This window comes from Phalangium opilio, unplaced genomic scaffold (assembly GCF_054372755.1).
Source record: "Phalangium opilio isolate 3A_F unplaced genomic scaffold, DU_Popi_V2 ptg000019l_1, whole genome shotgun sequence".
NCBI lineage: Eukaryota > Metazoa > Arthropoda > Arachnida > Opiliones > Phalangiidae > Phalangium > Phalangium opilio.
In genome coordinates this window covers 1,528,752-1,600,271 of record NW_028324152.1, presented here as the reverse complement: position 1 = coordinate 1,600,271, position 71,520 = coordinate 1,528,752, and the positions used below count along the sequence as shown (strand labels likewise).

General features: G+C 35.8%; 5 protein-coding genes and 2 long non-coding RNA genes across 10 annotated transcripts in view; 4 read left to right on the top strand and 3 right to left on the bottom strand.

Moving 5' to 3' along the window:
- The window catches only part of LOC149697763 (uncharacterized), a 1,379-nt gene extending 392 nt beyond the window's left edge, over nucleotides 1-987 (bottom strand). Inside the window, exons 1-2 of one of the 2 annotated variants that reach the window (XR_016382072.1) lie at nucleotides 368-946; nucleotides 34-309 (exon numbers count right to left, since the gene is read on the bottom strand). This is a non-coding gene — a long non-coding RNA (uncharacterized LOC149697763). Of the gene's footprint in view, nucleotides 1-33 lie in introns of both variants that reach the window. The other variant, XR_016382071.1, reaches the window with a different exon arrangement.
- Nucleotides 988-3,004: 2,017 nt separating this feature from the next.
- LOC149697762 (uncharacterized) lies at nucleotides 3,005-4,383 on the top strand. Of its 2 annotated transcripts, XR_016382070.1 has the most exons (3): nucleotides 3,047-3,624; nucleotides 3,683-3,958; nucleotides 4,034-4,383. It is a non-coding gene; the product is annotated as an uncharacterized LOC149697762 (long non-coding RNA). The 2 variants fall into 2 exon arrangements; XR_016382069.1 differs by having other exon boundaries at nucleotides 3,005-3,958.
- Nucleotides 4,384-25,013: 20,630 nt separating this feature from the next.
- Nucleotides 25,014-26,021, top strand: LOC149697761 (uncharacterized). Its single transcript, XM_089867215.1, has 2 exons — nucleotides 25,014-25,041; nucleotides 25,100-26,021. Exon 2 carries the CDS (start codon nucleotides 25,442-25,444, stop codon nucleotides 25,850-25,852), a length of 411 nt encoding a protein of 136 aa, XP_089723341.1. The 5' UTR covers nucleotides 25,014-25,041; nucleotides 25,100-25,441; the 3' UTR covers nucleotides 25,853-26,021.
- Nucleotides 26,022-26,078: 57 nt separating this feature from the next.
- LOC149697760 (uncharacterized) lies at nucleotides 26,079-38,316 on the bottom strand. The gene is made up of 17 exons (XM_089867246.1): nucleotides 38,104-38,316; nucleotides 37,327-37,739; nucleotides 36,957-37,077; nucleotides 36,353-36,611; nucleotides 35,991-36,240; nucleotides 32,705-33,135; nucleotides 31,071-31,124; nucleotides 29,718-29,851; nucleotides 29,571-29,633; nucleotides 29,250-29,501; nucleotides 28,345-29,185; nucleotides 28,236-28,283; nucleotides 27,315-28,021; nucleotides 27,034-27,258; nucleotides 26,719-26,968; nucleotides 26,542-26,600; nucleotides 26,079-26,464 (listed from the first exon to the last, which is right to left on the bottom strand). The coding sequence occupies exons 1-17, from the start codon at nucleotides 38,314-38,316 to the stop codon at nucleotides 26,096-26,098; spliced, it is 4,689 nt and encodes a 1,562-aa protein (XP_089723372.1). The 3' UTR covers nucleotides 26,079-26,095.
- A 5-nt stretch (nucleotides 38,317-38,321) lies between these two features.
- LOC149697759 (uncharacterized protein F54H12.2-like) lies at nucleotides 38,322-39,602 on the bottom strand. The gene has a single exon (XM_089867245.1). The coding sequence runs from the start codon at nucleotides 39,600-39,602 to the stop codon at nucleotides 38,322-38,324; it is 1,281 nt and encodes a 426-aa protein (XP_089723371.1).
- A 5,020-nt stretch (nucleotides 39,603-44,622) lies between these two features.
- Nucleotides 44,623-45,626, top strand: LOC149697758 (uncharacterized). 2 transcript variants are annotated; one of them, XR_016382057.1, is made up of 4 exons: nucleotides 44,623-44,716; nucleotides 44,781-44,993; nucleotides 45,102-45,347; nucleotides 45,429-45,626. XR_016382057.1 is itself a non-coding variant. In XM_089867214.1 (3 exons), the coding sequence occupies exons 1-3, from the start codon at nucleotides 44,679-44,681 to the stop codon at nucleotides 45,232-45,234; spliced, it is 384 nt and encodes a 127-aa protein (XP_089723340.1). In that variant the 5' UTR covers nucleotides 44,623-44,678; the 3' UTR covers nucleotides 45,235-45,626. The 2 variants fall into 2 exon arrangements, 1 of the variants encoding a protein (XP_089723340.1); XM_089867214.1 differs by having other exon boundaries at nucleotides 45,102-45,626.
- A 5,691-nt stretch (nucleotides 45,627-51,317) lies between these two features.
- LOC149697757 (uncharacterized) lies at nucleotides 51,318-52,285 on the top strand. The gene is made up of 2 exons (XM_089867213.1): nucleotides 51,318-51,366; nucleotides 51,438-52,285. The coding sequence occupies exons 1-2, from the start codon at nucleotides 51,345-51,347 to the stop codon at nucleotides 52,172-52,174; spliced, it is 759 nt and encodes a 252-aa protein (XP_089723339.1). The 5' UTR covers nucleotides 51,318-51,344; the 3' UTR covers nucleotides 52,175-52,285.
- The last annotated feature ends 19,235 nt before the right edge of the window (nucleotides 52,286-71,520 follow it).

Genomic DNA, 71,520 nt, shown 5'->3' with positions numbered 1-71,520 from the left:
CCTTGCAATATATACGGTCTGCGAACCGGGTACCTAACATGAGACAGCGACGAAGTTTATGATAAGGCGTTTCTCCTCGTCCAAATGAGATTCCGTGTAAATTTCTGGTGATGTACCTATTGAGTCGTTGTGTAGACGAAGGAAGCGTAGATTGACTATAAGGCGGTAAAAATGTCCATGACACTATTCCTGGAATTTTAGTAACAGTAGCACAACTTAGTTCTTTAACAATCAGATCGCCTGCGAGGTTGCATTTTTCGTCCTTCCCGTGTAGATACTCAAAGTCAACTACTACAGATTTCATGTTATCTAGAAGATAGTTTCCTAAATGATGATTCCCCAAATGGTTGGAGTGCGGTTTATATACTTTTCAAAGTCCTTTCACTCAGTATATTAGCTATAGAATATAAATCACATGACGAAGGGGGGGGGGGGTGGCACGCTGAAGCACGTATGACAATAGCTCTTAAGAGGTCCAATCGTTGTCCCCAAATTAACAGTCGGTATAACAAAAGAACTGTGTTTTCGACAGAAGATTAAAAATGCAGAGACAACAATCTCCTTTTAATGTCAGGCGGTCAAACATTCTCCACAAAAGGTATATTGACAGATGTCTTAAAAGGGATGTAAAAGTAAATAATGATCCCATGGCTAAATTTATTAGACAGATAATTATAGTTTTGTTGAACCTATGTACCCTTAAAGCATTAACGTCTAAGGGTACGTTGACCTTTCGGACGGGTTTAAACACGTCTAATATTGTTTGTCAATCAACAATAGGTGACATAAGATTGACATCCGAGTGATTTTAAGTGGTGTCAGATTGTAACAAAAGGATGAATTTACAATAGATCTTGTAATTCAACAAAAGGATTAATTATATCAAAGGAGTTGATGCGTCAGTCCATTAGTGGGTTTTACGACAGTAAACTTTGGTCTCTGAAGATGTATTGTCAAGAAAAAAAATTCTTCAATCAATCAAATATTGACAGGTCTATTGAAGGAGTATTAGGAGTAATAGATAATTCTTCAATCAAATATTGACTGTCTATTTTTTAAAAAAAGGGGGTGTAAGCCGGGGGGGGGCAGGTGTGTATTTGATAAACAAGATAATTATATAGTTGTTCAATTTAGCTATCCATAGATAACTGGGTAGAGGTAAAGCTTCCTAAAAAGAAGGACTAAAGGGTGAAGAAGCCTGGGGAGATATAATCAAGGGGTAGGGGGAGGAGGGATATTTAGGATAAGGAAGTTAATTACAGTTGTTAAATGTATCTAACCATAGATCAATAGGTAGTACGGTAAAATGACAACACCATAAGTATAACAAAAGAAGAAAATATAATAGACAAAGCCGCTGATTTGTGTATTCGGTTAGTCTTGTGAATAATAAAAAAAATCGTCAGTTTTCGGATGACAGAAACTTTGACATGTTTTTTACGTTAGTGGTACAAAGGGCAAAGGCTTTAAATACTATACCTATTGTCATTGAGGTATAGGTTAAAATATTTTTAGGTGTCGAAGACACTTCTTTACACTTTATCCATAAGATAGCAACACTGTGCTTAATGCATGTGGTAAAAGACAGAATAAATAGAGTAATTGTCTTGATATTCAGTTTATTGACTCATAAACCGAAATAAATACAAGAGATGTTAGAAAGGGCTTGCTCCCTCCCACAAATACTATGTAATATAACAAGGAACATATATAGTCATTTATAAAATGAATTTCAGTTATAATAAAGTACAAAAATATTTTTGATCTTTTTTAAAAAAAATTTTTAAATTTTTGTCACGTTTTAAAATTTTAATTTTTTTAAACTTTTATTATTTTAACATTTTTTTCCTAACTTTATTTTAAACTTTTTTAAATTTATTTTAACAAAATACTTTTAGAACATTTCTGTGGAGATTTTTTAAAATTTTTAGTATTTTTGAGAGGAAAAAATGGTGTGCAAGGTCAAGTGTGTTATCCCTCCCTCCGCAGAGGAAGGGATTACCGACTTCAACTTGATGTCGGACTTGACCTTGCGCACCATTTTTTCCTCTCAAAAATACTAAAAATTTTAAAAAATCTCCACAGAAATGTTCTAAAAGTATTTTGTTAAAATAAATTTCAAAAAGTTTAAAATAAAGTTAGGAAAAAAATGTTAAAATAATAAAAGTTTAAAAAAATTAAAATTTTAAAACGTGACAAAAATTTAAAAAAATTTTTTAAAAAAGATCAAAAATATTTTTGTACTTTATTATAACTGAAATTCATTTTATAAATGACTATATATGTTCCTTGTTATATTACATAGTATTTGTGGGAGGGAGCAAGCCCTTTCTAACATCTCTTGTATTTATTTCGGTTTATGAGTCAATAAACTGAATATCAAGACAATTACTCTATTTATTCTGTCTTTTACCACATGCATTAAGCACAGTGTTGCTATCTTATGGATAAAGTGTAAAGAAGTGTCTTCGACACCTAAAAATATTTTAACCTATACCTCAATGACAATAGGTATAGTATTTAAAGCCTTTGCCCTTTGTACCACTAACGTAAAAAACATGTCAAAGTTTCTGTCATCCGAAAACTGACGATTTTTTTTATTATTCACAAGACTAACCGAATACACAAATCAGCGGCTTTGTCTATTATATTTTCTTCTTTTGTTATACTTATGGTGTTGTCATTTTACCGTACTACCTATTGATCTATGGTTAGATACATTTAACAACTGTAATTAACTTCCTTATCCTAAATATCCCTCCTCCCCCTACCCCTTGATTATATCTCCCCAGGCTTCTTCACCCTTTAGTCCTTCTTTTTAGGAAGCTTTACCTCTACCCAGTTATCTATGGATAGCTAAATTGAACAACTATATAATTATCTTGTTTATCAAATACACACCTGCCCCCCCCCCGGCTTACACCCCCTTTTTTTAAAAAATAGACAGTCAATATTTGATTGAAGAATTATCTATTACTCCTAATACTCCTTCAATAGACCTGTCAATATTTGATTGATTGAAGAATTTTTTTTCTTGACAATACATCTTCAGAGACCAAAGTTTACTGTCGTAAAACCCACTAATGGACTGACGCATCAACTCCTTTGATATAATTAATCCTTTTGTTGAATTACAAGATCTATTGTAAATTCATCCTTTTGTTACAATCTGACACCACTTAAAATCACTCGGATGTCAATCTTATGTCACCTATTGTTGATTGACAAACAATATTAGACGTGTTTAAACCCGTCCGAAAGGTCAACGTACCCTTAGACGTTAATGCTTTAAGGGTACATAGGTTCAACAAAACTATAATTATCTGTCTAATAAATTTAGCCATGGGATCATTATTTACTTTTACATCCCTTTTAAGACATCTGTCAATATACCTTTTGTGGAGAATGTTTGACCGCCTGACATTAAAAGGAGATTGTTGTCTCTGCATTTTTAATCTTCTGTCGAAAACACAGTTCTTTTGTTATACCGACTGTTAATTTGGGGACAACGATTGGACCTCTTAAGAGCTATTGTCATACGTGCTTCAGCGTGCCACCCCCCCCCCCCTTCGTCATGTGATTTATATTCTATAGCTAATATACTGAGTGAAAGGACTTTGAAAAGTATATAAACCGCACTCCAACCATTTGGGGAATCATCATTTAGGAAACTATCTTCTAGATAACATGAAATCTGTAGTAGTTGACTTTGAGTATCTACACGGGAAGGACGAAAAATGCAACCTCGCAGGCGATCTGATTGTTAAAGAACTAAGTTGTGCTACTGTTACTAAAATTCCAGGAATAGTGTCATGGACATTTTTACCGCCTTATAGTCAATCTACGCTTCCTTCGTCTACACAACGACTCAATAGGTACATCACCAGAAATTTACACGGAATCTCATTTGGACGAGGAGAAACGCCTTATCATAAACTTCGTCGCTGTCTCATGTTAGGTACCCGGTTCGCAGACCGTATATATTGCAAGGGTAATCAAAAATGTTTCTTTCTTTTTAACATTTTAAATAAAGAAGTCATAAATTTGAATGACGTGGATTGTCCAAAGGCCATGGATATAGAAGGTGAGACACGTGTCACCTGTCTCTATGACCACCAAAGAAACACGCTAGCCCGTCATCGTCCGTGCGCATTGGAAAAGAGCCTTTTATACGCTGATTTCGTATACCAGAACGAGGACAGTATAAATTTGATGTTAATAGTGTAAAATTTTAAAAAAATTTAAAAATATTTAAATATGGATTTCTTATTGGCATACATAATAATAGATCATAAAGGAGAACGGTTTTCGTAATTGTTAATTTGTATAAGGTACATTTTTTATAATGGTCCTCTTTAATTAAAATAAGAATATTTTCAAAGATATTGCATACGTCACAGATGGGGAGTTTATTGGGGGTAAACATCTCAAAATATTGGTTTGCGGGGAGGAAAGGGGTAGTAAATACCGTCGTATAACGGGTAGATACTATAATAGCTTCAGTACCTTTCTCAGTACCATGGACTGCGAGCGAGAGAGAGGCCACTGATGTAAGATCTTTAAGTAATGCAAGGTTTTATTCTCTACCTGACAATGTATAAGGTCTATCATATAAAGGAACGTTTCCAGCATGGGAAACTCTATAAGTGCCGCTTGCCAAACGAAAAACATACAATTCAGCATTGATGTCCATGGAAAATACGCTGAACCAGCAAACAAACCTTTCGATGTCAAGGAAGAAAAAACAAAGAGATATAGGAAAATGATCAATTGAATTAGTAATTGCTTTTAATTTCAAAACCAAAAATCTCAAAAATATTTTACTTAGCATTTTAAATTAAAAAGTAGTTTAATTCCTTGCACTAAATTTAATGATAGTTAATATCAACTTTCTTTTGAAATTAGAAGAAGTTAATTTAGAATAAATCAAGTACTACTTATTATGAGAGTCCTAAAGAATGGTAAACTATGGCCTATACTCCAAAATAAATTTTATACAACGCAAATTTAATTACCTTTGTATTAAGAAGTTAACTCTGCTTAAAGGGTTAACTGCATAGATAATACAGTCGTGACGGGAGTATACTAACTTCTCCCTCCCCCCCCACACTTTGACATAGATGTGACAATCTGGGCTCAGATATTCCTTAGTGAAACTGACTTGTATTGTTACTTGATAATAGTATATAAACTTATACCGTAGTTACGCAGATTGGAGAAATTAGTTTATATTATATCAGAAGCTATTTACTTCTGATTATATCAATTTAATTTTAAAATTAGATCTTTTGCTTTTAGAGCAAAATAAAAAAGAGGAGTAAATTTATTTTATATTATAATCTTTATTCATGAAAAGCTCTTTTACTTTAAATTAGTGCCTACATCTATAAGCCCATAGAGATATGAAAGGAGGAAGTGACAGATGAATGGGAAATATTACGGAAGGTTTTGCTTTCTACTTAAATTCGTCAACTGAGAATCATATAAATTTGGATTGTATGTAAAAAATCTATAATAAGCAATAAGAACCAGAAATGCACTATATGCAAGTAGCCACTGGCCTCCAAATACTTCGCTAACTAACCCTATTACAATAGAACAGACCAAAACATAGTCTTCATTCTTGTCTTATTTACTTTATATTATGATCTTTATCTCTAATCCTACGTACACCGAATGTATTACAGCAAACTTACATACCATTGTAAAGAATACGAAAGGGGTTACCTTCCTTTTTACGAAAGGAAAAAGTATTGAACTCCGTCCTTTCACACCTTTCATGGTCGTAGCCTTGAACTTTAAACGAAAATCCTTAATAAGCTTGATATTGTTCTTAACAGCAGCGTAATATTTTTCGGTTCCGGAGGTTTCTACATTGAGATTGATTTACATTTAAAATTAGGGACTTAACGGGGTAAAATATTACAGGATTAGAAACTTGGAACAGTTTGCAATTTAAAATTATCGGATCATCAAATTCCTAGCCGACTTGAAGGATGGTCAAAGTGCCACTACAATGACAAGGGGAACAATATCTCTATGGACGACTTTGCCTCGGGTTACGCCATTTACTGTTTAGACTTAACACCTGACGGTTACGCGAGTCATTCAGATCATTGGAGTCCCACGAAACAAGGACAATTAAGATTAGAATTGGGCTTTGAAAAACCCACGACCACTACGCTTAGTTGTATCGTATTAGCCGAATTCCAGGCTTTGTTACAAATAGATAGAAATAGAAACGTGTCAATCGTTTGTTAAACAAATAATGAACGCCGATCAGATAACACGCTTTCTACGATTCACACCACATTTCCTAGGTGTTTACCCAAGTGATTTATTACCCGAAAAAATTGACAAGTTTCCTTCATCTATTATAATAAATTTAGACAATCACTATAAAGACGGATCCCACTGGGTATGCTGTTACTTTGATGGAAACAGAAGGGGTTATTACTTTGACTCCTTGGCTTTAGGGAACTTTCTCCCCTCGATTAAAGAATTTGTTAAAAGAAATTCAAGAAAATGGTCGTTTAACAAAGAAGACTTCAAAACTTGTCAAGTTCGACATGCGGACTATATTGTATTATGTATATAGTACAAAGAACAAAAAAAAGGAGCCACAAATCATTCATGAAGCAGTTTGGACGAGATCGGTTGAAAAATGACGTCATTGTTACAAACATGTTGAAGCGCGCCCGTAAAGATTAACTTAATCCTTTTGTTAACAAATACTCTTTGTAATCTCTTTTGTATTTTTAAAAAATAAATGTGTCACCATTTTTTTTAATACTGTTTTCTTTTATTTCATATATTAAGGAAGGGGGGAAGGTAAAAAAGGGGGGTAGTAAATTTAGGGGGGATATAACTCAGATATTCCTATAAGAATTTTCATTCAGCATCATGAACTCCGAGCTGCAAAGATATCACTCTTTTTACTCCTGGCCACAAGATGAAAACTATAAAAAAGCTTTAAGTAGAGCGGGTTTTTATTCGTTACATACCGATGATCTAGTACAATGTTTCGAATGCAACGGGATTTTGCTAGCCTGGAAACCGACCGATCATCCTTACGAAGAACATTTAAAACATTTCCCTAAATGTAATTTTATCAGAGGTGGGCCTACTAAAAACATACCCTTTACCATTGATGAAACAGAAACGTACACCAAAAATATAAAAGTCAAGACTGAAGAAAAAACGCCTGAAAAACCTCAAGAAAACACGGAAGAAACTTATCATACCTTTAAAGTCAAAACTAAAGATCTCGAAAGATTAGTTTTGGAACTCTACATTAGAAAACAACTTAACGCTTTGTATATCAAAGAAAAACTTAATGACTTACGTAAGATTTAAAAATAATATTAAAATTTATCTTCTTCCTTACGAAGATATAAGGAATTATTTTAGAATAAATCAAATGCATTTTAAAATGAAAATTGAAAAAATGTCTTTAGTATTAGAACCTATACTTTTAAAGAAAATAAATAGTTTTTACTTTATATTATGGTCTTTATTCCTACAAAACCATCTTTTGTTATAAGCCTATACAATCAATCAATCAAATATTGACAGGTAAAGAGAGGAGACCGGGGAAAACCGACTCCTCCCCCTTGAGTGGCCGCCATCTTGGATCCTTATACTGGCTGCACCCTCTCTATTAAAGGATTAAATACCAGTAATAAACGTTTAAATTTCTGTATTAATATGTAGAAAATGTTCATTCGTTAGCCCAATTGGACAAGGTATTTCTAGAAAGCCTGGCAAAAATTAATAGGCTTGTTCTTTGGGTTAAAAGGGGTCCAAATAGTCTTGTAGCCTTTAGGGCTAAAGCGGTCCGTTTCCTCTTATGGCCTCTCAAATTCATACCACCAAAAAAAAGGTTGATCATAATTGTGAAATTAGTATTGTGTCTATAACGGAATTGTTTTTGATTATTTACCATAAGTAAATATTAGACATACGTTAGACAATAGTGAATGACATAGAAGGTCCGGTAATGTTAATTACTTTCTATTAATGGTTTTTTCTAATCTCAAGTAGCTCAAACGTCAGTTACGTTTTCTTCAGATTAATTGGTAACTTCCATATTGTAATTACAAGATATCGTAAGACCATACTTATATAAACTTTAACTGTTACAAAAATGTGCCATCAACATTTAAGCAAACCTGCACGGCTTTGGAAAACACTATCGAAGATGCCTTGCCTCTCGCCTGAGCTACACACATTAACTTCTGATTAGTTTAAACTATTAACACAGAAACGGATTGAGCTTAGCGAACCTATAAAGACGTTCACGGTTTGCTACTAGATGTTAACGTTATTAGGTCATTAACCCATGCTAAACAATCGAAACCACTTTTATAAAAAATCCACAAAAATTTGTTTCACAATTCTGACAACTGTCCTTGTTACGCGCCCATAACTAAGGAACAGTTTAGTCCAAAAGGTCATAGTCCTTTTTTACGCATTTTACCCAAAGAACACGCCTGTTAGTTTGTGTCAGATTTGCCAGAAACAGTGACAGTATAGTATTAGTATAATAGGAGCAAGCACACTTAAGAAGTCAACCGTTGAACAGAAAACCGACCAATACCGACAGTTCACCGGAACTAGGTATTGTATCTTTGCACACTTTGTATGTTAGTAAGCCTTCCAGGCTGAAACTTATAGCATACATATCCTATTCTTAGTATGGTAAAAATAACGTATTATATTTGGAAATGAAATATTGCGGCTTACCAAGAAATCACTAACTTCTCGAATGTAAAGACCACATATCAAATGTCGTCTAACACGTTTAATAACAAGAGATAAGACAGCAAAGTGTATCAAATAAACTAAATCTAAAAACGCGTAGGTGCCACCTTAGATATAATAAATAAAAAACATACCTTAAGTGAGGGCAAAACTCTCCGGAGTCCGGTTAGCAATTACGCTTGTGGTAGTTCGGCAAACTCTGATTTAAATTCGCGAATCCGATTACACGCTAATCCGAAACCCGAAAATACTGCTAGAAAATCCTCCCCCCCCCCAAAAAAAAACGTGAACCTTGCCCCATGACAAAAAACACCGAACTTATTAGGTGTATGCGTGGTAGGCCAAGTTGGCCAACCACGATCATACGCTTTAGCGGAAAGCCCAATCGTCATGTTTTGTAATAGACCCTTCCATTAATTACCAACGCACAGGGGAATGGCGGCCATATTATGAGAGTTCCCTCGCGCGAAGAGTTAACGCCAGGTGGAGGCTAGTAAACTCGCACTACCGCTTGTGGTACTTCTTGGCCCGAGGGAACTAGCCTAATATGGCGGTCAATCCCCTGTGCTGTTTGATTTTCCTGTGGAATTAAAGGAATGGTCTATTGGTTCGACTTTCGAACGAGGATTTGTACGCAAACGACTATGCTGAGCTGCACTTAAACGCATTAGTTAGTTCATTTACTACCAACAGCTAAAAAAATGAGTTTTCGTTTCAATATATATATTTGTCAATGTCAACCTAACTGTTGAGTAAAACCGATCATAACTATATAAAATCGTTCACAAATGTGTTTCATGTGTGCAACATTTAGCGACTAACTGTTAATCGTGACCATGATTCAATTAGTTGTGCTGGTAGAAACAGAATCACCAAGTAGAGTTCCCAGTCTATAAAGCAAAATCAGACATCAAGTTTGAACCCCACCGTACTATTTTATTCAGTCCGCATCGCGAGGTCGAATGTAAACCCCTGGAAGTTTAGCTACCCCGTATAGAATTCGAAACTATTCCGAATTGCATCGAGAAGTCAAAGTATGACGATTAGTTTTTTAAACGAAGGTGCCTAACTCGTCTGATTTATCTTCAAAAAAACTAATTACTCCCCCCCTAACAACGCTATACCAGATCTCTAAAGCCAACATCGCATCAACGAATTAGCGACAACGTACGCATAAGTGGGCGTTTCTAATAATCGAGCGTAATAGGGAAGGTTCTAACATCTTCAATTGCATTCTTTGAAATTAAAGGAATAAAACCAAGGGGTGCAGTTGAAGCCCAGGAGATTCGCAAATTTGCCCACCTTTGGCCACAGCCAACTACAGAAAAATGGCTTTCGGTTGCCAAAGATTTCGAAGAAAAATGGAATTTCCCAAACTGCGTAGGAGCGGTGGACGGAAAGCACATAATGATTCAGCAACCAAACAAGACTGGAACTATGTATTACAATTAGAAAGTAATGATAGAAATTTGAAAATAACTTCTGTGTAACGGAAAAATTTTTTACTTATTTTCAGGGATTTAATTCAATTGTGTTAATGGCAGCCGTGGATGCTAACTACAGGTTTTTGGTAGTTGACGTCGGAGGGTATGGTTCGCATTCGGATGGCGGTATATTTCAAACATCATCATTTGGGCAGGCAGTGCAAAATAATACTGCCAGTTTCCCGCCCTCAAAGACTCTGCCCAACTCTGATGTTTCTTTACCCCATGTTTTATTGGGTGACGAAGCCTTTCAACTTTTGCCAAACTTCTTGCGTCCCTTTCCAAGAGCTGAACTAGAAAATCCACGCAGAATTTTTAACTACAGGCTAAGCAGAGCTAGACGAACTAGTGAAAATGTGTTTGGCATATTGGCATCACGGTTCAGGGTCTTCAAACAGCCTCTCTGTTATTGTTACGCATAATCTTATTATTATTACTTATTATTATTATTTTTTTTTTCTTTAATATTTACATTATTAACCGTTTGTTAGTTCTCATATTAATGTACTCCTGTAGTGTCTTTCAGTAACATGGCTATGTACTACACTTACGATGTTCACACATACGTCACATTGTTGACTTTGTGGACAACGCACGGAAATAAATAAATAAATAAATAAATCTCATATGAAAATATCTTTCTTAGTAAAAATGAAACATTTGAACATATTGTTGCCGTTTAAAATTACTATTTAATTCAAAACGTTACTACGAAAGCATGGTCATGTTTTGATGATGGTGCTGTAAAATGATATCACATTATAAACGGTCATTAGACTAATTTTGTGACGTTGCTTTTGCATATTCCCGAATTAATTTGATAATTTCAAATTGACAGTCGTTTTGTAATTCAGCGGGAACTTTCCTCATTAGCGTAGCAACGTATTCCCTGAATACACCACAATCGTCTTCAGAACGATGAATTTCCCTAGGTGAACCCAAGGTGATAAAGATTATATTAATTTAATTCAAAAACAAAATGTAACGAGGTCTTTCTAGCCTCAGCTCATCGTTCAGTCTTGGTTAAACTTTATAACGTTGGTTTTATCACAATAAATCATTTTATCCTATTTTAATTAAATGTGATAGGCGTACTTGTTTAGTTCTTCCATTTGTTTTAATATATTATCGTGAGGCGCTTTTCTTTTTTTCCCTGGTTCATTTTGAAGAAAATTTGATTTCATTCTTCAAATTGGTTCCGATTTTGATGAAGTAGAGGCCCCAGGAATTTCAGTAGTTTCCTTGGGCAGTAGGGATGGTTCTACTGATTCTGAAATCTGTTCATCCTCGATCAGATCTTCGTGAATAGAGTAATCGGTTTCTCCAAACCTTGTGATTGTCTAATTGAACACATCAATTAATTGTTCGTTAACTAATTCACTTACAAGTATTTCAATTATTAAAATGTATTGTACCATGTTTCCTTCGCTTTCAAGAGCTTGTGTTTCACTATGTTTTGAACTTTCCCCTTCTGGCTCAAAGTTGGATGATGTTCTAAATTAAAAGTTATCAATTTCATATACCTGTCTAATATGCATTCGAATTTAAAATTAAAACATTAGCATACTCTCTTCTTGACACCACATCTTTCATAAATAGCATTTGTTTTAAGAAAATCCACTTTATGACTTCTAACTGGTTATCATCAGTTCCTTGTCCACTACGAGTAATTGAGAATGTGTTGTAAACACCACGAAAATGATCAACAAGGTTCTTCCACATCTTTTTACATTCATCCTCTTAATAAGTCGAATATTGTAATAAACAAATATCTAAAACCGATAAATACTCACTGGATAAATTCAAAGCCTGTGAAACTTCTAACCAAATCATATCTTTAGTATCCCGATTGCGATATTCCTCGGATCGGCGATCCCATATGGCTTTTCTAACTTCAATTAGCTGAATTAGTTTTTCCTTAAGGTCATTTTCAGTCTTCTTTTGTTCGGCTTTTAATTGTTTAGCCGACTCGAGTAATTTATCTTTTTCGGTTTTCGGAGGCCCCATAATGTTCTGTGTGCTAAAAACTGCTAAATAACCAAAATATACTGGTAGAAACCGCAGAATGGAGAGCAGACACCCGATTCCCGAAATGAAACTTTTTTTTTATTTTTTTTTTTTAATTTCTCCCGTCCCTTCTCATTGGTTGTCAAACGAATGACGTCAAGCGATTTTTTAAAACGGAGCGATAAAATCAAACTGAGATAGATGTGCGCGATTTTTGAAATTGCGCTCTCTCTTTGCTTGTTTTGAGCTATCGCTTCAAAACATCGCTTGCATGAAAACAGTAGTGTTAAAAGCGAGAGCGATATTTTTTACTTATTTTGCGCTATCGCTGGTATTTTTCCCGCTACCCGCTGCTTTGAAAACGAGGCTTAAGGATTGAGTGTATAAAAATAACTAGAAAAAATTTCAATATCTGAACTTCAGTCAATTGATAAACCTCACACATATCGTTTGTTTTTTCGGCCATGGTCCAAACCAAGACGTTTTTATATAATTTATTATGAGTTGACGCTATAGTAACGGCAATGAAAATAACTGTCATGAAGGCTTTAATGTATTGAACATAAGGTGAGACGAACCTTACCTCGCATCTTTGAAAATGGGGAAAAACCCTTTTTTTTCGTGCGCGATTGAGATTACGGGTGAAAGGGAAAGGGCGTGCGTGACAGATCGAAAGCGACATGAACCGGGGGGGATGTTCACTATGACAATTTTCATTTGAAGAGTACCCTAAAGAATGTTACGGGTATTTTAGCTTTGGATAGCACAATTTTTTCTTTGCAATTTATGCCACCAAATACGCGAGTGGTTTGCCCCTCGCCTGACGCGCGTCATTGAACATTCGACTTTGCTCTAGCTATCCCTGTTTTCAATAGAAACACGTGTAATTTCTTATAAGTTTTTTTTTCTTGAAACTACAATACCTATAAAACTGAACCTATACATTTCTCCGCTATTGAAAGTACATTTAGTAAAGCTTTGATGGCACTGAAGTATTCATCTGAAACATGGTGAAATTGGGTTTTTAAGAGGGACTAGGAATAAAACACAATAAATGTAGCACTATTCGAAGGGAAAATTTGAATTCCAGATGAGGTGTGAGTCTCGCTCCGAAACGAGTAGTTTGCAGTTGTAGTCATAAACAACCTTAGTGAACCTTTGCTTCATTTTAGTACGCTTAGTCAATTTGTTACAACTTGATTAGTTTTTAATTTCTTCAGTAAAAACTTTTATAACGATTTTATATCGCTAACCAACTACGAAATTAAAATGGATATGGGGACAGAGTTAGGTCCTCCATTATCACCCCGAAGAAAAAATCAAGTTAGACGAAAAAAAGACCGCCAAGTAAAGTTCTTAGCCGTAAAAAGCGCCATAGAGAATATAGGAAGCAGTATTACACCAATACCAAGTCCCAGACTTCTACAACGTCAATTTTCGACGCGCAAAAGACCGATAACCTTGATCCGAAAATGATCTGCTCCAGCGTAACAGAAGCGGCAAGTACCAGCGTGAAAAACATTACGTCCTCGTCCTGTGTCAATGTACAAGAGACCGGTGATCGACTATTATCTGGTTCAATCATAACAAATAATACGTTCGCCTCCATTATCAACATGCAAGAGACACTGAATTCAAGTGATTCACTATTCACTGACAGACGTGGTCGATTCTCCTTACAACATGAAAGAGACTGATTCCACTTCTTCAGTATTGACCTGTTCCGGTGTTACAGAAGCGGGGATTGCCAGCGTAACTGAAAGATCCGATTCCAGTGCTTTGGGAACGGAAATTACAAACGTTACAAAGGCCTTAGGTCATGGATTCAACGATGCTTTCAACGGGAATACTTCTCAAATTAAGATGACAGCTGAAGCCGAAATAAGTTTTAATAACTCGAAAACATACTTAAGGCACACTTTCGTTAAATCATTTAAAAGCCTTCGTCGCCGAGTTTTGACACCTTATTATAACACTCCAAAGCGTTCGACCCAATGTTCAACATCGACCCCTAAGGTTTACAACGAAGTACCGGATAAACTGACTAAAAGTGAACTGAAAATTATAGAAGATAATTTTCCAATTACTGAAGAACTACCAGAATTAACCTACCAATTTTATCCTCCGCTTCCAAAGGAAGACAAAAATGCGCAAGAGCTCGAAGGAAGGCGTATTGTGAACATAAAGCACTTCAAAAATGAAATCCGAAACCTCGAACTGCATCGTTGCCACAGAGACACTAGAGGCTCTTTCAAGATGGTGACAGAAATAAAAAAAGGATTTTTCTCATATTTTTACTTTGAATGTCCATTTTGTCACGAAAAAAACCGAAATTACCACCGACCCCAATAGTCTCAAGCAAAAGGGACCCATAAAAGACTTGACCATTAATGACGCGGTAGTTTGGGGCGCAATGAGTACAGAAGGAGGACACGCAAAAGTGGACGAGCTATTTTCGGTTATCGGCGTTCCAGTAATTTCTAAGAACATTTTCGTGAAATGTGAGGAGAAACTCGCAAAAAACTGGGAACTATCATTCTACGAAGAAATGTTAGCCGCTGGCAAAGAAGAATTGCGTTTGGCAAGGGAAGCCGGCCACATTCGTCAAGGTGTACCATATATTACAGTAATTGTAGACGGCGGATGGTCTCACAGGAGCTATGGCCTCCGTTATACTGCTAGCTCTGGAGTAGCTGTAATTATCGGTAAAAGGACCAAAAAACATTTGTACATTGGAGTTAGAAACAAGTATTGCGCAACTTGTGAGTTTAACAAAAGACACGCTAAGGAATCATCCAATCACGTTTGTTACAAAAACTGGACTGGTCCTTCTGCAAGTATGGAAGGCCACATTCTTGTGGAAGGCTTTCGTCAGAGTGAAGCCATGCACGGATTGCAATATAGAAAGTTTGCTGGTGACGGCGATTCTTCTGTTTACAAGAAAATTTTAGAAAATGTACCATACGGAACCAAGGTGTCAAAAATTGAGTGCTCCAACCATGCTGTAAAATGTTTTATTTCCAATTTATACAAGCACTCTGCCTTGTCTGCTGAGTATAAAAGGGTTTTACGTGCAGAAAAAATTAGAAAAATGACGATATCGGGAAAAGGTGCTGTTTATCATGACGCAAAAAATAAGGGAACTGTACAAGACCTGAGATAAGACCTACTCAACATTCCTAGGCACGTCTTTGGAAACCACGAGCGATGCCGAAGCTATTTTTGCAAAAACAAAAATGAAAAGAATCCCAAGAAAATTGTGGTTCCACGAAATCTATATATAAAGATTATGTCCGCAATTAATAGTTTGGCGGCGAAGTCGGAAAAACTCATAACTGACGATACAAGCAATCGGGCAGAGAACTATATGTCATTGTTAGCAAAATTCAACGGCGGGAAACAGGCAGACCATGGGAAGAAAAATGGGTTTCAAGGGAGGTGTTTCGGAGCTGCTTGGAGCCAACATAACGGTAGATCATGGCATCGATACCTCTGGAAAAAGCTCACAACCAAGAGTCCGAACTTGTACATGAAAAAGCACATTGCGAAAAACCTAAAAAGTGTACTTACGAAAAAGAGGTGACTCGCGAAAGAATTCAACCAAGTATCCATAGAGAAAAAGAAAAGAGAAAGAGCCCAAGAAGTTACTCTTGGTCAAGCGGACTACGGCCCTAATTGTGAACAGCCTGATGTTTCCGAATATTAATTTCTAAGGCGGAAGCATGAAATTCTCAAAAGTTTGGAAGTCGATGAAGCCAAGCAAGCCAATATTGAAGAAATTACGAGAGGACAAGCTACGAATGAGGCATGGATCGAAGAAAGACGAAATCGGCTTACAGCTTCAAATTTCGGTGCAGTTTGCAAACGAAAAGAAAGTACTGATTGTGACAACCTCGTTAAGAGTCTTTTATACTCTCCACTAGTTAGCACGCCAGCTATGGAATACGGAAAGGCTAACGAGGACGTTGCAATCGAGAAGTATATCGAACAAACTGGAACATCCGTTGTTAAAAATGGCATTTTCATTGATCTAGAGATAGGTTACCTTGCCGCTTCACCTGATGGTCTTATTGGTACAGACGGACTAATTGAGGTTAAGTGTCCCAAGTACATTGAAAAAATGGAACCAATAGAAGCTCCTGAATTCATCAGTCACTTTTACTGTACTAAAGAAAATAACCAGCTAAAACTGAAGAGAGGGCACGATTATTTTTTCCAAATCCAGAGCCAGCTTCATATAACTCATAGAAAATACTGCGATTTCATAATCTATAGCCCCAAAGGACTATCTATTGAGAGGATTTTTGCCGACGAACAGTTTTGGTCAACAAAAATGCGCCCATTTCTTGAACGCTTTTATATTCAGTGCTTGTTGCCAGAAATTATTGATCCACGACAAACCAGAAATATGGCTTATCGAAAACCTAATTATATATTGGAAGCCCAATCAAAGCTAAAGTTGAAGCAGATTTGTAAAAATACCGACGAACCCAGCAAAATCTATTCAAAGAAAAGGAAACCCTTCCAATAACGAAGGATACATTGACAAAGGGCCAAACAGTATTTAAAAACAATGCAAAATCAAGCATAAATAATAAAAACAGCAAAGAAGTCAAAGACACAAAACCAAAACAAGTCAAAGACACAAAACCAAAACCAAAACAAGTCAAAGACACAAAACCAAAACCAAAACAAGTCAAAGACACAAAACCAAAACAAGTCAAAGACGCAAAACCAAAACAAGTCAAAGACACAAAACCAAAACCAAAACAAGTGAAAGACACAAAACCAAAACCAAAACAAGTCAAAGACACAAAACCAAAACCAAAACAAGTCAAAAACACAAAACCAAAACCAAAACAAGTCAAAAACACAAAACCAAAACAAGTCAAAAACACAAAGCGAAATCAAGAAAAAGAAATGAAGCCAAAGTGAATGCAAATTAAAAAAAACGAAGCCAAAGTGAATACAAATTAAAAGAAACGAAGCCAAAGTGAATACAAATTAAAAGAAACGAAGCCAAAGTGAATAAAAATTAAAAGAAACGAAGCCAAATTGAATGCAAATTAAAAGAAACGAAGCCAAAGTGTATACAAATTAAAAGAAACGAAGCCAAAGTGAATACAAATTAAAAGAAACGAAGCCAAAGTGAATACAAATTAAAAGAAACGAAGCCAAAGTGAATACAAATTAAAAGAAACGAAGCCAAAGTGAATACAAATTAAAAGAAACGAAGCCAAAGTGAAAACAAGTGTCAAAAAACACAAATAAAATATTGCAAAAAAAATAAACATTGTGCCCTACAAGTCTTAGAAGTTAGTGTAGTCTTCGCACATATTTTAAAATCTTTGTTATAAAATAATTTGGTTTAACTAATAAAATCATAATTTTTAAGGGAATTTAAATTTATTTATACGCTAGTAATTTATCTAATGAAAATAAATATTGATTCATAATCAAACTTGATAATCTTTGTTAAAAGGGAGAAAAAATTACTAAACATCCATTTCTTGGCATACATAGTTTCCACTAAAGGGGTTTTGCTTTTCCCAGTGTTGCCAAGCCATTTGTGAGCCAATCAAATGGCAGAGAGGGAGGCTTGCGGTTCAGTTGAACTCGGTATTTGACTGACTTGGCTAATTTCAGAGGGCCTAACAACACTGCACTGAATTAAAACTGAGTGAAAGGGGTGGAAATTTCTCTATCCCTTTAGTGAAAACTATCTATAATTAGAGCATAAGTTCATGAGGTATGCTCCATACGGTTGTCATTGGTTACTGAGAGCTTGTCATGAAATGATGTAGATGAAACGTCATAGATTCTCGTAAAGCGACACCTGGTAAGGTCTCGTCAAAGGGTTAGTATAGGCTAAATAGGAAGATGGACTGCAAAACCGCGTATAGTCAATTCTCAGGTCGTTCTCGAACTAGATCTCATCTCAAGTCTCTTGCATTACGAAGTATAGATAGTGTCAGACTTGTGAAACATAACTTATAAACTTATGTTTGGAGTAATGAAATAACATCAAATTTATTATATATTAATCTAAATCGATTAAAAATGGCTGTATGACCATTTCAGACAAACTTTAGTCATTAAAAGTCACTATATACAGTGAATTTTATTGAACTACCAGGAAAGGGTCAGTATAAGGCGTAATTTCAAGCAGGATAAACTGAAAAAAACTATAAGTGGGTTCCTGGGCCCTTTCACCTACACCCGAAATCCACGAGTATCATCATTCCATTACCGAGGCGAACGAGGTTTTTCTAAATCCCATTCATAGTTTAGTCTGACGTAAATATACCGTCCCTTTGTATTGCTGTACAACAAAAGAACTCGAAAATCTCGCCGCGGGAGTCATACGACCAGTTTACCATTGCCCTTCTATCCGACGGGCTTATAAACCAGCATAGGAGGAAAAATTCTACATGATACGAGAAGTTCAGAGTTTAACCTATACGCAGATAGGGCGCCCTCTAGAGATTAAGTATTGAAGCTTGCTAGTTTTTAAGTTTTTCTTGTGCAGCTCTTTTATTAGTGGACGGATTTAATTGAAAATTATTTTAATCGATACAGCCCAAAATCGTCTTTCGTATGACATATTGGACAAAACATGGTAAGACAGCGCATGGTAAGACAGAAGTCTTGACGTCTTAGGTAGTCGTCCGTTAAGGCTTGATGGATGTGGATATGATCTAAGACCATTAAACATAGATGGACTAGAATGATAAGCTAAAACCCCTATCTTCAAACTTCAGCGCGTATAGTCGCTTGTGGACGAGAAGATTTTACGTTACAAGACCTTCTAGTTCGCTATAAAGACAAAAAGACGAAACAATTTTACATATGTTCTAAACATTTTGTTAACGGAATTGGCCCATCTGATGAACACCCTAACCCTATACCAAACACTAAAGCTGTAAGTACTTTCTTATTATCAGGGATAACACATTAATCATCAGAGCTGTGCTAATTAATTAGTTAGCTAATTGAATTTCTAATTAATTAGCAACATTTACTAATTGAAAATGGTAATTGAATTTTAATTACCTTAGTGCTAATTGAGAAGTAATTCTAATTAATTAGTATGAATCGTTATAGTAATTATCTAATTAAAATTTAATTAGAGTTGGGATTAACTAATTAGCCAATTGGATTTTCAATTATGTTTACTTATGGTTTCTTTTTTACCTTAATTAGACAAGTAATTAATTAGAAATTAGTAATTCTAATTAAATAGTTTGATAAATAAATGCCTAATTTCTAATTGAATTGAATTAGTTTCTATTTCTAATTGCTAATTGGCTAATTAATTAGTTCATAAATATTTCCCTAATTGCTAATTCTAATTCAATTAGTTGTCAGTTAATTAGCACAGCTCTGTTAATCATAAGAGTACACTTGAATAAAACCATAAACGTTATAGGTACAAAAGAAGAATAATAGGAGATTTGAAAATGTGACGGGTAACGTCTGTCTAAATCGCCAGGAAAATCAGATGGATCTAGGTGGCAACAAAAACTTGGCGGATGGAAGTCAAGTTTTAGATGCGCAACTAACTGATTCCTTGATGTTGGAATTAGCATTTGTGGATTCAACACATTTTACTAACGCAGATATCGTTACTCAGCAGCATGCACCTATGAAATACATTTCCCCAACTGAAGAACATCCTAATATCTTAGTAGATTCTTATGTTGTACTTGAAAATGAGGAAAATCTGACTGGTAACGTCTGTCTAAATCACCAGAAAATTCAGATGGATCTAGGTAGCAACAAAAACTTGGCGGATGGAAGTCAAGTTATGGATTGGAAACTAACCGATTCCTCGATATTAGAAGTTGCGTCTGTGGAATCAACAAATTTTACTAACTCAGATATAGTTACTCATCAGGACGTACCTATGAAAGACATTTCAGCAGCTCAAGAACATCCTAATATCTTAGTAGGTTCTTACAATGTACTTGAAAATGAGGAAGTTACTTCTCTAGAAGAACTTGGGAATGCTATTGAATGTACTTCTGGATGGCTTAAAAATCTCAATGAAAGAAATATTGAATTTGTCAAGCTTAATGACCAATGCACAATTCTTATTATGAAACTTGCCATAGATGAAAATTTTAAGTCGTCGCTTTTATTTTGAATCACCAACTTGACCATCCGCATGAGCTACTTTTAAAAATACCTAAATTTATCAACAACAAAACTACGCTGTTAAATACATTTTTGGAAATTAAGAAGTGGCGCGTTTGTTGTGGAAACCAAGACTATCATTTAAAAGCTGAATAGATGTCCAAAAAAAGAAAGAGCGGTTACATTTGTCCCGTTATGCAAGCTGTAAGATCTTCCAAATGCCTAAAGATATTTTTGCCAATTAAACAAGGAAACAGATGCAAGTTTTGCATCGTTTTTCGTTCTCAACTAAGATCACTGGTCTGTAAACAAAAGAAAAGATTTCAAGAAAACAAGGTTTCCAAAGCCAAGTATAAAACCTTAACAAACAAGGAGCTGATTAAAAAGATAAAAGATGGTAAGAAAAAAGAGAAAGCGCTTAAGCGAAAGTTGACAACTGTTGAGAAAAAACTTGAGAATTATGTAAATCGAGAAGGTGAAAATCTCGGGTCAAGTTCAAACAAGGATCTGAAAGTCATTTTGAAAAAAAAAATATGCAAAGAAACAGATTCATTTGCTAAAGAATTCTTGACAGAACAAGCAAAATTGTTGAACAAACACCTTAAAGCCAGAAAAATGGGCTCCAAATATTGTAAAATGGTGCATATACATGCAAAGCAAGTCTCCTGTTGGATATAAGTCATTAAGAGAGTCCGGGTGTTTACAACTCCCGTCAGAAAGAACGGTACTCAAATATTCTTCGCGGATGGTCGAAAAGCCAGGTTTTACTGATGAAGCCCTAAATGAATTTAAGAATCAGTTTGACAGACTAGCGCTAGAAGAACATCAGAAATATGTTTGTCTCGGAGTTGACGAAATGAAAATTAGGCAAGATATTGTCTATCACAAGTCGACAGGAGAAATGTCTGGGTTTGTAAATTTAGACAATTACCTTGATGGTATTAAAGAACTTGAAGAAAATGATGACCGACAGAACAGAGCATTGGACTTGGCATCTCATGTCCTTCAAATAATGGTTAGAGGTATCTCTACAGCTTTAAAGTTCCCACTTGCGTTTTTCCCTACTCATGCAATTTCTGGCGAATCACTGCACCATTTGATTTTGGGTGCCGTTGAGCGATTAGAAGGTATGGGTTGTCGTGTATTGGCCATCGTTGGTGATGGAGCTTCTACGAACAGAAATTTTTTCAAAACGAATGGTGGCTTGAACGCATATATGGATAACAAATTGGCCAGAGATGAAGAACGACCTATATACTTTATTTCTGATGCGCCACATTTAATAAAAACCACCAGAAATTGTTACTCCAAGAGTGGGTTGCCAAAGTTTAAAAGAACTACAGCTACGTAATCGATAGTAAAGAAAAGTAAGGAAAAACAAAATGAAGCCCCACCCCGACGTCTTTATAAAAATGGAAAGGATATCCTATGGTCGCATTTGCTAGAACTATACCACATTGACAGTGAAAAATCAATTCGCAAATTGCCAAAGCTAAAATATGAGCACGTTTTCCTTGATTCATATTCAAGAATGAGAGTTAAACTCGCAACCCAAGTTTTTAGTGACAGCGTTGCACTAGCCATGGAAAGAACAATTGGTGAAAAAGCTTCTGAAACTGTGAAATTGACGCGGTACATGAATAAATGGTTTGATATTATGAATGTCAGCAATTTTGATCAAGGAAAACAGGCAAGAAATCCAAATCGATATCCATTCAGAAGAGTTGACTATGAACGATTAAAATGGATTGTAGAAGATTTCTTGAAGTATCTTGACGAATGGGAGCAAGAAGTGCTTGAAAGAGATGGAGATTATTCAACCGCACAGCAGAAAGCAATGCTACTTAGCACAGAGACAATTGAGGGTTTACGGTTTACCAGTATGTCAGTTGTAAACATTGCCAGGTTTATGTTACGAAAAGGAGCACAATTCATTTTTACAACTCGTCTCAATCAAGACTACGTCGAACAGCACTTCAGTAAAGCAAGATATTTGGGCGGAGCTTGTAACCATCCTAATTCAAAACAATATGGCGAGCGAAATAGAAAAATTCAAGATCTACGTCGACACGTCGTCAAAACCCCAACTAATGGCAATTCTGGGGTTCCGGTTTCTCCTACTACTGTACTGGAAGAAAATACGCGTCAACCAGTTAGGGAAATGCCAGAAGATGAATTAACAGAGTTTATTTCACCACGAAATATCTTTCTTTAAAATTACTAAAATAAATTATAAATTATAAATAAGTTGTTTTCAAAACTTTAGTCTCACATTTCTTTATTTTTAATAAAGACATTATTGCAATTTTTTTTCAAGTTGTCCAATTTTTTTATTTTTCATTAGTGACTAGTAATGTTATTATTTTGCATTTCAGATAGTTGGGTTCTTAATTTCTTTTCCTTGGCAACCTTTTTGAGATCAAGTTGATGTTTTGCATCATTCGAGTTTGCAGACCATTCGACAAAGTATTTAGGAACTTGTTTATCACAATATGAAGGGATGATAGCCTTTTATCAGCAGGCAAGTCTCCCCAGTTGAGATCCCATTTATTTAAAACGTCTTCATTGTCAATTATTTCATTAAAGACAAATTGTTTAAGTCCTTTTGGAAAGCGTCGAGTTTTTGGTGATAAAATTTTATCAGTTATTGAAATTAGCATCACGAAAAAGTTATAAACATCATCGTTGATGTCAATTAGTCCCCCTCTACTCTTTCCCCGAGTCCAGTTTCCGTGTTTTGAAATTTCACTTGAGTTTTCCATCCTTTTTCTAATGCTAGTTTTCAAAGGGAGAGGTAGGGTGTTGATTAGGGCTCTAATAACTGAACCACCAACAAAATGAACAGCTTCTGGATCATGGTTTTCTTCCAGTTTCTGACTAGTTTCAAAAATTCTATTTGGTTCTTCTTCTATTTCATTTTGACTTTTTTTATGGCCAAGGCCAAAATGAACTTTACTATTCTTGTTAACATGGAATGTGCAAGGTGTCTCAAGTCAAACTTCGTTGTAACGCTGGGTACAACTTCCTTTAAAAAAAACCAGCAATTAAGATTGTTGAATTAATGAATAGCTTTCTTATGAAAAGTGCTTACTGCTAAAATTTCCATCAAATCTTCTTCAAGATCTTTCCTCTTCAAAATACTTTTGGTTTCTGCTACGTAGTTTGACCGCGTTAGGTTTGTTAATAGGGAAAAGCTTTCCGCCAATTTATCTTTAATTTTAATAAAAATCTCATAATTGTCCAGGAATGCCAATTTTTTTACAGCAATTCCAAAGTTCGGTTCGTAGTTGGCGCCTAACACCTCCCTTAAATTATGTAAGGAATCCCTTATCACAGTAAAATAACTTGGGTTGGTTGACACAATTTCTAAATACAATAATAAGTTAATTACAAAAAATTTAGAACTATTTTAAGTATACAACATGTAATGAAAATAACCTTCAACATGCTCCCAAAAACATTTGGATGGTATTTCTATCTCATATGACATCTTGGTCTTTAGTCTTCCTATAAAATTTATATTATTAATAGTAATTCTTATACCTATTTAAATAAGAAATATAATTGAAAGTAACTTACTTTCAACCATAAGCGGATAATAAACATAAGTGTGCCATTATAGGTAATTATTCACTAAAACCTTGTTTAAGGGAAATGACGTAAATGACGTAGGTTTTTTGAAATGACGAAATTTACGTCATTAGCCGAACCCCCGGAATACGGAATTTCTGATATCCCTACGCGATAGTATATTTAGTTCAAAGCTACCGGTTGGTCGTCTGCTCGACGTTCGTGTCAGCCAAGTCTAACAGTTGATATGGATGAGTGCGAAGTAGTTGAAATTGTGCAAGCAATTAATTCTGTAATTATAAAGACATTTGGTGAATCCAGTGCCAAGGAGTGTTTACACCAACAATTAAAAGAGGCCGGCTTAGTTTTGCGATTGTGGATCAACTGTCTAAACAGTTTTTAATCATTTTCGAGGGGAATAAACCAAAACGAAATGCTACTGCTAGGGATTCAAAACTACAGAGTTGTAGTACTATGTTCAAATTTTATACGTTTATAAGAAACAATTTCAAAACATTTGAAGATATTATCCTGTCGATAACACCATACGAAAAGAATGACTTACTATCAATATTGCAAACATATGGAGAAGAGGTAGTAAAATATTGGTGTCAAAAAAAAGAACGCTCAAATCCAAGTGATGAAGTGGGAATTAAAGAAACAACAGTATGTTAACCTTAAAACATTATTGTGACGATAATTTGGTTTTGATTAACGAGAAACAAATTATGAATAGGTATACGAAGAAGAATCTTATGCAAGATCGTTGCTAACAATCGGTGGCGGTTGTATTGGGGAAGTTTGGCGCAAATCAAAAAGAAGAACAATGTATGGGACGTCCAAAAACCTATCAGAAAACCAAGTTTTGCAATCCAAAATCCTCTATGATGCAGCTCTGAAAATTAGACAGTCCACAGAAGAGAAAACTGAAATTTCATTCTCTGGCATAAAAATTAGAGATCGAGGAGGGTTGTTTATTCCGAAAGCTCAGCTAAATGAATACTTTTCTCAGTTAAACAGTGTCATAAGGACTGTTTTAAGCGAAGACGGAGTAAAAAAACATGGACATAGAATTCTACAGGTACGTTATTACCATTGAACCTCATTTTCTGCTTAGTAATTAATTTTCACAAATATAGGCTGTTGCTGATTTCGTTGAGCAACACAACTCGATCCTCACAGAAACCTTTTTACGATGCGCTGAATCTTTGGTTACCAGAGAAGACGGTGTGATAATATGCAGAGAATTACAGAGAAAATTCACCCACGCCTTATGCAACGAATTCATAACATCGAGAGAAGAGAAAGTGAAAGGTGGAAATGGGCTAAGGGATGAACTTTATGTTCTTTCTAAGAACGTTGGCTCAAAACCTAAAATTACAGTTCCTAAAAATGCCAAAAAAAATAATAATGCAAAGAATTCCAATAAAAAAACTAAACCAAAGAGTATCAAAATAACTAAGTTCAGCCAAACTAAACAAATGGTCTCGCCGCCAGAAAGAGATTCTAGTCAGAAGGAAGTGTTTTTAAATAAAATGAGTGATATTTCTCTAAGCGATGTTCAAACTACTCCAAGCCCAAGCTCTAAGGAAACAAGTTTGGAATATAGTAGCCCAAAGTTCAAAATGTTACAGCAGAGTGAAACGACCCCAAAACGTTCCCTCAGATGTAAGAAACGAAAATTGGTAGATAAGATAGCTAGTGAGCATGTTATTTCCGAAGAGATAAATCTCAAGAAACTATTAGAAAATCAAGAAACACTGGACCAACAAATTTCAGGATGTGGGAACAACATTTTCAAAGAAATTGATCTGAAGAATACACCATTAAAGAAACAAAAAAAAGACCCACTAAAAATGTTCAAAAAATCTTTAATCAATGTGATCATTTAGAAGTGAGAGAAAATGGAAGGAGGATCAAGAAGCTACCTGCACACTTTTCTTCCTACGTATTGTGATATTGGTATTGTGATATTATTATTGTGATTAAAATGATCAAACTTTAAACATATCGTTATACATTTTTTGGTGCCTTTAAAAGGAGAATGAATTGGCCAGTCATTAAGTTTTTATGCACTTAGGACGCCCAAAAAAATTATAAAAATTTATTTATAGGTCATTTTTCAATTGATGAAGTCAGTACTTTGTACAACTTGTCCCACTGACGGACGCTGTGATTGAATTCTTTTTAGGCTCTATCGTCTTCTTGGACTCAAATTTCTTTTTAAAAGCGTCTCTTACATAGAGAGGAACGTCTCTATAGCCCTTACCACTGTGGTGACCCTTAATATCTCTCTTCGTTAGAGCATGCTTCCGTAGAGTATGAAAATTTATACTACTAATTTTGCCACCTGCACTGTGCTTGTACTGGGAAAAAAGGGTTTCGACAGCGCTTCCGTTAATTCTGATAAGGCAGAGATAATATTGACCATCAGGATATGTTTCAAGAAATTCCTTGGCGAGGCTCTTCATTCCAAAAACCATTATTCGCAATAAACCCCACGTCTGCCCTATGTTAAAACGATATGGTGAAACGGTTATAGATTTATCATCACCTTTAGATCATTGTATAAATAATGTACCTGCCAAGAGAGAAATTTCTTTTGTCTGGGATGGCTGGGGTTAAAATCAGGATCGTTCTCTGAAAACAAAAATCGAGATATAAACAAAATGATTGGATGAACATTATAAAAATGGTTGTGTTATGTTTATTCGTAGGCAGGGTTCGTACAAATTGTTGACGCAAAAATTATTCTTACCAAAAATATCTTTAAGCCAGTCGGTGAAATATTGCAGTCCTTGGTCAAGGTTTAACAAAGCAGGGCTATCTAAAGAAGCTACTTGTGTCTTGGATAACATTCCATCTTCAAAAAGGTTTTGGCAGGCCTTCAAATAAGAGTATGTGCTCAAGACATTCTTAGCATCTTTAGGTTTTTCAACTTGGTTGCTGGATTTCAGATTTGGTTCTGGGTTAGCATATTCGTATAACGCAGATAAAACATCATTTTGCTTGAAAATATAAAAAAATTACGATTAAAGTTACGTGTTAAAAAGAATAAGCTAAAAATTTTTACCTGTAGAATTCGGGCGGGCTTTACGTTTAGCTTAGTCCAAGCGTCTCTTTCCACATAAGCCTGCAAAAGTTTCGGGACTAACCTCGCTACACCCTTATCTCTTAAATTATCATCCCTAGCTTTGAGGTCAATGATTTGTTGCCAACCAAACTGTATGCCCTGGTTTTCAAATAGTTTAGCGCGGTCGGCAAAAGATGCAAAGAGTGCATTTACCATGTTTTTTAACTGGAAAAACAATAATGAATACTCCAAATCCAGTTAAAGCACTATAAAAGGTATACCTGATGTGATGGGCATATGATGAAGTGAATATTTCTTTCCAGTTTGAATGGGTTAGGGAAGCTCGCGTTAATGCTGATTTCAAGTTCATTATTTTTTAATTTATAGCTAAAGGTCCCGTCCAAGCCAACACACTGCTTTATAACAGAAAGGTTTGCAGAAGCTCCGTCACACACTATAGCAGATACGTTGAAACCGTGAATTTGGAAAGCTTTAAGGACTTGAAAGAGACATCCAAATGTGACATGAGCGTCCGCAGTTGTTGGCAATGCGAAGTAAGGTCCAATTATGTCGTAATTGGATGAAAGGTCCCTCCATAGAAACTGCAGCATGTAGTTCGCTTTACGGATTTCTTTTTCCTCATTAACGTCCCGGTACAAATCATCCAAGTAAGCGTATTCTTCTGGTGGCATTGCTAATCCGATAAGCTTATGGTTCTTGCTGTTCCAAACAACCTTTCCTGCTACTTTAACCTCGTCAAAAATTAAAACACCATCAGTCACAGGTTTTGGAAGGCCCAGTGACATCTGCTCCTTTGCAAACATATCATATGTCTCCTTTTGTTCCCTGATATATTCGTGGTTAACCCCTGGTTCGTCTAAATTCTTGGATGTTTTACGTTGAATAGAACGCCATGATGGCAAGTTTAGAATTTTGAAGCTAAGAAGCGCTTCATAAGCGGCTTTGCTTCTACACGCTACAGCCAATGCTTTAAAGGGAGGTTGAAGAGGAAAATCAAGTCATTGTTTATTGCTTCTTCTACTACTTAAAAGACCTATCCGCATAGTTAATCAGGTCGTGTACGAACCCTGCAGTTAAATCCGAATGTTTTTAGAATCATAGGGATATAATTCTCGAATGGTATTCTATGCGAATAGATCATAAAATTTGGTATTAGAATTTATGGACAAAAAAGCACTAACCGATGCGGTACGTGATAACGCTCCAGCGATTTCCTTTACAGCCAGTGGCTAAACATTATATAAACACAATTATACATTTGTAAAGGCCAAAAACCAAAGATACCCATACAATTTTTAGATTGATCATGTAGAAATTCTTTCTTTTCCTGCTGAAGGTGCATATCGCAATCCATGTCCCAAGCTTTTCTTAGTCTTTCCCGTGTCTCCTTGATTGTTTCTTGGTTGTTAGCTGATTCTTCAACAAAGCTTAACACCCCATCTAATTCTTGCGAAAATTTCTCATTAACTGTTCGCGTAACTTCTTTCATCTGTTCATGTTGTTTCACACCAAGCTCCATTTGCATATCGTTTAATTTTCTTTCAATCTTGGCAGCTTTCAATTTTAAATTATGAAATCTATAGGAGATTAATTTTTTCTTCTTTGCCAAACTATCTGGAGATAAAAACTTTGTAGGGCAAGTAGACGACGGATGAGCTCTTTTCCTGCGGGCTGGGGATGTCACACTTGCTTTTCTTCGCTTCATACAGACTCTCAAATATCTTTCTACATATTTGCATTCCTGGCAGATGTCACGCGATTCAGCCTCCGTTTGACTTTGAGAATTTTTTCTTCTAAGAAACCATCCTTCGCATGTAGTTGCCATCAGATGATTGCATGGATAGGCAAATGTTTTAACCGTCCTGGGAGTATTTGGCAGTTCGGACACTATTCTAGCTGAATCTGTACCCAGACCAACACAAAATACCAAATTGACATTTGCCAAATCAGCAAGTGCATCATTTACTCGTGTGCTTGAAAAAACGCCATTTTCCAATACAGAAAACTCTTTTTTGACACCTCCAAATAAAACAATTTGTTTCAAAGTTCCTTTGGCATTCAGGGTACATTTAAAAGGCTCGCTGTTACAGGTTGTATCATAAGACCCCTTTCTCGTTATTTCCAAAATATACTGGATGAATTCATTGCGTTAATGACAAAAATTTGATGAATATGAATTGATTTACATTACATACCTCGTTACTCGAAGTTGTCTTTTCAACGACATGTAACGTTTCAAACTGATTAACCAAACTTGTGAATGGTACACCAATGTAGCTAGGAAAATGATCTTCTTGTTTTGCCAATCCCTGAGAAGGTACAGTTGGTTCGAAAGAATGAGACGAATTTGATCTCTTCTTTTCTAAGTCGAATCTTTCTTCAGAAGTAGGAGTTCCTATTGTACTCACTGCTTCTAATTCTTTCGAGAAACTATCGCTTTCACTCTCCTATGGTTAAAACAAATGAACAAAAATGCATATTTCAAATGGTTCAGGAATTTCAATTGCCTTGTTTACATTAGGAAATTCAGTTGTTGACACCGTAAGCGGCTCGGTGGCATTTTCGCTACTTTCGGTTTGCTACGATTATACAAGATTTAATTAAATCATTATTATATTCACATGTTACTTAATAGCTTATGTGATTAAAATAACAATACATACCAGATGAGTGTTAAGCCTGGCCCTTATCCTTAAGTCACTTGTGGCAAGGCCTAGACTTTCTAACCTTGGCACAGGCTTTTTCAAAGGCGATGGAATATCCCATTTAGATTTTCGTACCATTTCTTCTTCTTTTCCTTTTCACGTTCCGTTTAAAGATTTCGCTAACTCTAATTTAGTTAAAAATGCTAACACAAATATATTTCTTGTGCTAGCCTAAGATGGCTACCACGTTATAACCGATATTGGCCTTCTCGGATTACTTTCGGAAGTTGACGTCACACAACATTTGAAAAATCTGGCGGGAAAGCCCCAAAGAACATATATGGGACTAGAACAGGACTTGTTAATCCAAATGTTTTATGCTCCGTGTACGACAAGCTCTTAGTTAAACATTTCTATGGGAAAGGTCTTAAATGGCACACTTATGTTTATTATCCGCTTATGATTCAACTAAACACTTTCTCCAACTTAGGTTACGTTCTCATGTGTTTAATGACTTCTGAGCTTTAACGGGCCTAATGTCGCCTGCTATTTCACGCGCCTGTTTGTTTGATTCGAAATAGTTTTAAAATTGGTCGCGGCGTGGCGCTAAAGAGGCGCTAGAGAGATGCTTCCCACAAGGAACCACCCGCCCTATCTCCATTCCAGTCCATCTGTGTTTAATAGAGATGGGCCGATACCGATCCCATATCGATATCGGTACCGATATTTGACTTTAACCGATGTATCGGTATCGGTTAAAAATGAACCGATATTTCTACCCGATATTTTTTGAAGAAAAATATCGGTTCATTGTTAACTGATACCGATATATCGGTTAAAGTCACATATCGGTACCGATACCGATATGGTATCGGTATCGGCCCATCTCTACAACCTATATTATAGCATCTATTTTCTTACTGATATCGGTTAATATATCGGTATCGGTTTAATATCGGTTTATTCCAAGGATCGGGTAAAATATCGGTATCGGTACGTATCGGTTTCCCAAGTATCGAATGATATCGGTATCGGTTAAAACTGGTATCGGCCCATCTCTAGTGTTTAATGGTCTTAGATATGATAGGGTGGGTAGTGATGCCGATGTAAAATGGCAAGAACGGTTGAATGGCTTAGACCTCTTCTCCAACCGCTCTACTACAAGTATGAGGATTGGCTTCAAAACGTGCTAGAATGTCGACTTCCCTATCATGATTACCAATTATACGGTCTCTTCTACGTTGACGGTCTTGCACGACGAAACTCCCGAAATCGCGTAGGTTGCTTTAATGTTCGTGAAGGTTCTTCAAACCGGCCTTCGTCGGTGTGGGAAGCGTTCGGCATAAAGCAATTCCGCTTGTTCAACGTTACCGCGACATTCACCCAAAATAAACATCATGTCCATTTTTTCTCGGTTGGAGTAGGCTGCCATTCGTGTACGACACAGGACTTACAACGTTTATACGATCTAAGCTGCTAGTAACGACTGATTGAATAATGTGCCGAATTCTCAGTGCCGCGGATAATTTTGACCTTCGTAACCACGTATGGATTCCTTATCTAAGTAGGCCAAAGCATAAGGTGAACCCATATGCTTTGGCCTTCTAGATAAGGAATCGCTCCTCAAATGCTGGAAAACGTAAAAAATGGATAATAGTCTTGAAGAGTGCCTACACCACGACGGTAGGCACATCGAACATTTACGCTGATGGGTTTACCAAACAGCCCTTTAATTTGTAGTGAGATGCCTTAGTTCCTAATCTTAATCGAAGGTCTTTAACGTTTCAAAGTGCGTATCATTAAACGATATTCACTATGATACTTGTTGCAAGTTCTCATTTGCATACAATGACACATGTCACACCCTGTATACGTGCTCGAAAATGTACTGCAGTGAAGTAGTCCGTCAGGGGTTTTGGGGGTTTTCCACAAAGCTAGGTGTTTCTCTGATCTCTTCCACACTGTATTTGAAATATATTTGGCATTTCCCGCAGTCATTTTCAAATATGGCACGAAAACTTACAGTAACACGTCTTCAATATTCAAGTATGATTTTAAGACAAACTCCAACATAATTATTACCAAGTTTCTTAATTTTTGAAGAATACCTGTATTGAAATGACATTCCAATCGTTCATTTTCCAACATGGCGGCCAAATTATCCAATGAATTTCTTCAAATTTTTACAATGAGGTTTACACAGCTCTCATTATAATATCTAAAAGGTTTCATAATTTTCAAACAACATGGTGATATATACTGTACCCAGCATTCATGGCGGCCATTTTCCAATATGGCGACCAAACTATGAAACACAGAGCTGTAAAAATTTACTATGATGTTCATGTGGTTCCAATCATATTTTTCATTAATTTTTATAATTTTTGAAGAAGAGCGTGGAATATATTTTTAGCTGACTTTCCTGTCGGCCATTTTTGAAAATTGCTTTGAAAGATCGGGTTCTACAGCAGGGCTTTTAGTATATTTTTTGTTAAAACACAAACATCCCATTTACTAGTTTTCACATTTATATCGCAATTTTCTAGATCAAACCCTAAAAGTCCTGGGCTATTAGGACAGTAATTCTATGACGTCATGAGTGTAATCGTTTATTTCATTTAAATGATATTCTTACAACCTTGTGCAAAATCAAAACGTGCCCAAATGGTTTTAAGTTTTATCTGTTTTAATGGAAAGTAATTTTGTCATGCGAATATACTACGATTAAAGTTTTTCTGAGAAAACACTGATTTGAGTTCGAGATATCGTGGCTATCGCGAATAATACGAAGATAGAAAAAATTTACCGGAATTAAAATTTCTGTGTAAAACTGAAAAAACCCAGGCGCTTCATTACCAAACATAATTTAATCTATACCTACATCGAGTCGCGATTCTCGCCTACAGGATACCCAAAGTATCTCCGTCGTACTTTTCAACGGAAGTTTTATAAAGCTAGTTACCAGTTGAGAAACATTTGTGGCGCTTATACATGTTGGAGATTACCTTTTTTGATCTTTTTCTCAAATTCTTTAATATAACTCAAACGCTTTCGAATCGGCTTTCGACGTCTGTTTGTCGCTTTTCGCACCACGGTGACGGAATCTTTGCACTGACCGCACTCCGAACACCTCTGACAGTGGGCGCATTCCTTGGTTATATCCTCGGGGATACTGCCGGAATATGTCTCCAGTTCAATTGCTCTGAGAGTTTTCTCAACGCACGTGTTATTCGAGGAGAGCCGGATTTCCGCCAACGAGATCAAAATGGCCAACATGGTTGAAGCCGCGAATACCAGAAACATGACGCTGACATCGTGGAAAGAGGTCTTTGAAAATTCCATTAGTCGTTTTTGATTCAGATATTTCGAACACGCTTTCTTGTTAAGGAGGTCATTTGCTAGGATTTTATGTCCAGTCTCCCAAAAATTCATAAGCCTAAAAAAAGCCTTAATTTTACCTATTTTTTATAAACCGCGGTTGTATATATTTAGGGGCGTGCCAACCTTTCTACTGGAGCGGGAGAGAAAATTCTGGCAGTTGTCCCAGACCCGTACACCCAGTAAGTTGGAAAAAATAATTACAATTCGGAACCGATATTTGGCTAAACCTATATATCGGTATCGGTTTAAACTGGTATCGGCCCATCTTTACTAAATTGGTGCCTTTTGAAATTTCATTAAAAACAATTAAGTTTAAGTATTGTTTTTCAAAGTTTTAATTACATGCTCTGAATTGCGTGGTTTGCCCTGAAACTGTGGACCATACGAAATTTTAGTGGTATGGCTTAGGTAGTCGTTTCCCCGCGAATATAGCGACTTTATAGGTAAGCGATCAAATGTAATTAAGTTAGGCTAGCGATCAAAGATAATTATAATAAGTTAGCGATCAAGGGTAATTGAACTAAGTTAACGATCAAGGGTAATTGAACTAGGTTAGAAATCAAGGGTAATTGAACTATGTTAGAAATCAAGGGTAATTGAACTCGTTAGCGATCAAGGGTAATTGACCTAGGTTAGCGATCAAGGGTAATTGAACTAGGTTAGTGACAGGGTTGGCAAAAATTAAGTTTTTAAAAAAAAAACAAAAGTTGTGTTTTTTATTGTTTAAAACACGATTTTTTTGTTTTAAACTGTTTTTTAAACAAGTAGAAAAAAACAGTAAAAAAACACAAAAAAAAACTAGTTTTAAACATGTTTAAATCACTCTTCCAGATCTAATAGTCTATATCGCGGCTCTCCATTTAAGCCACTACTCCCGCTAGCGCAAGGCGCTTATTTTCACAACCTACTTGATTAAAAAAAGGTCTTGGTTTGGATCAAGACAGAAAAAACAAACGATAAGAGTGACGTTTATCAATTGACTGAAGTCCCGATATTGCAATTTTTCTTTATTTATATTGATTTAATCCTTAATCAATATTTAATTCAACCAACTGATTTAACAGTTAGTCGATTTATTCCCTCCAAATTGATTGAAAAAACTACAAATTTAAGCATTTTCAAGAACAAATTAGATTTTCCGAAATTATTTTATGATATTAATTATTTTGAGCGTTCAATATTGAATAAATTTAGAATTTCAAGGTGTAAGAAATTGTCCGTGTGGAATTAAAACCAGGGACCACTTGAACCCAAAGCAAGTATTATACACCTAGACCAACGGACCACGAAACGTATTGAGAAGTAAAACACGAAAATAAAAATACTCCTAAATTTATAATATGAAGCTCTAAGACGCGACCTTCCGGGATTTAACCTGGTACCACTCGCAACCAGCGCGAGTATCATACCCCTAGACCAACGTACAACGAACATGTACTGCAAAGTCAAACACGAAAATCAAGAGCTCCTAAAATTTAGAATTTGAAGGTGTAAGAAAGGGTCCTTGTCAGGGTTGGCAAAAACTTAGTTAAAAAAATTTGTGTTTTTATTGTTTATAACACGATTTAAAGTTAGATTTTCGGAAAACATTTTATCATGAAATTAATTATTTAAAAGGGAGTACGTGTTGAGGGTACAATATTGAATATTTGAAAAATTCAACTGACTGTTTAAAAAAGAGCAAACGATCTTTTCAAAAGGAAAATATAATTTTTTTAATAGCGGATACAAAATGAGTGTGATGCGTAAATTTGTACATTTAACCCCTAATGTCTAAATCACTGATTTCTTTTGTGGCCACTATTCAGTCATTTCCGCTTCCGTACTTCCAAGTTTCTTGGTCAGAACTCATCATACATTTGAAACGTCACCACCCCTTACTTATTTGTAGGCGCTCATGTTTTCCGTTTTCGGATTAGGCGTATTAATTTTAGCATTGTCAAAGGCCTGGCTTTATAGATTACGCGTAATCTTTTTAGAACAGTAAAATGTACCAACAGTGTAGAGAAACCACATAGGAAAAATGTTATTGCTTTGCTTTAAGTAGATGACAAAATAAGTTATCCTTAATCATATTTTTAAATAACAGTCTTCAATACAGATTAGTAATGGATGAAACAACAGAGAATAGTACGGCAGTACAGGGAATGGATCTCCCCTGCGACCCCCCTTGCCGACCCCCTTTGGTATTATAGGGAAAACTCCCCACCCCCTCCCCTCCCCCCATATATGTCCTCTTTTTCTGCGACCCCCCTTGCCGACCCCCTTTGGTATTATAGGGAAAACGCCTCCCCCCTCCCCTCCCCCCATATATGTCCTCTTTTTCTGCGACACCCCTTTGCCGACCCCCCATTTGGTATTATAGGGAAAATCTTTTTGGGGGTTTATAGGGAACCTGGACGACCATATTTTCATCCACCCCTCACCCCATTTGGTATTACAGGTAAAATATGTGTTTTAGAGAGGCGAAACTCTTTTTTGGGGTTTATAGGGAAAGATATTTTTTTCACCGCTAGATGTTGTTATGGTCAACCTTATTTGAGGGAAAAAAAGAAGAATTTCTTCGAGTCGAGAGGGGTCCTCTTTAAGCTCAGATTTGTTCTTTTCGGATCTTATTTAAAAGGGTACGTTGTAGTAGGAAAACAAGATGACCAAGACCCTAATATATGTTTTTTTAAAAATTTTATTTTTACAAGATTTTACAAATCTTTTTCCAATCTAGTTTTATAATATTTTTGTTGGGAAATTATTAAGTTATAAAGATTAAATGGTTTTAAAGTGCACATGCACTTTTTCTTTTCTAGGTTTTCTTTAAATTTAAGAATGATTTCAGTAGGAGTAATATAATTCATAATATAATTAATTAATTCATCGAAGTTTTCGTAGAATGATTCGAGAATACGTATGTACGGTTCGTCTTCGAATAAATATTTGTTAAGTTTGAAAAGAATATCGTATACAGTTTCAATCATGCATTCCAGAGATAAAGTATTAGCCTTTAAAAGTTCTAAATGTTTCGTTATTTTAGGTATTTGTCTCTTTAAAGTTAGGACTTCTTTGGGTGATATTTTAAAATTAAAGTCTTCGATATCTTGAAAAGTAAAAATTATTCCGTCTAAAGACGCGTGAAGTTTAATATAACTCTGATTCGTCTTATCCTCTAAAATGGAAAATTCTTTAGAAAGGAAATCCTTTAAGATTAGTTTTTCTTCTAAGAAAAAGTTCAATTTCCATATCATCGACGAGACCGAATGTAAGATAAAGCGTTTTACTAAGATGAAATTTCGAATTAAGTTTCTTAAGACGTCCTTCCATCTTCTTTCTTTTAGTAACGGTAGATTCAGGGTTTTCGATAGGTCTTTTATTAGAAATTTCGGAAGACATTTTGGCGTGATGTTGCTCGTTCGGTTGTAAACTAGCGAATGTTGATTCGAAAGCGTTCGAATTCTCTTTTATATAATTATTGATCGGGAAGGGGGGGTGAGGGGGGTATGTAAGTGTTTTCGTTGATTCTTTTAATAAGTAAAGGTCCTAATAATATATTTATTTGATGTATTCTATGTCTAAATCTTAATTTATCTATTAAAAAATCATTTCTTCGATCTTCGGGGGGACTATGATATATTTTTATAACATTATTAAATTTAACCATAATTTTTAGTTTATGTATTTTTCTTCTTCTATTTTAGTTAAATCATGACAGGTTTTAAAAGATTTAAGACGTATAATATCGGGTACATCGGGTATTCTCGGTATGTTATTTGTAGGATATCCTTTTATAAATTTACAAGTAGGAAATTGTTTCCAATGTTCTTCGAAAGGGTCTGAGATTTTCATCCAGTTATTTAAAATACCGTTACAGTGAAAACAGCGTACATGATCCCCATAATGTAAATAATAAAAGCCCGCTCTAGCTAAAGTTCCTTTATCAATTTCGGGGAAAGGAAAATGACAAAAACTGTGATATCTTTGAATTTCGTAGTTCATATTGGGGAGTCTAAATCGTAAATGAGAAATTTGTCGACGATGTAGAGATATTTATAGGAAGTTAAAAAAAAAGGTGTATGACGTCAAAATAAATAAGATCGATATATACATTTTAAAAATATTTAATGACAATAAAATAAAAATACAAAATAATTAAGAATGAAAATTTAAAAATTAAATTTAAAAGTTTTACAAAATTATTACGAATGAAACAATTAAAAATAAAATTTAAAAGTTAATATTTTCTTTGTTTTTATACAAATACGAAGCTAAATCAATAACGTCTTTAATATTAAACTTTTCTTCTAAAAAAGCGCATTTTTCTTTTCCTTTAGAAAAATAGGTAGCAACGTCTCGCGTTGCGTAATTAAAGCATGCCGATAGTCTATGGAAAGGTACGTCACCATCTCGGAAAGAAATGCCGTGGATGTATCGGGTAGTATAAAAATTGGTTCTTCGGTTATCGGGATCTACGTGGTATTCATCGTACGGCGATTTGAAGGTCCATGAAATGACGGAGGGTGTTGATTCTACGGTAGCGATGGCCAATTCTTTAGGTATAAACGACGGACGCTTATTTTCTTTAGTTTTTCCCAAAAGATAGTCGAATTCTACCACGACTGATTTAGACATATTGTCGGCGAAAAAATGAAGAACCGTACCAGCGTAGTTCTAGTTGAAGAGTACGAATAGTCCCAATAGGGATAGGTCCTATTTATACTACCCCGAGGAAACAAAAGTGGCGCGAAGATTAATGCTAATAATACCCTGTCAACTATAGTAATTACTGTCGAACATCGTTTGGTTTGGTAGAAATAATGTTTTTAAACATTTTGGATATAATAAATTCGTTTTTCAAAGGATCTTTCTTGAATTTTTTCATGAAAGAGGCGGAACTTTTTTTCTTAGATCTATGTAAAATATAGGCGATGCAAAAGGGTCCGCAAGATGAACTTGATAAGGATTGTAGTCTTCATTTGTTATAAGACCATTTAGAAGAATTCGTTTTGACAAATATCCTGATTGATGGTACTACATTCCCAATAGCTAGTGAATCGAAGTAGTAGGCGTGTTTACGTCCGTCAAAGTAGATAGCAATCCAATGAAAACCTTCAGCCCTTTTAGGATCTAAATTTACTATTACCGATGAAGGGTAATTTTCTATTATTTTTGGTAACATGTCACTAGGGTAAACCCCTTTGAAATGTTTATAATTCTTTAAAATAGTCGTTATTTCTAGGGCATTCATTGTGTTTAACTAACAATAGAGACGTTTCTATTCTTGTCAATTTCTAGCAAAGATTGGAATTCCGAAAATACGATACAACTAAGTGTTTTCGCGAGAGCCTTCTTAAATCCTAGTTCTAGCCTCAGCTGCCCTTGTCGAACAAGGTTCCAATGATTTGTTTGACTAGCGGAATTATCTTGACTTAAATCGAAGCAGAAAATGGCGTAACCAGCTGCAAATTCTTCGAAACTAATGTTTACTCCTTGGTCACTATAGTGTGTGTCAGAGCCGCTGAAAAGAGTATAGTAATATCGTACGTACAGCCCCTTGTCAAAGTCAGGTCTTAAAGGTTTGGAAGGTATTTGTTCAGAGTTTGCAAAAAACGCTATATAATTAAGTCCGAAAGTTTCAAAATTTAAAGGGTTTTTCGAGAAAGACCCATTATACGCCTCGTGATCTACGAAACATACTAAAGACCTATTAGGGTTGGGTCCTAAATATATATTTTCGATAGAAGTAGTTAATATGTTAGGAGAAATTGTGAAAACTTTCGTTTCGGTGCGAGTGAAAGCGTATTGAGCCGCTTTGACACTTAAGGCGTGCTCGTGTGCCAATAATATTTTAGGAGCGACTTGAACTTTAGGAACGTACAGAATAGCTTCGACTATTTCGTTTTTATACACTTTTCCGTCAGGCCCCATTAAACAAAACGAAGATTTGGCTCTATAAAGGTTCAATCTTAACCCTACACCATTAATTAAGAGTTTTGAAACGTTACAAAAATCCGAACAAAGAGCGAAATATGTTTCGAATTCTTTAGATTTCGCGCAAAACGATTTTCTTTTTAGGTATCCTTGGTTTTCCGTTAGAGAATTCATTTTCCCGGCAGTATCTTTATAAAACATAGCCGTTTGTAAATGAGAGTTCATAGCGTCGGAACCGTAAGTCGTTATAGTAGATATAAAGGCGTTAAAGGCGTACATATTAGCGGAAGCCGTAACGAGACAATCTCCGACGTATAAATCTACTCTTTCAAATTGACAATGTCCGAAATTATTTACCGGACCTACGTTATCCGTATCGCCTATATCGCCACCATTTTCATCGGTTATTTTATTTCGAGTGTATAACATTATTAAAGAAGTATCGGTATATTCGTTACCCGTACCTGGGCAATCAAATTCGATAGGTTGATCTCCTTTCAGAGATGTTAAAGGTTGTACAGCGATAGTTTTTATATTTTCGACAGACGTTTGCGTTGGAGGAATTGTATGTATGTCCAATTCCGAAAGAACTCCTTCAGCCATTTTTAATTTGTTTTTTTTTATTTAATTAAAATTTAGAGAAAATATCACGTGGCGTCTTAAACGCTAGTTTTCTTTCAACTGATTTTAAATGATTCTTGACACGACGTTTTATAGTGTTTTTCTTCTTCTTCTTCTTTAGGCTATCTTTTTTCTTAGTAGTTTTTCTTTTTTTAAGACCAGATCCGTATTGTTTTCTAACATTTTCTAACGTTTCGGTAGCTCTTCTTTTAACGAATTCTTTAAGATTTTCGCCTTTAACTACGTCGCTTAAAACGTTTTGAGACGTCCCTATTAATTGTTTTCCAACAAACTTTGCTCCTTTCACTAGAAAAGAGGCGACGTATCTACCGAATCTGGCCAGTATAGCTCCAATACCAAATCCGGTTTGTCCCCCATAGCCCCTTTGAAACGGTCTTCCCAGATATACGCTATTTATAACCCCTTGACCCGTTTGGGCTTGATTTAAGTAATAAGTATTATAATAACATTGCTGATGGTTTTTATTTTCTATCGCCGCTGTTCGACGCATTTTATATGTAATTTACAAGACAAAGTCCCGAATTGATATGGGGCATTTTGTCCAAGATGATTCCTTATATCTATGGTTATCGTATCGAAATATTTTTTGGATAAGGGGATATAATGAGGGGAATCGAATGTTTTGACGATCGTAGAGCCGTGTTTATTATTATAATAATCCACGGGTACGATTCTCAATAAAGGCACTGTCGAATTACCGACAATTTCGTTTTCGACAATATCCGTATAAATATATAATTCGGAAGGTACGTGAAAATTAAGACGCGCCGGATATTGGCTTGTGCCCTGTATATTTTTATTATCGACGAATCCTAAAATATCCGCCAAATGACGACTTAAACTTAAAAAAGCCGTCGAGTCGATAGATTCTTTATTTTTCTGTTTTACTATTACGTGACAGCTAATTCCATCGTGAATTAATTTTATAAATGCCGAATTACATTTTTCGGTATGGTTAATAACTTGCAATATATGATCTATAGATTGATAATTTCCAGACCTAATATCCTCCACGTAGTATTTATCAACGTGAACTTCTTCTTCATCAACTTCTTGATCTTTTTTTCTCTTTTTCGCTTCCCCATCCTTTTTCTCGGAACTGTCAACGACTTCCCCGGGTGGAGGAGGGGCGGTGGTGGTAACAAAAAGGCGTTTAGAAGGGGGAGGTTTTTTAAATTTTTCTTTCTTTCGTTTGCAAGCTTTTGAATGTATTTCTTTTTTCCTCGCGAGTTTTTCTTTTTCGTTTTCTTTTAAAACGTTATAGAAACTGTTTGTATATATAATTTCTACTAAAGCTACTTCCCAATTTTTATCGGAACTTTCTAAATTAATAGGATTAGGTAATTTTGTAATATACGACGAGATTTTGTTCGAAGGGAAAAAAATCCATAGAGGAGTCACTCGGTAGCGTCAGGAAAAATCCCGATTTGTTCGACATTTTCGGCTAACACCCAAGAATTTTGAGATTTGGGTAAACCTAAAAATTTCACGAAATATTCTAGTTTTCCTTTACGTTTTCTTTTCTTGAGAATAGATTCTATTTTGAAGCTACGAGGCTTGGAGCATTTAATGAGTTGTTGACTGTAGAAATACCCTTTTATATCTGAACCTTCCAAATCTTGCAATTTATATAAATGAGGAACTCTCGATTTTAAAATACCGACAATTTTAAATACTTCGATCGAAAAGTTTCCTTCGTACCCTTTAGCGAAGGCCGATTTCAGTTTCGACACTCGTACGTAGTCCCCCAATTGAAATTTGGGAGTCTTAACGATTATTTTCTTCGTTTTCTGGTCTTTTTTATAAATATTTTTATAAACTCTTAAAATATTGGTAGGGTTGACGTTATTCGGAGCCATTTTAATACTCGAATGATAAGCCGAATTATAGGCGTTAAGAAAATTATCAATTTGATCGATGTATCTGTAAGTATTATAATGGGTGAAATATTTATGCATTCGTGTTTTAATCGTTCTATTGAATCTTTCTACGAAAGGGGCGTGGTGAGGTTCGGAAGTCATCGTGTCGAATTTAATATTTCTTTCTTTAAGAAACTTTCTGACTTCGAAATTAACAAACTCTTTACCCGAATCGAAATAGATTTTGCGAGGCGAATTGCTTTTATCCGGAGAGAACATAATTTTTAAACCTTTCAATACTTCGTCGGCCGTCTTTCGCTTTAAAGGGACAATGAAACCTTTTCTAGAGAAACAATCTATACCCATTAATAAATAATTGAAATTATAGTTATATTGAGAATAGGTTTTCATATCGACTAAATCCAATTCGAATCTGTCGCCGATATTAAAAACGGGTATTTTACGTCTAGGAAATTTTTTTAAAGGAGTTTTGTGTAAAGTATAAGCTTCCGAAGTTTCTAAAAATTCGCGTACATTTTTTCTCGAAATTCCTTTATCTTTTACGGCCTTATATAAAGATTCGATACTCGAAAATGAAGCGGGATGCGAAACGTCGAAATAGATTTCGTTTAAGGATTTTTCTTGATTGATCGATAAGTCTCCCATACTCCTACTCCTTTGTTAAATTTTTTCTTTTTATTCCCGGGGTTATAGGAAGAACGCGTTTTCTTTTAGGTTTTAAAATTGACCTATTTGGCGTTTTTGCGGAAGTAGTTTTATTTCTAAGTCTTTTTTTAATCGGTAACGAACTCGGAGTTGTTGTTAATTGAAATGATTGGGATGTTGATGGTGGTGGTGGGGTCGGTTGTTGTTGTTGTTGTTGTTGTTGAAAAAATAATCGTTTAGTTTTTTTAACGTAATTTTCGACAAATGGTTCGAATTCTTTCCATCCAATAGGCGGGGATAATAAAACGTTTCCTTCTTCGAAATATTTAATAGCGTAATAAACTAATTCGCTAATATCGCTATTTAATACTCGAGAATCGTCTATAAAAACGGATCCGTCTTTATCAGACCACTTTACTCTTCTTTCGTTAGTCGACAAATAATTTAAAATATCTTTCGCGCGTGATCTATATTCCATAGAAAATAAATTAATCCAAGGTTGTAAAGAATTATGTTCTTGAGGATTTTTAGTCGTTTGATATCTTTGCCATAATTGTTGATATAAAACCCATTTAGTTTTATCGTCTAAATTAACGTTGTTAATTATTTCGCGCATATCATTTTCCAAATTAGTTAACGTATTGACGTCGTTGGAAACCGGAGACGATTCGGGTTTTTCGTAGGGTACTAAAGTCATTTTTTTAGCGAATTTCATTTTCTAGAACTAAATAAAGATCCAATAACAGACGCGGCCAAGGGTAAAAGCAAAGAAAAGATCCCTCCGCCTTTTTGATTAATTAATAGCGATCTTTTTAATTTCCAATAACCTTTTTTATCGACGATTTTTCTTAATTTATTTTTATATTTAGATAATTTTTTAAAATTGTTCGAACTTAATTTGAGATTTCCGTTATGAGTATTAAGCGCGACTTCGCTTAGAGTTTCGATAAGTTCTTTATCGGCGTTTTTCAAAAGACCTAAACGTTGATTTCTTTTTAATTTACTTAAAGTTTTAATTAAGTGTATATTCTTTTTAGCTAAACTTTGACAAAAATTTCCTTTCCTTCGTCGTTTCGAAGAAGGTCTTTTACGTTTCATAGCCATCTTAAAAATGAAGCTAGGTATCGAAATTTATCTTCTTTTATTTAGGAACGTAGATAGTAATTTTTTCATTCGGGAAAATATTACTTCTAATTCTCCATTCCTCGGGACAATTTTGACTTAAATCGAATAATAAATAAGAATAAGGATTTTTGGTAGCGTCTTTGTAACTTTCTTGAATAAATTTCCAATTATACGGATCGATTTGTTTGAATAAAAAATTGACTTGCATTTTATCTCTAATTTGTCTAAATAAAATAATATATTTAGAGTTTAAAGATATTTCTCTTATATTTTTATGAAATAAATTTTGTACTAAAAATAAAACCGATATAGATCTATGATGACTATATTTAGTAAATATATCGGCTATTAAAGTACTTTTATTTTCGCTCATTAAATCGTCAATTATCATTAATATATTTTTAGAACCGTCGTAAATAGTAATATCATCCGGTAATCCACGAATAAAATTAATATTACTATTACTTTTCATATCGTCATAAAAAGGTTGCCATTCCGAATAATAATAATCAATTTGATCAATTTTAGGTTTAAACATATATTCTAATTCTTTAATAATTCTATAACAGAATACTGTTTTACCGCTACCGGAACTATCGGCTAACAATATCGATGCTGGATGTTCGAAAGGTATTATCATACGTCTTACTTCGAACTTTATATAAATACGAATGAATCAAAAATAAGAAATGCTATTAAATAAATAATTAACGCGTTCGCGCGCTCGCGCGCTCGCGCGGAAAATTAATTTTAAACGCGCGCGGATTTTACGCGCACGCGCCGCGGTAGGAGGTCGCCCCCCCCAAAAACAATTTTTGGAGGGAAAAAGTCCCTCCAAATAATTTTTTTTTAAAAGTATTTTGTAAAGAAAAAAAAGACATCTGCTTCTTGACTATTTACTAAATTCTTCTTCTGCTCTAACCTTTACCACCAACGTTAACATTAAGCTGACAAACTTTTCTTGACCTACATATAATGTAGGGGGGCTCGGTTTCTTCTATTTTCAACAAAAATTCTTACCTAAAAATACCCTATACTCTTTGGAGAAAAAAAAATTTGACAACTTTCTCTTTTGGGGTAGGAGTGGTTACATCGTCAACCATAATCTCTAAACTTAAAATCCCAAAAGTAAAGAGATGGGGTTGTTACTAGGAATCCCATTCATTCATGTCAATGTTAACTACGTACTGGTCCTTTATTCTAACACCTAAATAAACTTCATCGGTGGTCAAAAAGACCATATGATTTTGGAAAACCCTTTTTTTTTTTACTATCCCTCTTCTCTAAATATAAAGAGCATTTAGGCCTATTTTCGGGACCATCATTTTCGACTTGACCCAACACGAGTTAAGAGCAAAATTTTAGCGGTTAAAAGAACTCACTTAAAATGGATCGAAACGTACGATGTTCCGCTGGACCAGATTGGTAAGTAATACGATACTATTACCTTTATTGCGATTTTGTTTAATTTTTATTCTCTCTCTCGTAGTTTTTTGCACGGCGTTGATACGCCATTTTCACCCTCGCCTTTTCACGACCTAGAAACTTTGGCCCCTTTTGAAAATTTTATTTTTCAAATTCCATCACCTTCTCCACCATCACCATCATCAACCGATGATCAAAATAATGTTGCTTTTACGCTAACGCCATGGGTTAATGGACCCGGTCCAACAGTTGATAGTTTAAATTGCCATTCCGACATGTATGTATTAAACTTTTTTTTTTAATTTCATAAATCCGAATTACAATCATACGCGCGTCCTCACATCAATCACGCGCTTAAAAATGTTTAAATTATTTTTTCATCTAGTGTCAAAACGCAGTTCGAGACGTATCTCACTGGTCTAAGACCATTCATCAACGACGACGAATATGTGGATACGCTCTCGTCCCAACTAAACGGCCTTATTGACCATAATAAGGTCGATAACAACCAAAAGTAAGAATTAATTTTGTTTAGTTTAAATATCTTTAGAAACCTTTTTTTATGCTATAACGTGTTTTCCCTAAATTCCTTTTTTATCAGTCAATTTACTAACAATTGTAAAGGCTTCGCGTAAGTTTCACATATATTTTTTTTGACCCCTCTGGATTTAATATTAGTTCCTAATTTTTTTTTTCTTATTTTCCCGATTAGCTCCCAATTGGAAATGATTCAGCTACGCGGCTTCCGCGCCAGGATGCAAATATTACAAATAAACATTCGTCAAACCATTCGCCATGGCCAGCTTGACGAATGTTTATTTGAAGGCCTCTTTTGCATCCTGGCGCATTGCATTAAAAAATATTAATTTTTTTAATGCCTTTTATTATTAAAAAAACACTAATTTTTAATGTTTTGATGCTTCTTAAAAAAAAATTTTCTTGTTAATACAAATTTTTATTAAAATTCAAAATATTACTTTTAAAAGTTTTTAATGCGTTGCTTCTAAAAAAAATTATAAAAAATTGTTTGTTTTTTAAAAAAAGAAAATAAAACACTTTAAATTTGTAAATTGAGCTTTTATTTAACATTTTAATCTTAGATTCCTTTAAAGTTTATAACCGTATGGTACAGTTTCGAAATTGTTAGGTAAAATTCTTACTTTATCTAATATTATTCTGTATACTTTAGTTTCATCGCGAGATACAACAATATGATTTGGTAATCTTCTAATTTGTTTCGGAATACGTATTTTAAAATCGGTATTTTCATTTTCTTCAATTTCTACGCCTAATAAGGCTTTAAGGTTTTTTATATTTATAATTTTCTCCGAATTTATATCGAGCCTAAATCCTTTCACTTTAGTAATATTATATTTTTTCCCCGAGTCAGGATCGAGTATTGACATGCTATAATTTTTAGGACCTCCACTTACGAATAATTGACAATACGCGTTCTTGCCAAAACATTCTAATTCGTTTTTAAGTTGTCCCAAATAATCTCCCGTAGGTAATAAAGGGTCTCCGTTAGGGGATAAATACAGTTATGAGTCAGTGTCGCAATAATAGCAGGCTTGACCAACTTGTTCTAAAGACTCGAGTAAATGTAGTCTCGCCATTGCGGTAGTGTACGAGGCAACTACTACATTCGTGTGTTTGTGTTCAATTTAGTTTCCTTCGGTGGGTATATATTTAACTAGAAGCGTCTTTTCGTTTATAGTCATAATACTTCTAACTTCGATTTCGGGATTTAATAATAATTCGAATAACTCACGACCAGTTTTCAAAACTTCCGTTTTGGTTAAAACAGTTCTTTGCGCGAATTTTCCCCATAAAGAATTAAGCATAAATTTTGCCAATGATCTTAACCCCTCGTTTTTCTTAATATTATCTAGATTCAAATCGATACCTTCCATTAATTTGTAATTTTTAACGTATTCTCGCTTTTCTTGTTCGGTGTTACAATTTGAAGGAAAACCGCTAGCCTCGGTTTTATATCTTAAAAAGGTATCGATATATTCTTGAAATAAGCCTCCCTTTCCGGTGACTTTATCGTATTCGGTTATTTCATAAACCCAAGCTTCGATCTTTTTTAAAATCACGTAACCTCTATTAACCGCGTGCCTAAGTTCGTCAATAACCCAAGTACCGTTTAATTGTCTTTCGTGAGGCTCGTGGTTACATTCCTCTTGATTTTTAGTTTTGCAACACGTGTAACACAATGTAAAAACTAATTTATTATTAATTTTAGCCGGAAGAACCGGGTGGTATAGGTTAGACGGGGGCAAAATTTCGCATTTAAGTAACCCTTCAAATTCAAAAATGTCGGGTATATTCTCGAGTAATATTTTGGGGTGACCTACCACGTTCTTTTTACATTTATTTACACACGGATATAAAGATGTGAAATCTAAATAATGAATCTGTTCGTTACCCATTGTTTCGTGGAATCTTTTCAAGGTATTTACACGACCTCCGAAAAAACTATCTTTAGGATTCAAGGGTTCTTTAATTTTAGTTAATAAGTTCTCGTTCGATAGAAAATCGCTAATTTCGGGATTATTTTTCTTTTCTATATTCCACTCGCACTCCCAGATCGTGGTCAATTTTATATTATTTATCGATTCCAGCTTGTTAATTATTTTCATCGTTCGAATCCATCTAGTATTTAAAGTTTGGCCCGGATCACCCGATATAGGTTTATGTCTATTTAAAGGGAAGCAAACTTTACACCCGTGGAACCAACATCCGAAAAATTCAAACACTTCATTCTCGTACATCCCGTCTACTTTCATATTAAGGACTCTCGCTTCTTTCCCCGTATACGCCGATTGAATAGGAATGTTTCTTTTATGGCTTAACCATACTAACCATTCAATCGCCACGCGAGATTGATTTTCTTTAAGGCGGTATAAATTCTTGGGTATTATACCTATCGTATCTTTTTTTAAAAAGGTTTTCCCATACACGTGACTACAAACCCCTGGCATTGTCACAGCCCCGCATCGAAACGGATCTACACCGACTCTATCTATTAAAAGTTTACGTAATATCAAGCAACCTTTTCTCAAGATAGTCACGTCATTCGAGCAATATTTATTAAGATCAATTAAAAAATTAAAACCATTTTCGGATTGGGTTTCTTTGTTATACCATTTAAGAAACGATTCGTAATTTTTTGAGGTAAAATTTTCGCATCCATAGGCTTCTTTAGGGGGTAATCCTTTCTCTAAGACGTAATTAGTCTGCTCTTGATTGTTAATGTCGAAATTATGATCGACTACGTTAAAGAGAAAGTGGGGGAAATAGCCCTTAGATTCGTCATCCTCTCTAAAGCCGAAAGTGGCGGGAAATTTAGCCAGAGCTACTGGGACGAATTTGTACGAGTCTAAGAATATTAAATTATAAAGTTTGATCTGATATACCTCGGTTCCGTTCACGATTAATTCCGGCTGCCAATTTTCGTCACGACCCATTATTTCTCTTAATAAAAATTGCTGGTCGTATTTACTACCATTATGACTAATTATATATACATTTTTAACGTCGGCCAGGGTTCTTAGGTACTCGATAAAACCGTGTATAGGATTCGATCCCGCGAATTTTCTTTCTCCGTTTCCAAATTGACCGCATAACGCGCAAAATCTTAAACTTATTTCGTCGACGCAGTTTTCGCAAACAATTTGGCTAATAAGTAATATTGGTTGATGTTCGAACCCTTTCTCTTTACCGTCTTCTTCGTACCGTTTTATTTGTATAGATTCTATGTCGAAAAACACGAAGACGAAACTCGGTAGATTAGTTTGTCTTTTCTTCGCGGACGAAGCTAAAAACGGAGTATCTTTGATTTTTGGAATGTAACAAAGATGGTCGGGACCCTGATATTTTCCACACACGTTACAGTAAATTGCTCCGCAGATATGTTTTTCCTTTCTTTTACTATAATCTATAACTTTAAAACATAACGTACAGTGAAATAATTTTTCGCAAAGAGGTTTAGGGCCTTGTAAATGACTTTGAAAACATTCCTCGCCCCTAAACGTTCTTAAGCATTTGTCGCAATTAAGGTTTTCGCCCTCGCAATTTTTATCTCTCAGGCATCTGTAACAGAACTCGTTACATTGATGATTTTTATATTGCCAATAAGGAACTAAACATTTAAAACAAAATCTGTCGTGTCCAAAAAGGGGTCTAATGTTCGTTATCACGTTATAATGATTTTTTTCGTTTAAGAGAAACAACCTCGGTCTCTCGTCGTCAATTTCCCCCAGTGCTAATACCGGCACGTTATTTTCGAATTTGTATATTAATATGGAAAACTGGTTTAAACAGTTTCTAAATTTAACGAGGGATTCGGCACTACCGCAATCTTTGTTAGGTCTGACTCCCGCTTTGACGCAAAGCTTGAGCGCTTCGTCTTTTTGCTTTGAGTTATTAGACTTTCTAATGTTTTCCCAATGACGTTTAATAAACGTATCGTTGGTATTGTCATTCTTATACTCCAAATGCGCTTTCGCGACAACCAAGGAACGCGGAAGACACAATACATCGGTATTTACTATACGCGTAATTCCCCTTCGATCGCGACAAAATAAATTGTAAGGTTTAAGACCACCCGGTCTCTTACGGCCGTGACCTTCGGGGACCCTTACCGCGTGAAACGTTATATTTATAGGACCCATGAAAAATTTCTCTAGCTCATCATCGTACAATATCTCGGATATTTGCTCAAATATCGAATCAATGTCTATTTGATCCGCTCTTTGAAACGATATTTCTAACTCGTTTCTTAATGGTAAATTGTAACTACTCATAGATATTTGAATATAATCTGTTGGTTTGTACTGCCTTAAAACGGTTTTTACTATATTCCGAATACCTTCCATTATATCGTCCGTTATTTTAACGACTAATTCTCTTCCGTATAAACTAAATTGTTCAATGTATTTTTGATTCTGACTTATAATTTGGCAACACGATAAATCGTTTATCAAAGAAGGTTCAACCCCTCTTCCTATTTGGTTATAGGCAATATCGTCCTCTTCGCTAGAACTGGGCAAAAGTTCAACTTCCCAAATCGATTCGTCATCGCTCGGATCAATCTCGTTGTTTTCATTTAGTTCCTCTTCTATCGCGTCTCCTTCTAATTTGTTGTTATTTTCTTCGAGATATTTCAATATATCCCTATCATACTGCGAATTCATAAAGTCTTCCTCCAGTGTTAAATTTTCATTTAATTCTAAACGTCTTTCTTCTATACTGTGTTCGTATAAAGATCTAAATGGTTGCGGTATAAAACTATGTAAAGTCTCTAATTCTTCTAATGTTTCGCAAGATTTCGGCGAAAGTTTGACGGCGCTCATAAATCGAATTATTTCTACGAACGCTTCCATAACTCCGAAACTAGCGTTCTTAAGAAATGTAGGTATTTCTAATGGAAAACTCTTTAAAGGATCGACGTATAGAAAATGGCATAGGAAAAAATAAAATCTATAAATTTTTTCGATAGGCCAAGGCCTACAACAGGCTAATTCCTCCAATTCCCAAATCAAACCTTCCGCGTCCATAATTTTGGAAGGTTCTAATATTTTTGTCGATAAGTGCGTGTTTCTCAAGACGACTTCTGGAAAACTATTACGTACAATTAAGGTACAACTCGGTATTTATACTCTTTTAAGCTACCCTATTACTTGCCTTGTAACTTTACCTCCTCACCCCCTCCTCAGCGTCTTTTATCTTTTCTTTATAGTTTGACATGTTAAATAGTAAATAAGTTCTTTTATACCGAAAAAAGAAAGACTTTAAATACCTTTAGTATAACAATCGGGTTTTCCTATTATTCATACCTATATTATAAAAAATACTCCTCTATGTGTCAAGAAAAGGAAATAAAAGAGGACCCCTAATTATAGGTTGTCAACAAGGTGAAATGAAAAGGTATTTACCAACGTTTAAAAGGTCATAATTCACTTAATCTTCGCGATCCCCTCAACAATAAAATAGTAGATAAGTTCTTATACCTAAAAAAGAAATACCTTTAGTATAATTATTGGGTTTTCCTATTATAAAAAATACTCCTCTATGTGTCAAGAAAAGGTAATAAAAGAGGACCCACCCCCCCAATTATTGGTTGTCAACAAGGTGAAATGAAAAGGTATTTACCAACGTTAAAAAGGTCGCAATTCGCTTAATCTCTAAGAGAAAATAAGAAAGATACGAATAATAGAAAGTCTTTGTGCGGTGTTTTACGGGACCAGGTGATATATTGTTACTACCCTCACCATTTTCAAATAAAAGCAGGTCATTAGTTACTGATAATTATTAGTTGTCATTCACCTGTCAACATGGAAACAAGTCGTAATGAAAGGAATATACCAAAGCTAAAGCCCAATACTATTGTTATTTCTTTGTGTTTTATTATAATTCTGGGAATTTTGGAATTTGTAAATTTATGGTTTCAGAACTTTGACATTAAGATAAATTTAAGATGGAACAATGAGACTAAAGACTATCCATCTTATTTACATTTACAACAATACCCTAATAGTACCAACGCTAATTTTCGAGTATAAATAGGACCCTTACTTTATCATAATACCCACACTTTCTCGACGAACACCGACCAAGAAACATGGAACACGGAGACTCTAACAGTAAATATAGATTTTTTAGCCCATTAACTCTCTCTCTTAATATTTAAAGAAACTCTGTCTCTTTATTTAAGTCTCTTTCTACGACCCGAATACCGGCGTCAGAAGAAAAATCTCTATTTCTCCGATTAAGAAAATCAATACCCGTTTTCATTTAAGCGATAAATTATGCTTAACTTTCGGATTTGAGAATTTACACCTAGACATAGAACTCCGTATTAACAACAAAAACTCTTTCGAAACCTTCGCTTTAACCGACGACGAGTTTCACAATCTGCTCTTGAAGATTGGTCCTCTTGCCGGTTGGACATCGGGGAACGAACCCCGTCAATTCGAAGCGCTACTTTCTGACAACGGCAATAGAAAAGTAACTGCTCTCGCGTCTAAAGATTGTTTAAAATTTTATTCCGAAATCAATGATAAAAAATTGTGCGAAATAACTCTTAACTCCTTTGAAGCTTACGAATTAAATAGAAGCTCAGAAACCATTAACAGTCATTTACATAGACTAAGATCTCATAAGGTCTTATTCAGAACCATGATTGAAGTTATAAATGATTATCTTTCAAGCATTTACGAAATGCTTTTCGACACTAAAATACTCCCCTCTCATTTATACATGATTGAAGAACACGAAAAATTTGATCGCGTTTACAGTTATTTTACAAATTACATCTCCCCTTTTAAAATTATAAAAGAATTTGAAGAGAAATTGAAAAATCAAGAAATTGAAAACGAATTTAACAGTTACAATATCTTTAGTATATTAGCTGGTCAACTTTATATTTTAAAGGATTGCATTAATTTTTAAAAGAAAGTCTTATTAAAAGGCTTTTTTATGTTTTGTATTGTTTTTATTAGGATATTTGTAACATTTGGATATTATTTCTGATGTATTTTATATTTTAAAGGATTGCATTAATTTTTAAAAGAAGTCTTATTAAAAGACTTTTTTATGTTTTGTATTGTTTTTATTAGAATATTTGAGACATTTGAATATTATTTCTGATGTATTGTCAATTTTCTTATAACTTTAGTTACGTAATAAAGTTTTTAAACTTTATACACGTTTGGTATTTTTTGAAAAAAACATATATTAGGGTCTTGGCCATCTTGTTTTCCTACTACAACGTACCCTTTTAAATAAGATCCGAAAAGAACAAATCTGAGCTTAAAGAGGACCCCTCTCGACTCGAAGAAATTCTTCTTTTTTTCCTCAAATAAGGTTGACCATAACGACATCTAGCGGTGAAAAAAATATCTTTCCCTATAAACCCCAAAAAAGAGTTTCGCCTCTCTAAAACATATATTTTACCTGTAATACCTAATGGGGTGAGGGGTGGATGAAAATATGGTCGTCCAGGTTCCCTATAAACCCCCAAAAAGATTTTCCCTATAATACCAAATGGGGGGTCGGCAAAGGGGGGTCGCAGAAAAAGAGGACATATATGGGGGGAGGGGAGGGGGGGTTCCCTATAATACCAAAGGGGGTCGGCAAGGGGGGTCGCAGAAAAAGAGGACATATATGGGGGGAGGGGAGGGGTGGGGAGTTTTCCCTATAATACCAAAGGGGGTCGGCAAGGGGGGTCGCAGAAAAAGGGGACATATATGGGGGGAGGGGAGGGGGTGGGGAGTTTTCCCTATAATACCAAAGGGGGTCGGCAAGGGGGGTCGCAGGGGAGATCCATTCCCTGTACTGCCGTACTATTCTCTAACAACTGGTAGGGTCTCCAAACAATTAAACACACATTTGAAACAGTCGAATAAAGGAAGGTTTTGACTGGAGCTTATTATTTCTATTATTTAATCTTTTCGCTCATTTTCAAATAAAAAAAGAGTTAAAAATATTCGAAATTTTTCTCCATAAAAAAAACATGTTTTAAACTTTTTGTTTAAAACGTTTTAAACAAATTAAAGTTTTTTTTTCATGGCTGTTTAAAACAAGTTTTAAACCAAAGTTTAAAACAATTTGTTTAAAACTTGCCAACCCTGGTTAGTGACCAAGGATAATTGAACTAAGTTAGCGATCAAGGGTAAGTTTCCACTGTGAAAACGAAGGAAAAGATATTTGAGCTGGATTGGGCGTTGACTGTCATGTCAACCAGTCAGGATTGACACTTTAAATAATGGACACGCAAAGCCCTAAGACTTAAAAGGAGCGCCCGGTTTCACTCCTAAGGTTTAAAACGCTAGTTTCTAAACAACTTTAATTAATAATAAGATTGAATTTCCAGATATTAATAAAAACTGTCTTTGCCGACAAAGGCGACAAAAAGTAAGAGATAATTTTATAAATTAATTTCCTGAAGTAACAGATAATCAAATTTTCACTTTTCAAATCATGATTCTAAAAGAAATGTTTGAAAAGAATTCTTATCTTAGTTTTTTTCACCAAAATTTCATTTGACGAAAATAAATAACAGTTCTTGAAAAGAAATGTCATTTCCTGGGATATTTTAATAATACTAGCTTGATATCAGGGTTTATTTTCGACTAACATGTGCTTTTCAGAGGTTCAAATACTCGGATATCAGAAAAATTGAACTTGATGAATTTAAATTTTGATATTTTAATATTGGAAATAATGTGGAGCGGGAAATTATATAGGCCGTTTGACTGCGACAAAGTTATTATAGTCAAAAATATCGTGATCTTTGGAGAACTGTACAACACGTTCATGTTTGAAACTTCGAAAACTTAAAATTAACTGCCACGTTTTGTTACGTCTTAATACTGATTTTATTGTATCAGTTCTGAACGATTTTCAGTATATGTTATTCTCCTTTAAGAGCAGAATACTCAAACCTAACTGTAAATTTTTAATGTTTTTAACGATGCAGATATTTCATAATAAAATATTTTTACTTCAGGTAATTTGGAGAAAAAACTAAGATACGATTTTTTTTTAAATATTTAATGTTTTATAATCATGTCTTCAAAAGTGAATATTTGAATATCTGGTACTTCAGGAAATTAATTTATAAACTTATTTCTTACTTTTTGTCAGCTTTGTTTGCAAAGACAGTTTTTTTAATATTGCATAGAGGATATACAGTAGAGGAGTAGACAGTTGTTATATTCAGTTCTGGTTGAATTTTTGGGAGCTACTTCCGGCACTAGGTGTCTTGGTTGACACTCGATTACCTTTGTTCAGACATCACTCTCCACCCCCACAGAGGATATACAATAAATCGTACGACATTTTTCAACCAAGAGTGATGTCTTGTACAGAGGATAATCACCAAATGGGAAAAACTAGAAATGAATAGTAAAGATTTGGCGAGACATTCCCTTATGTATTGGTAAAGGCTTAAGTGTGTACTCCTCTACTGTTTATCCTCTGTTGTGTAAACAACCATCCACGACATTAACCTCTTTCCCAAAACATAAAATTGATGTTTTTTACATATTTCATTTTTACCCTTGTAACCTTTCGTACCCGAGTTTCTACTCCAGGGGTGCAGGGGCGGACTGGCCACGGGGGCTGGTGGGCAATATCCCAAGGGGCCGTAGGCAAAATAAGGGTTTGGGGGCCGGTCGGTCGGCCACGCCGACTGGCCGTGGGGTTGATCTAAATGTCTTTGTACTAATTGTTTGGTAATTTTTATTTTGAATCAATTAAAAAACAGTTTGAAAACAAAAAGGTAGGAAATTGGGGGAAGAAGCCTCAAGAAGAAAGTTATGAACTTGCAAGGCAATGCAAGCCATTGGACTTGTATTTTTTTCTATATGATATTAGCAGCCTAGGCTTTACGACCGCTCTTTACAAATTTACAATCGAAAAAAATTGGTTCCCATCGTCCCACGGCCCACGCCAATATAGCCACAGAGAGAAAAGTTTCAAATAGAGATGGCCGATACCAGGCTTGACCCGATACCGATCGATACCGGTACAAACATGAACCGATACCGATATTTACTCACTAGGATCCAAAACCCGATACTTCAACCGATACCGATACGGTATCGGTTCATCCCTAGAGTAGTAGGCGCGTACTAAGAAAAATTTTCCCTTATTAGTTGTTAGATAAACTGAATTTAGGTACTTTTTATATAAATGAGAACTCGTCACGATTGAAATTCATAGAAATATCACCATCATTACGTTACTAAAAGAGCTAAAAATGTCATTTACCGCCATATAACATATTTTAAACGAGTATCGGTTAAGTATCGGTATCGAACCAACCGATCCGATACTATCGGGAAACCCCGAGTATCGGTGCCGATACCGATATGGTATCGGTACCGGCTCATCCCTAGTTTCAAAACATTATGAAAGGCTTTATGGGGAAGGGGAAAGAAAGTGGCTAGTGCACGTGACATGAGTCACTGAGTTGAGAAGCAAAAATATTTTTACTTTAAAGGGAGGGTGAAGTAGAAAATCAAGTGATTTTTTATCGATTCTTCTACTAAATATAAGACCAGTCTGCATAGTGAAACATTCAGGAAATACTTCCGAATGATTTTAAAATTCAAATTAGGTTCAGATTTTAAGGATGATTTTAAAGAAGGTCCTTCGGCCAATCGCGTAACGCCGTGCCTTTTTATTAACAAAATTCTCGTGGCACGTTCCGTGTTGAATGAAATTTATAACGAGATTTGATAAAATTCGCGCGCGACGTGATAATCGTGGCGCGAGACATGGAGCGTGCCACGAAAATTTTGTTAATAAAAAGGCAAGGCGTTACGCTATTGGTCGGAGGACCTTCTTTAAAATTATCCTTAAAATCGGAACCTTATTTGAATTTTAAAATCATTCGGAAGTATTTCCTGAATGTTTGACTATGCAGACTGGTCTTATAATTAGTAGAAGAATCGATAAAAAATCACTTGATTTTCTACTTCACCCTCCCTTTAAGTTTTCGTTTTCAAAGCCATAATAATGCAGACATTTAGTGGTTAGCGTAATAGCGTTATTTTGTACTTTTAAATTTTCCAAACTTATCGAAAAGTCGAGCCCTGAAAAATCAAAAAAACCAAAGAAAAAAGAATATAACGGAGGCTAGAATTCTAGGGCTAAGAATGTAGAAGGTTTAAAAACTGCAGCTTCTGATCCTAAACAGAGAAAATTGAGTTTTGGACCAGTGCCTATAAAATCTCCTGACCAAGAATTGTTCCCAGTTAATGCGGGTGAGGATCATGACATCTGATTTGTTGCTTTTAGCTTCTTCGTAAATTTAATCTACATTCCGCAGCTTACACTTACCTATATCTGGCTTACGAATATTTATTAACATTGTCATGTAGCCAAGTTAGCTACGAAAGAGCATTTTCAAAATTGAAAATTATAAAAAACAGACTGAGATCGTCCCTTGGAGAAGAAAATCTTGAAGCTTTGATGTTGATTTCGGTTGAAAGAGAACTTAACAACGTACCATTTACTACATTTAGAGATATACATCAGAATGTAGTAAATTCTTCCCAACTAATGAGAAGTATTTTAACATAAAATGCTTTTAATAAAAACAGTGTGAAAATAAAAAGTTGCTACTTATGAAATGTTTTTAATTTAAATTGATAATTAGTCACATTTAAATTGATAATTAGTCACATTTAAATTGATAATTAGTCACATTTAAATTGATAATTAGTCACATTTAAATTGATAATTAGTCACATTTAAATTGATAATTAGTCACATTTAAATTGATAATTAGTCACATTTAAATTGATAATTAGTCACATTTAAATTGATAATTAGTCACATTTAAATTGATAATTAGTCACATTTAAATTGATAATTAGTCACATTTAAATTGATAATTAGTCACATATAAATTGTTAATTAGCCACAAACGTTTTAGCCGTTTTACAGGATTTTATGGTTAATTCACCTTATAATGTAAAAGTAAAACGTGGCTGGATAACGGTTTTGGTCCTTTTAGGAAATTGAGGGCCGCTAAGATATGAAATTTTAGGGGCCGCGACCCTTCAGTGCCCACCTCACGCAGTAGCGTCGCTAGGGATTGAAATTTGGGGGGGCTAAATCTGGGAAAACTATTTGAAAGTTATAATTTGCATAATGGGTTCATTGGAAAATATGTAGACCTTTAAAACTATCCGTAAATTTGGGTAAAGTGAAATTATACGTATTTTGAAGATACACAACCTTTTATTGATAAAGACTACGGAGCCGATTATGAAGGATTTTCACTCTTTTTAAGTTTATTTTTAGTTTTGGTTAGCTTTTAGTCCACACTTTTGGGACTTTTAGCAGCTGGATTTCTACATTTCCATCACTTTTGCAGACCTGTAACATGTCTATAAAAACGGACAAATTACAGTTTTAAAACAGCAGCTGGCATTTGACCTTTTGCATAGCGTTTGCAGAATTGCGCTGCATATTTCTGCCAGGCTAGACAGTTAACAGTTAACAAACAGAAAGAAATGCTGTGAATTTTTCCCGTTTTTTGATCTGCAGAGAAATGTAGCCTTAATGTATACATGTTACAGCGTGGTAGCGATAAAAAACCGTGTATGCAGATGAATTACAGCTTAATATTTTTGTAAGGGATGAGTACAAGTTGAGAATCCAAAATAAACCTCTCCAAGTCGAGACGCAATTTACAGGCTATTTTTAAATATTTAAATAAATATAATTGATATTTATAAATTTAATCGTCATTAATTTTCATTAGTTCTAGTTAAATCGTTTTAAGAAACTATATTCCTAAAATCATTTTAAACATAGCTATTGTTGACGCATATGAACTCAAGCGTAATCCTCTTTAATAATTTTTGGAAATTTAGGGTATATAAGGCGACTGATTCACAATAATTGATAAGAAAACCCACAATGACCCTGCAAAGCATCTGAAACGCGCCAGCAATGACCCTGCAAAGTATCTGAAACATGCCTGCAATGATCCCGCAAAGTATCTGAAACGCGCCTGCAATTATCCTACAAAGTATCTGAAACGCAGCTGCAATTATCCTACAAAGTATCTGAAACGCACCTGCAATTATCCTACAAAGTATCTGAAACGCAGCTGCAATTATCCTACAAAGTATCTGAAACGCACCTGCAATTATCCTACAAAGCATCTGAAACGCGCCTGCAATTATCCTACAAAGTATCTGAATCGTGCCTGCAATGATCCTGCAAAGTGTCTGAAACTCAACTGCAATTATCCTACAAATTATCTGAAACGCGCCCGCAATGACCCTGCAAAGTATCTGAAACGCGCCTGCAATGACCCTGCAAAGTATCTGAAACGCGGCTGCAATGACCCTGCAAAGTATCTGAAACGCTACTGCAATGACCCTGAGAAGTATCCTAACGCGCCTGCAATTATCTGAAACGCACCTGAAATTACCCTACAAAGTATCTGAAACGCGCCCGCAATGACCCTGCAAAGTATCTGAAACGCGCCTGCAAAGTATCTGAAACGCGCCTGCAATGACCCTGCAAAGTATCTGAAACGCGGCTGCAATGACCCTGAAAAGTATCTGAATCGCGCCTGCAATGACCCTGCAAAGTATCTGAAACGCGCCCGCAATGACCCTGCAAAGTATCTGAAACGCGGCTGCAATGACCCTGAAAAGTATCTTAACGCGCCAGCAATTATCTGAAACGCACCTGCAATTATCCTACAAAGTATCTGTAACGCGCCCGCAATGACCCTGCAAAGTATCTGAAACGCGCCTGCAATCACCCTGCAAAGTATCTGAAACGCGGCTGCAATGACCCTGAAAAGTATCTGAATCGCGCCTGCAATGACCCTGCAAAGTATCTGAAACGCGCCCGCAATGACCCTGCAAAGTATCAGAAATGCGGCTGCAATGACCCTGAAAAGTATCTTAACGCGCCTGCAATTATCTGAAACGCACCTGCAATTATCCTACAAAGTATCTGAAACGCGCCCGCAATGACCCTGCAAAGTATCTGAAACGCGCCAGCAAAGTATCTGAAACGCGCCTGCAATCACCCTGCAAAGTATCTGAAACGCGGCTGCAATGACCCTGAAAAGTATCTGAATCGCGCTTGCAATGATCCTGCAAAGTATCTGAAACGCACCTGCAATTATCCTACAAAGTATCTGAAAAGCGCCTGCAATTATCCTACAAAGTAGCTGAAACGCGCCTGCAATGACCCTGCAAAGTATCTGAAACGCGGCTGCAATGACCCTGAAAAGTATCTGAAACACGCCTGCAATGATCCTGCAAAGTGACTGAAACGCGCCTTTTATGACCCTGCAAAGTATCTGAATCGCGCCTGCAATGATCCTGCAAAGTATCTGAAACGCGGCTGCAATTACAATGCAAAGTATCTGAATCGTGCCTGCAATGATCCTACAAAGTATCTGAAACGCAACTGCAATTATCCTACAAAGTATCTGAAACGCGCCTGCAATTATCCTACAAAGTATCTCAAATGCACCTGCAATGACCCTACAAACTGGAAGATACCTGTAATGAGCCACGAACAACTTGATTTCTAACGGGAATTGCTGTCTTACCTCTGTTTTCCAGCTGTAAGGTAGCTATTTATGACTCTAAAGTAGTTAAATTTTGTAATTTTGTATGTATATTAGCTGTACCGAGTTAGCCAGCTATTTTTTCTGCAAAACTTCTAAAATGTTCTGCAGTGCTCCCTGGAATTCATCTAAATTTTGTCTGAAGTTGAACCTTTTTCAGGTATATTCCAGAATATTCCAGTATATTTGCAATATTTTGCAGATTCTGAATAACCTAAATAAAAGCAAAATGCAGCCATAAATTTTTGTACGGGTTGCATTGTTTCTGGTTGTATTTTAATTATTTTTATGGCACAAAATTGATTTTTCCCCATTCATAATTAAGCCGGATATTTTTGGTGGATTTTTTAAGTGGATTAATCCGGATTAAACCAGGTGGTTTAAACCGGACTGGATAGGTAGTTGCCAACCCTGTGAATGGTTCGCCAAACGATCGGCTGGAGAATGTTGAGCATTCTGCTAACACGTCTAGTGCTGAGAGTGGGGTCGTTAGACACCATATCCAAAACATTTTCCTCGACTGCCACTGCTCTTAATGCTGGACGTCCACGATCCACCCCTTGAATCAAAACGCTTCCAGTTGCCCGCAATCTTTCCTGTGTTACCCAGATTACGCGAGAATCTGGGTGACGCCTATTTGGAAACAATTCCGCGTAACGACGCGATGCGGCTTCGTAGTTTCCTTCACAATAGCCTAAAGCTAGTATCATATCGGTGTATTCACCGGTTGTATAAACTGCCATCAAAAAGCGGTTTTCTAAAACTTGGTTTTTAAAAAAGCGGGTTGGTTTCGTTCACTGTCTGCGCTGTTTAAAATCTAATTTGAAATAGGCTTAAGAATTGTTGGGTATATCGTAGTCACTTGACTTTAGCACGGTAAAAGGCTACACGTGCCATTACAAAATGTTTAAATGATGGCACGCGACGGCGAATATCAGTTTGAAATTTCAAGAAAACCAAGGCTTAGCTCAAAAACACAATAAAAATAAAAGCAGCTTTAATACCCTTCCAAATTCCAACTGTCTTTACAGTTAGTTGCAATCCGGCCACGAAAGCAAACAAAAGCCTGCTATTCATAAAGTTTTGAGAATCGAATGTGAGAACATCTAGTCAGACTGTCAGACTCTCATTCCTTCCAAATTCTAACTGATTTTACAGGTAGTTGCAATCCGGCTACGAAAGCAAACAAAAGCCAGCGATTCATCAAGTTTTGAGACTCGAATGTGAGAACATCTAGTCAGACTCTCATTCAACCAAAACACGCTACACCGCCAAAAACTGAAATTTAGTTGATTTCTTAATTTGGCTTCTGACTTTACAATTTTTACGTTACATTGCAGTAGAGCCCATGTGTTCCGTAACTTCCTACTCCATTGACGATCAAATTGTTAAAATTAAGTTTTGATCCGCTTTAAACAAAAATTTAATGTAATTTTGTGTAATTTTGCTTGAAAAGCTTCACTTCTTTTTGCGATTCTCAGAAGAGAGTGGAAATAAAACATTAAACCTTTGTTGATGGTTTGATAGGTTTTTCTCAATCCGGCAAGAATCTTCCCATTTGGTCCTTTTTTATTAAATTTTCAATGCATTTCCCCATTGGGTTAGGTTTTTCTCAATTCGGCATGAATCTTCCCATTTGAACCCATTTTCAAGCTTACATTGGTGGAGGACTTCTTTATGGAGTTCACGGGGAAGTAAATCGCGAGCGCCATTACTAAACACGTGAGTCCCCTTAAAAAATGTATTCAACCCGCTGGGCTTTTGTTTAATTTAATTAATTTTAAGGGGTCATCCGTAAATGATCCTTATCATAACTTTTAAACGGTGGCCTGGATGACAAAATGTCATAGAACATTTTCGACTTAAAATCGCTCATAGAACCCGCAGTAGTCCGGTTATACCACCATTTTAGAATCACCCTGTATAGAGGATTAACATCCTGTATTACCTTTGACCTTTCCCTAACTATAGAAGGGTCGACTGCTTATGATAATAAGTCAGTCATTATCCACTACTAAGATGTAGTAGTTCGCTCGAGCGTAGGGCTATGACCCTGATATTGGACTTCATCATTATTAGTAATTATGGTTTAACTCTTGAGTTCTTTAGTTGTAATAAATACAAGTCGGTATTTAATTATCATTTAGTTAGTTTAATAAAAGTATGAATGAACCTAAGGAACTGGAGTCGTTTAATTATAGTATTAGGCAAGGCTTTATGGCCACTTGGGGCGAGTTAAGAAATCTCGCAAGCGCGGTTACACTCTATCTGCCCCCGTGGTTGGCACGCCCCGGGTTGCCGCTTTAGTTCATGCAGACGATACTGTAAAATCCACTTTTATAACGATATGTTCAAGTGCGAAATATCTGCTAAGCAGCGGAATACTTTACCTTATGTTTATGACGTTTTTGATGAAACTTGTGGAGTTGATTGAGAGTTGAAACGAATTAAATGATGTAAAGAAAGTGTTTTTCCCGTAATGCAAAGCCTTTTTCGAGGTGTAACCACGATTACAAAAATATTCCAAATGACTAAGGCTCCCGATGTATACCGCTTTTCCTTTGTTGAAGACACTATCCCCGTCTTCTCCCTCCTTCCTCTTGAACTTCTTCAATCTTCTCTCGTATTCTTTAATGACATCTGGACGGGTGGCCTGTTCAACAAAAATATAAATTGAACTCGAGAAATATTAATTATATAAGCTAAGTTGATTGGTTGAATCGGAGTATTTTTGACGGATTCATAGGGAAGAGTAAAATAGGAGTCGCATTGTGGAGTGAACACCGCGAATCTAGATTACCATAATAGGGGTCAAGGGTTCATTCCTGTTGCTTTGCTTATTGTTTTTACTGTATATTGAGCTGCTATTTGGCACCTTCTCTGCAACACAAAAAGTCTCGTACTGATTTTGAACTACAGCCAGGGTTGGCAAAAATCCGGATTTTTCTTGAAAAAGCCACTGGTATGGTTTTTTGCTGGTTTAAACCAGATTTTATTGGATTTATCTGGCTTTTTTTTAAACTACTCTCTAGTGCTTAATTTCAGCACTTCTTTTTACATTTAGCGCGCTAGTTGTCTTCTGCTAGGCCGTCTAATTGAGAATCATTTTTATTGTACATAAAAGTTGATAAAACAATAGACATTTCTCTTAAAGATGAGTAGGGCCCCTGATTTAATCAGAATTTTTCTATCTAGCCCGACCCATATCGGGTCGGAAAATCCTAGGTCGGGTTGGGTGAGAAAATTACTTAAAATGTTTTGCTGGTCGGGTCGGCTAGGGTTATCATTCCGTCTACCCGGGTAGACATTTTTATTATCTTCACTAGGGCAGGGTTGGGCCCGGGTAGGTTTTTTTGTGATCTTCAATAGGGCAGCTAGGGTTGGGCCCGGGTAGGCTTTTTTGTGATCTTCAATAGGGCAGCTAGGGTCGGGCCCGGGTAGGCTTTTTGTGATCTTCAATGGGGCAGGGTTCGATAAAGATTTTTCTAAATGCGCGGTCCGACCCAACAATATAGCGTTGCAAAAAATTCAACTCAGTCTCATGAGTTTCGGGTGGGCAGTGGGAGGAGGGCGCGTCAAACTAACCCACAACATATGGGAATCGACCATTTCGATGAAATAAAGAGGTAAAGACATGTGGGTCAAACGTTTCCTTCCATCTCACTTTATGGTGCCTGCGCTGTACTCTTTTATTATATGTTTTGAAAAATCCACTGGATTTTTCATCGTGGTTTAAACCGGTTTAATCCAGGTGGATAAAACCGGACTGGATACCAGCGTGCCAACCCTGACTACAGCACATGAACGCCTTTTGGGTAACGAAGTCAAAGAATAAACAATGAACTAAACTTTAAAGCTAGCTTTTACCTGAACAAAATCGAAGCAGTCTTTGTTCTTCTGAATAACAATGCTCATCTTGGGGTATTTGAAGATATCATCAAAGTAATTTATATTTCGATCAACATCCACTGTCAATTTAGTCGACAGGTGGGCTTTAAAGACTTCCGCCAAAATAAAACAACCGACGAAATAGGTAGTCATGAACGTTTTCCTGGTAATTTCGAAACTGTCCATCAAGTTATTGGACGCTCCGAGGGAAACCCGCCGTAGTCGCAACAAGAATTGAAGAGTATTCTACAGGGCCGGTAGGCCCTTGTAGATATGACTTGATACTCTTTTGTAACGTTAAAGCAAAATTCACATGCTTTTACCAATTTTCCTATGGAGAATAGCATGGGGTTTTTCATGATATTTAGCCACCTCTAACTGAAAAACTAGAGCGAAGTTACTTTTCGGAATACTCTTAATTTAACAATTAAGTATTCAGGGTGTGCCTTTTGCAAGTGTCATGAAAAACAATTAAGTCTAAGTATGTTAATTTTAGTTAATTACGGAAGTACGGCTCTTGAGTTAAACGTCAGGTTAACCTGTTAGCGCGCTGATACCCATTTCTTCAATTTTCAACCAGATTGAGAACAAGGGAGGGCCTAGCTTTGTGGCTGATAACAAGTTATGTTGACGTTTTCAGTTTGCTTCATTCTGTGGAAGTTGAACCTATAGCGCGAGCAGCCTGCGTCTGCGAGTCGCGTGATCCAGGTACTTGTGGGTACTTGTAGGTGCTTTTGTTTACTTGTAGGTGCTTGTGGGTGCTTGTAGGTACTTGTGTGTGCTTGTAGGTACTTGTGGGTGCTTGTAGGTACTTGTGGGTGCTTGTAGGTACTTGTGGGTTCTTGTGGGTACTTGTGGGTGCTTGTAGGTAATTGTGGGTGCTTGTAGGTACTTGTGGGTGCTTGTAGGTACTTGTGGGTTCTTGTGGGTACTTGTGGGTTCTTGTGGGTACTTGTGGGTACTTGTGGGTTCTTGTGGGTACTTGTGGGCACTTGTAGGTGCTTGTGGGTGTTTGTAGGTACTTGTGGGTGCTTGTAGGTAATTTTGGGTACTTGTGGGTGCTTTTAGGTACTTGTGGGTACTTGTGGGTGCTTGTAGGTACTTGTGGGTCTTTGTGGGTACTTGTGGGTGCTTGTGGGTACTTGTGGGTGCTTGTGGGTACTTGTGGGTGCTTGTAGGTACTTGTGGGTGCTTGTGGGTACTTGCCCCGGGTGCTTGCCCAGGGTACTTGTGGGTGCTTGCCCAGGGTACTTGTGGGTGCTTGCCCCGGGTACTTGTGGGTGCTTGCCCCGGGTACTTGTGGGTGATTGTAGGTACTTGTAGGTACTTGTGGGTACTTGTAGGTACTTGTGGGTGCTTGTAGGTGCTTGTGGGTGTTTATAGGTACTTGTGGGTGCTTGTGGGTGTTTATAGGTACTTGTGGGTGCTTGTAGGTACTTGTGGGTGCTTGTAGGTACTTGTGGGTACTTGTGGGTACTATTAGGTACTTGTGGGTACTTGTAGGTACTTGTGGATACTAGTAGGTACTTGTGGGTAATTGTGGGTACTTGTAGATACTTGTGGGTAATTGTGGGTACTTGTGGGTGCTTGTAGGTACTTGTGGGTACCTGTGGGTGCTTGTAGGTACTTGTGGGTGCTTGTAGGTACTTGTGGGTGCTTGTAGATTCTTGTGGGTACTAGTAGGTACTTGTGGGTAATTGTGGGTACTTGTAGATACTTGTGGGTGCTTGTAGGTACTTGAGGGTGCTTGTAGGTACTTGTGGGTGCTTGTAGGTACTTGTGGGTGCTTGTCGGTGTTTGTAGGTGCTTGTCGGTGTTTGTAGGTGCTTGTCGGTGTTTGTAGGTACTTGTGGGTGCTTGTAGGTACTTGTGGGTGCTTGTGGATACTTGTAGGTACTTGTGGATACTTGAAGGTACTTGTGGGTACTTGTAGGTACTTGTGGGTACTAGTAGGTACTTGTGGGTAATTGTGGGTACTTGCAGATACTTGTGGGTGCTTGTAGGTACTTGTAGGTACTTGTGGGTGCTTGTCGGTGTTTGTAGGTGCTTGTCGGTGTTTGTAGGTGCTTGTCGGTGTTTGTCGGTGTTTGTAGGTGCTTGTCGGTGTTTGTAGGTACTTGTCGGTGCTTGTCGGTGCTTGTGGATACTTGTCGGTGCTTGTAGGTACTTGTGGGTGCTTGTGGATACTTGTAGGTACTTGTGGGTACTTGTGGGTACTTGTGAGTGCTTGTAGGTACTTGTGACTGCTTGTAGGTACTTGTGAGTGCTTGTAGGTACTTGTGAGTGCTTGTAGGTACTTGTGAGTGCTTGTAGGTACTTGTGAGTGCTTGTAGGTACTTGTGAGTGCTTGTAGGTACTTGTGAGTGCTTGTAGGTACTTGTGGGTGCTTGTAGGTACTTGTGGGTGCTTGTAGGTACTTTTGGGTGCTTGTAGGTACTTGTGGGTGCTTGTAGGTACTTGTGGGTGCTTGTAGGTACTTGTGGGTGCTTGTAGGTACTTGTGGGTGATTGTAGGTGCTTGTGGGTGCTTGCAGGTGCTTGTGGGTGATTGTAGGTACTTGTGGGTGATTGTAGGTACTTGTGGGTGATTGTAGGTACAGTCCCCGACAAACGTTTCTGGACATTTTCATTTGGCTGCCGTTTTGTTCCTATTTGAGCTAGAGTAACAAAATAGGACTTTCTAGATAGGTTGCCTTCTCAAGATTATTTTAAAATTACAAATGACACTGTGGCGCTAATAGGGCGTTAGCCATAGCGGAAATAGTAAAGCCCCCCGATAATGACGTTACGAAATAATGCTTCAAATGGTTCAATAATTCTATCGTTGCACGCGTCTTGTCACGTAGAATCCGAAACTGTTTTCAAATTGTAAATCGGTTCAGAAAATCAAAAGTTATGACAAAAAACGTGACGTTCAAAACAATAGCAAATAAGCCTAACGATTATTTATTTGTTCTATATCAACTTAGCTCAGTAGTAAAACATTACGATTAGAAAAACAAGATGTTCCAACCCAAGAATTTTTAGTTCCACACTGACATATGAGAAATGGGAACTTATGAATTAGACTCAGTCTTCGGAAATGGAGGATTGTTGGTGGCGGTTTGTAAACGTCTAAATATTTAGAGATTTGGATATGTTTAAAGATTTTTTATAATTTACTAGTTGCTTATACAGTGGGTGGATATTTAGGGATAATTCTTTTGACGGATATTTTACGGCAGACGGCGTTATGTGTTGAATTGGTATTAAAAGTTGGACGAGCCGCGGTATTGGATGATGGACAGTGTTTCAAGAATATACTTTGAGATGGTTTAAGGAGCAAAATAGGTGGCATGACTAAAATACAGGTGTAACAGAACTTATTTGACGTTCGGTAATCAATTTTTGGACGCCTGAGAATTGGATGTTGAGAAATGCTCTGAAAATAATATTGTGGGAATAATATTTCGACGGCAAATTCATGAGGATGGTTGAGAAGACATATTGTTCAATTCAAAGTGGATGAGAATGGTTTGAATTATAATAATATATATATATACAGGTTAAATTATACGCAAGTTCTTATGACATGAAAATATTTTACGACGTGGATAATTTTAACGTATTTCCTGCTTTCTCGGCTTTATTCTGCATGTTTTCTTATTCCCAGCACATTTTAAACGTGATAACTATCCCTTTAAACTTTACTTAAGAATTTGGTATTTTGAAAATTATGGCTGTTTTTGGAACATAGAGCAAAAAAGAGAGAGAGGCCCTACAAACGATAAAAATCACAGCGTTTGCAATTGTGTCGTGTTTCAGCGTATGAAGGTTGCTCTATATATTTTTTAGCTTAGAGTAGAGCAGTTTCAATGATCATCGAAAAACAATCAGACTCAATAGCCTATACTTTTCCTGCTATAATATAGTCGGTAAGCGCCTTGGTTTGTGACATTGAGAATTTAGTATCTCAATTTTTCTATCGTTAATTTGGCAAAAAAATAAATTGAGTCTGCTTCCATTATTAACCTTGACTATTTCCCCTAAAATAATTTGATATTATTCTTTTGTAGTTTAAAGTTTACGTTTCATAATCTATATGGATAGAGGGACACTTAGATTTACACAATAATCTAAGACGCCTTGGATTTTTTACTTGAAATGAGAAATTTAACGGGCGCCCATGTATAGAGTTAAATACCATTTTCTTGCCCTGTCAAAGGTTGAAGCTTCTCCAAGGTTTTTCGGATAGAAATTTTATTTTATTTATGTATTTTTTCGCAGATGAAGTTTTACTGAAATTATATCATGAATATTTAGAAAAGAATTCATCTTGAATATTTAGGAGAATTCCAACTTTAATATTCAGAATAAAAAATCCATCTCCAATCTTTAGTATTTACAGAGTAGCAAAAAAAAACAACCGGCGTTGCCCATCGAGATATATTATTACATTTCAGGCCGCCATTTTTAACGAAGGTGGAAAATCGAGCTTCAAAAGACATGAAGTCAGTCTTACGGAAATTGGGAACCAGTGTGTTAAATGTTATAGATTCGGTTGAAACACGTAGACGCGGCCATTTTTCAAGATGATGAGGAATTGAAAAAAATCTAAGAGCCCGCCTACTGCCTTTGAGTACCGACCCTGCAAAATTTCATACCTCTAGGTAAAGCTGTTAGGACTCGGAGTAGATTATCAGTCAAATTGTAACTATAGATGTTAAGCATACAAGTTACTGAGGTTTAAATAGAGCTCGGCATTTTCGATCAATTATCCACAAATTGGTGGATAACCGATTATTTATAAACAAATTTGTGGATTATAATACGATTTAACATGTAAGTTCTGTGGATAATTTTCGGGTATGGATAAAGATAAAATAAAGTGGATAATTGATCGAAAATGCCGAGCTCTAGGTTTAAATAGGCGTCCTTGTGATTTAAATTAAGATTTCGAGTTTAAAATTAAACTTGTTGTCTTAGATTAGTAGTGTCTTTCAAGTTTGAGTAATAAATGGTTTAGAGAACACTTTAGGACACGGGTTTGATTTGTTGGTTTTCGAGTATTGTTTCCGGTTGTAGTATACTATTGACGGTTTATTTACTTTTGCGAAAAACACGATAGAGGTTTGCGTGCAGTTCAATGTCGCCATTTCGGTTATTGGAAGTGATTTGGTTTTAAATAAGATCACAGGACAACTTGTGTAATGAATTTTAAAAGAACTATACGATCATAATTAATGCTTTTTTTTATTAAATCTTGATCAGTGAAAAAACAGTTGACATCGCCAGTTATTATTTCAGTTCTGGGAAAAACTTAAACTGAAATATAACAACACTATGATTGTTTTTAATTATAGGTCTGTTCTAGTTAAGTTTCTTCTCGAGTTTCTTAACCTACTTCTTGGAATCTCAGAAAACATTTTTTAAAAATAAAAATATATTCTTGATTTTAATCAAATGATTTTTTTAAAAAAATCGCTTGATTTAAGTCAAACAACCCTAGAACAGAGCACACAAATTAGACACTCGAGCAGTTAGAATGTGTAGTCTTTACGAATGATAAACGTTTCGTCGTCGGGCACAATGGCCAGGTAATTTTTTAGAGGATGGAATTGAACCAATTTATGCCCATCCACTCGAGCACTCGAAAGGCTTAATGTGGTTTAGTAGGGTAAAAGTCTTAAAACGGAATTTAAAGAATGCCATTTTTTAAAACTCATATAATAGAATTTATATGTTGCCTTTCATAATTTCTCTATTAGGTGATGAAATGATCTTCAAAAAGCTGCGATATCAAATTATGAATGGTTTTAGCATTTTTCAAATATTAAAATTTTTATTAAGCGCTATTATTGCTATTTTAGAGGAAACTTTCCATATATTTCTATGTAAATATTGTTATAATATTGTAAAATATAATGTTTACCAAAAGTTCTACCCCTAAAAATGTTAAAAATCAATTTCTATTTATGTAAAAAGGCGGATCTCAGTCCGTTTTTCCTTCCAAGGGTTTTTAACCTACTGGGTACCATAGGAGCATGGATAAAGAATTCGCGTGAGGAAATTTGTTTTCACACTATAGAATAGGCAACTCCCCTATTTCTGACGACAGCTTATTCTGTATAATCTGATTCAGCTTGGGTTGTCAGCACGCGCAAAGTTGGGTCTCTATGTAACGTAGCTTTGTGCGTGATGACAAGAGACGAAGAAAATAATGATTCTCTGGATTTAAAATATCCGCGAGTTTTAGCTCAAATGTATGGGCGGAAATTCTAGTAGGCTTCGAAAAAAGTTGAAGTGCCTCGACTGTCGAGTGTAGACTTCATAGTCGAGCCAGTGACTTTTAAAATTTCAAGTAATACTAATTTAGACTATTAGAGAAGGATGTTAGAGTTAGTATTATAATTTTTATTATGTTTCTAAATCTTTTGGGAGTCTCAAGAAATAATTTTCGCTATTTTAAATAGCACAACGTTCCTTGATAATGTTTGAAGGACCCACCAATTGATTACAAACGACTATGCACGTATTTGAAACTAAAGCCTACAGGTCCGTGATTTGAGGTAAAAATCTCGCGGATATTTATAATCCTTTTTTTTCTTCGTCTCTTGTCAGCACGCACAAAGCTACATAACATAGAGACCTAGCTTAGCGCGTGCTAACAACCGAAGCTGAAAATAGAGTATATACAGAATAAGCTGCTGTCGGAGATCGGGGAGTTGCCTATCCTATAGCGCGAAAACAAATTTCCTCGCACGCATTCTTTATCCAAAACAGAATGTTGAAATTTGGCAAAGAGTTTCCTGAGACCCCGTGAATGGTATGAGTAATTCTAAAACTCCCACAAGTATTTTTTCTATGATGGGGATAATTATCGGGGGATTTTTCACTTTTCTCGGATAGGGTTAACAACCGAGGATTTTGTCTGGGGATGGGGGATTTTGTACAATTTCAGTAATGGGAGATTATGCCTGGGGTTCTTTGTCTTGGAAGTGTTTAGTCCGTATACCCATGTGAATCGATAAAACCTAAAAGGTATTTTTCAGTTCTTATATGTAAATCGAGATATTGAACAGGGTTTGAACACACTCCCGCTGTTTATACGTCAATCAATCGTATATCGCGGTTTTTGCATAAGTAAATAAACTGTCGTAAGTATACCAATACAGAAATTAGTACTGGAAGACCAATAAATCAAACCCATGTTCTACAATGCCCTCTATACCATTTGTTACTCAAATTTCAAAGACACCACTAATCTAAGACAAAGAGTTTTTTTACATTGGGAATGTCAATTTAAATCTTAACCATGTCTAGGAAAGGTCAGACACTTTTAGGCTTAACATCTATAAAACCATTCGTTATAATTTGAAAATATTCATGATACATTTTTTCTCTATATATTCATGATGCATTTTTTCTCAATATATTCATGGAGAATTTTTTTTTCAAATATTCTAGATGGATTTTTCTAAATATTCATGATAGATTTTTTCTTAGTTATCATGATTGATTTTTCTAAATTTTCATGATTAATTTTTCTAATTTTTCATGATTAAATTCTTGAAAATATTCATGATGAGATTCTTAAAAATGTTCATGATCAAATTTTCAAAAATATTCATGATTAAAGTTTTGCAAACATTCATGATAAAATTCCTGGATATTTTCATTAGTGAATAAACGTAAATCGTAACATCATCTCCAACGTAGGCAGGCACTTGTTTCCCGTCATTATACACTTTGGCGTGGCTGATGAATTAAGTGATTGCCATGCTGCAAGCTTAAAAAACAAGGCAGCCTAC

Excerpts from the sequence above, each read along its gene's own strand:
- LOC149697761 (XM_089867215.1), top strand. The coding sequence starts at position 25,442 with ATGGTCTCGCCGCCAGAAAGAGATTCTAGTCAGAAGGAAGTGTTTTTA.
- LOC149697760 (XM_089867246.1), bottom strand. The coding sequence starts at position 38,316 with ATGAATGCCCTAGAAATAACGACTATTTTAAAGAATTATAAACATTTC. Across the intron at positions 37,740-38,103 it reads ATTCACTAGCTATTGGGAAT|AACTACGCTGGTACGGTTCT; the intron begins GTAGTACCATCA and ends CTCTTCAACTAG. Across the intron at positions 36,612-36,956 it reads ATTTACATTATGGGGATCAT|GACCTTTACTTATTAAAAGA; the intron begins GTACGCTGTTTT and ends ATATATTATTAG.
- LOC149697759 (XM_089867245.1), bottom strand. The coding sequence starts at position 39,602 with ATGGCTGAAGGAGTTCTTTCGGAATTGGACATACATACAATTCCTCCA.
- LOC149697758 (XM_089867214.1), top strand. The coding sequence starts at position 44,679 with ATGGATCGAAACGTACGATGTTCCGCTGGACCAGATTG. Across the intron at positions 44,717-44,780 it reads TGTTCCGCTGGACCAGATTG|TTTTTTGCACGGCGTTGATA; the intron begins GTAAGTAATACG and ends TCTCTCTCGTAG. Across the intron at positions 44,994-45,101 it reads TTAAATTGCCATTCCGACAT|TGTCAAAACGCAGTTCGAGA; the intron begins GTATGTATTAAA and ends TTTTTCATCTAG.
- LOC149697757 (XM_089867213.1), top strand. The coding sequence starts at position 51,345 with ATGGAACACGGAGACTCTAACA. Across the intron at positions 51,367-51,437 it reads GGAACACGGAGACTCTAACA|TCTCTTTCTACGACCCGAAT; the intron begins GTAAATATAGAT and ends TCTTTATTTAAG.